General features: G+C 33.9%; 3 protein-coding genes and 2 pseudogenes across 3 annotated transcripts; 3 read left to right on the forward strand and 2 right to left on the reverse strand.

Annotated features, from left to right (window-relative positions):
• Positions 1-10615: 10615 nt before the first annotated feature.
• LOC125810297 (homeobox-leucine zipper protein ATHB-40-like) lies at positions 10616-11714 on the forward strand. The gene is made up of 3 exons (XM_049489805.1): positions 10616-10697; positions 10936-11261; positions 11484-11714. Exons 1-3 carry the CDS (start codon positions 10616-10618, stop codon positions 11712-11714), a joined length of 639 nt encoding a protein of 212 aa, XP_049345762.1.
• A 2989-nt stretch (positions 11715-14703) lies between these two features.
• LOC125810296 (homeobox-leucine zipper protein ATHB-21-like) lies at positions 14704-15792 on the forward strand. Its single transcript, XM_049489803.1, has 3 exons — positions 14704-14788; positions 14977-15302; positions 15562-15792. The coding sequence occupies exons 1-3, from the start codon at positions 14704-14706 to the stop codon at positions 15790-15792; spliced, it is 642 nt and encodes a 213-aa protein (XP_049345760.1).
• Positions 15793-31535: 15743 nt separating this feature from the next.
• On the reverse strand, positions 31536-40848 carry LOC125810352 (uncharacterized; annotated as a pseudogene).
• A 6307-nt stretch (positions 40849-47155) lies between these two features.
• Positions 47156-48248, forward strand: LOC125810305 (homeobox-leucine zipper protein ATHB-21-like). The gene is made up of 3 exons (XM_049489812.1): positions 47156-47243; positions 47428-47753; positions 48018-48248. The coding sequence occupies exons 1-3, from the start codon at positions 47159-47161 to the stop codon at positions 48246-48248; spliced, it is 642 nt and encodes a 213-aa protein (XP_049345769.1). The 5' UTR covers positions 47156-47158.
• A 3516-nt stretch (positions 48249-51764) lies between these two features.
• On the reverse strand, positions 51765-52947 carry LOC125810306 (homeobox-leucine zipper protein ATHB-40-like; annotated as a pseudogene).
• Positions 52948-72089: the final 19142 nt, after the last annotated feature.

Here is a 72089-nt window from a genome sequence, read left to right on the forward strand (position 1 = left end):
TGCTTTAAAATAGTTATACTTGAGTCAGGGTCATTGAAATTTAAATAATCTCTTTATGTCCCAAAATAGGGATAACGTTTCTGTACACTTTATATACCTTCTTAAATTCCTTTTATGTGATTATATCAAATATATTATTGATGTTGTTGTTATTAAAAAAAAGGGAAAAGGGTCTGATATACCCCTCAACCTTGTCATTTAGAGCTGATATACCCCTCGTTATGAAAGTGGCTCATATGTACCCCTACTTATATACAAATGGCTCACATATACCCTTTTCCTCTAACGAAAATGAAAAAAATTAATTTCAGGTTAATTTTTTATTATTTTAAAAAATAAAATATAATCCCATATGAGTATATTTAATCCTCCTCAAACATATATATTTTTTTAACTTTTTTTTTTGTTTCAATGACTAATTTAGATTTATTATTTTGATGGTCAAATTTATTTATGTTTCACTAATATTCTTATAAAACTTATTATAGATGACCAGATTGTTTTCTTCAAATACAAAAATTAAATTACAATATAGACCAAAAAAATAAAATTTTAAATTATAATATAGCCACAAAAAATAGTTTTAAATTTTTTTCTTTACACTAAGGAATGAAAGAAAAAAATAAAATAAGAATAAGAAACTCAAATAATTATAATAAAAGAAGTCAAAAAATAATTTATGTATAAAAAAGATTAAAATATACCTTGAACTTTGCTAGAAGAATCATATATACCCCTAAATAATTTTTAAGAAAATTAAAAGTCAAAAATATAAATTTAAAACTAACTTTTTCACTTCCGTTAAATGAAGGGTATATGTGAGCTCATTTTATAATTGTAGGGGTATATGTGAGCCGTTTGTATAACGGTAAGGGTATATATGAGCCACTTTCATAACGAGGGGCATATCAGCTCCAAATGGCAAAGTTGAGGGGTATATCAGGCCCTTTTCCCTAAAAAAAATCAACTCTTATTTTTATTTTACTTTTTATAATCTAATTTTACACACCTATTGACTCATTCTTTACTTTTGTTCTTTTTTCTATATACAAATAAATTTAAAAGGTGATTGATATAGTGAAACTTTTGTATGTTTATGTTTTTTCGATATTAATTATCAAAAATTAACTTAGTCTAGCCTATAATATATCAAATCAATATTAGTTGAAGTATTCTATTATATTACACTCTCATATTTGATATAATATCATATATTAACAAAATAATAAAAGACTTGACTCGTAATTTTTAATAAGAAACACTACTCAACTCTTTATGCCACATGATATATAATTATATATCATGGAGCATTGATCATTTATTCCTTTCCAAAATACTCAATCATTCATAATTATATAATGCACAAGATTTTCAAGCTACCATTGTTCCTCCTGCTAAATGTAATCTACCTCATCCTTTGCACGATCCGTTCGATGGATACAACGTATCTAAAACATAGTCAGCTAATACCATAGTACAAATGTACAGGTACATATTTTTTGAATTTTTTACAAGTTAACAACTTTGTGATTTATCACCCTTAATTGGTGCACGTATTTTCAAATAGTCGTTAAACTTTATATATATATATATATATATATATATATATAAAGTTTGGGTTTGAGCACTGAATATGAAGAAAAAAATTCTATTGGGAGCGCCACAACCAAATGAATCCTGCAGTGCGCGATTCAAATTTAATCGGGGCTCCAACATAGACTCCAAACACCGAATCGAAAACCACAAAAAAAATAATTATATTATCGAGGATCACTAAATTAAAGCTTAAACTTTCTTTAGTAAAATACACTTAATGTAGAGGTGGCTGGTTAAGTTTATGAGTGTGTCACGTGATAAAGATACCTTTGACATCAGTGTAGTACTGATTAAAACGTTAAACAAAACACAATTAGTGGGATAATTCTGATTAGCCACGAAGTGCAGGTGTTTTCATTTGATCTTTCTTCGCTTCAAAATAAGTGTGCTTTAATTAAAAAAATAAGATAAGTATCGCTTTATATATTTAAAATTAAAAAACTAATGGTTTTCAATTATACTCTTATATTTTAAAAAATCGTACTTTTAATAGTGTTCAATTCTCAAAAGATATCTACTCCCTCATTTTCATATTAATTAATTATTTTTTATTTTAAACGATGTTTGTGAAATCATAAATAAGACGATAATTTACTTCTTCGCCCCTTAAAGAATTTTTTGGAATTTTACAAACAAATATAAATACTTTCAAAAAGAGTTAATTGCAAAGGTAATTTAGAAGAAAAAAATATTTTTTTGATTTAGTAAGGTGGACAACTAATATGAGACGGAGAAATAATAAATAGGAGTAACTTAGTAGAGTACATTATATCTTACATTTATTATTTTTTCTTAATAAACGTGAAGAATTCTAATCATGAGATATCTAATGAAATGGCTGCTAAAATTGAGATTTTATTTCAAGACAATATTCCACTAAGTAAGATTCAATAATGGATTTAAGTCTGTGTGATTGTAGAAACGGTATCATAGAAAACGGTATCATAACAATATTCCCTGCCATGCGCATCTGTTTCATAGTTCAACCTTTTTTGAAAAAGTAATAATATGATTAAATAAAAAATCAGATTGTGTAGTTATTCATTAAAATAATAGTTAATACGATCTAAAATGGATGTGATGACCCTTGTCTATCCCCATTAAGATAAGTCATTCTCAACCCAACAACACGAAAGAAAAGGGGAAAGTAAGAAAGAATAACATAAGAGCGGCAAACTTATTCATTCTAATATAACCCCCAAAACCTGGTTATCACGTGTACAAGTCACTAACGTATTAATACCGAATTGAAAGATAAAGTACAATTCTCAAAGTTTTTGTTTCTCAAGTAGAACAAAGCATATACATAAAGGAAGAAGAGGGTCGGTCAGAATGACAAGCAGCTACCTCTTATTCCTTCGCCAAGCCTCAGATGTAACTAGAAGAGGAGCTCACACAGCTCCGGGCTCGGAACCTACACAAGTGTAGAAAAAATGAGTGAGTACCAACCAACACGGTACTTAGGAAGTAACCAAATAAACAAGGCAAAACTAGCTAGAATACGCGAACTCCTTTGATCCCAACTGAACCTCCTCAAAGTACAACCTACATAGAAATCAGCTCAATCTAACAGTATCACAATACATAGTTCACAATACTTAACAATTATAGTCCAACGGGCACAGTTCAACAACCAACAAGTATCAAGTATGACAATCACAAGTGTCAAGTAGATCAATCACAATTATCAAGTAGACCAATCACAAGTATCAAGCAGATGAATCACAAGCATTAAGTAGATCAATCTCAAGTATCAAGTTCATCAAATCATGTCACGAACCAGACCGTCGTGATTAGCACTCACACTAATCCTCCGGTGGGAGAACCATTAATACTAATCAGCTAACCCAAGAACTAAGCATTTACAGATACGGAAGCTGGTTTAAATGTAGAATTAAACTGGAGTTCTCATAAACTCCGAAAGTTTAACAAATCATTACTAAACATTTGCGGAAACAATGCCTAGAACCTAAAAGTTAATGTACCAAAAACTCTAAAGTTCAACAAGTCTTAAGGAAAGGGAGTACAACCTCGAACACTAAAACAACTTATCATCTAGAGTACTAATCTAAGTCCGAATAAGATGGACTGAGCAAAAAGGAGAACTCATGGCAGCCTGGAAGAACTGGCTCACCCTTGAATTCGATTTGATCACTGATCTCCTAAACGAGATATGTCAGTAGCCGCTTGAAGATGCCCTATACTTAACAAAAAAAAAGCAAGTGCAGTATCAATACACAACCACAGTGTACTGGTAGGATCACGCGACTATTTCTGTAAGTGAAACATATAAAGCAGTCACAACATAGTAAACATGCATATACCAAACATATACAATATCAGTTATCATTTAAGGAGCAATGTACCATTTCACGTTCTCATTAATACACATATATAGCAAGTCAATGGTCCTCTCAAGGAATCCATACCCAAACTGTTAGTTTGTCGGATCGTGACACCCGATCCAAGTTAGTGTGTCGGAATGTGACACCCGTTCCAATATGTATGTTGGTACGTGACATCCGATCCCAGTTAGTGTGTTGAAACGTAACACCCGATCCATTCAACAAGCCACAATCACAATCACAATGTACATTCTCAAAATTATACAATCAAGTGTTGGTTCATGGCATACAATCATCCATTCATACTCAATTGCATTAGGTGTGATCAATATTGCAACATTCGCATACATACACACATTATAATGAAGCAATAACTAACATACATCACACAAACAAGAAATCAAACCATCACCTACCTCGAAAACAACCTTGAATCTTCCTAAGAAACTTGATTCTTCCCTTTTCGGATTCTTTCTGCTTGTTCAAGGTCTACAAACAATCAATTCAATACGATGGTCAATAATTAAGGTCTAATTTACCCGGATTATACAAACCCAATAATCCTACACCAAACCCATGATCCTAAGGTGCAGCTAGGGCTTTTTCCCACCATCAAATTCAGTCCAAAAACTCTCCTCCAATAGTAATTAACCAAGAATCTAAGATCTACAGATCGAAAAAAGGATTAGGGGAGTAAAATTCTTACCTTTTGCACCAAAAGTAGAGGAAAACTGCTAAGACATCCCTTGGGGTCGTCTCCTAACTCTTAAAAGCGAAGTTTGCAGAATAATGACATTTTTGGGGTTTATTTTCGACTTAAATCGCGGCCCCGCCTTGACGGGAATAATTCCGTCCTAGCGGCTTGCACAAAAAGAAAGAGCGAATTTAGAGTTTCAAACCCCCATTTCACAACACACCTTCAATTCATAACACTCAGAAACTACCTGTTCACGCTACGATCAATTTCGAGAGTTCTACTCCCCCGAATTTGATTCTGTAAAGTCATACGGGTTCCTTAACGTCTTAGCTATCCACTCATGTAATCAAATTCATTATCAACTCTATCATTCATCACCAGATGTAATCAAATTAGTTTCGATTTCGTTCAAATCTAGACTAGGCTAGTAATTCTCAAGTTACTACGAAAACGTTTTCTGACCCAATTTTTTTTCCGTTGGCTATTCTATAACGACGGGAGCAGGTCGTTACAAATCAAAATAATCAAATACTTACCAGAATCATTTTCTAACACTAGCCAAAATCATTTCTCATTGGCTTAATATAGTATCACTTGCTGGAATCATTTTCCTTCTACACAATTTTACTAGTTGGAACCATTTCCCTTTAGCTTTATATTATATCATTAGCTGGAACCATATCCCTTCGACTTTATATCACATCACTAGTCAGAATCATTTCCCTTCAGCTTTATATCACATGACTGGCCAGAACCATCTCCCTTCAGCATAATAACACATGTCTCATTAGAGTGCACAATAATAAACACAAATAAGAAATTTCACACCATAAAAAAGAGACAACAACTCAAGCAATTCAAGTCCACAATAATGCAATCAAAGCACTTCATTAATCAACAAAATAGGGTCCACAACAAGGAAATTCATGAAGCATGATTATGAACACATTGTCTTTATCAATCAAGTGGAATAATTGAACCCATCACCTCATTCGTATTACTCTCCAACACATAAAATGAAGGTAAACATACGTTAGACAAGTTTTACAAGGTTTAGAAGATCACTTGCCTCAATTCAATCAAAAAGTCAATCCAAGACTTGAGCCTTCCCTTTCCGGATAATGTCCAAAGCCACACAATCTAATTAAATCAAATAATCACAATAAGATTGCAAAAATAACAACACCCTATTCATACATTTTGAAAAATGAGTCAAATCAACTCAAGAACCCAATTTCAAAAATAAGGTTTGAATTTGAAAATCTTTACTTGAAAATGTTATCCAAGGCATTTGGAACTCATTGGTGAAAACCATTTTGAAAAAGAAATTAAAACCAGTTCATAATCACCATTTTAACTTAGAACTCAAGTTCTTAAAAAACTTTTCTATTTGCCAATCGAAATCCTATGTTTTGATGTTAAAATCCATATATGATAAAAAGAAAATGAAGTTTTAGGATCACAAAGGCTTACCCAAATGATTTGGCACAAAAAATCTCTTCCAAATCGCCTCCAAGGATTTTACAAAGCTTAAAATGGAGAAAATAGGGTATAAAAGACATGCCAAAAAGGGTCTCTGATGTTGTAAAAGCAAACCCCAACAAAATTCTCAGCTTTTGCGAAGGTCCCAATCGCAAACAAACCCTTCGCTATCGCGAAGGTCTGAGGTCTCACCTCCCTCACCTTTGCGATTAGGGTCTCGCAATCGCGAGGTTCACGAAAGTGAATGCCCTATCGTGATCGTGAAGTATTGCAGACTTAGCCTTCAACACAATTTAGCCAACACAAAATTCATCGAATGGATCCTCGGGATTCGTTCGAAATCTCGTACATACAAATCATATATGTAATTTGACTAAACTCAGTGTTTTAGACTCAATAGAACCATTGAAGCATGAATCTGAGTTCACCTCGACCCGAAATCAGTGAAAGTCACAAGTGTCACGCCCCGAGCCTACACCCTGGGCGGGACTGACACTTGAAGACCATTGCTGGCCCCAAGAGAACCCTTGGCCTGGCTTACTTAACTCAGTGGAAGACAATATTCATAACTATAATGATCAATGATCTTAACTGAACTGAATAATAAAATAACTGAGAATGTTTTAAAGATTAAACATTCAACTTGGCCAAAAGTGGCAACCCAAGTCTTTAACATAAGAATGATAATGCAAGGAAAACTGAACTACTAACTGTGTATGAGGTCTCTAAAACAAAGAGGGATGTCTGAAAGACTAGAAAGCAAATAAAGGAGTCCTCCGGAATACAAGGAGGCTCACCAACAGACTCTGAATGCTCATGCTGGATCAACGAGGCGCTAGATGCTGATCCTGGTTACCTGCGTCTGCATCATAAGATGATGCAGGCCAACTGGCATCAATACATTGAATGTACGAGTATGCGAGTTGGAATGCTAACAAACACAGGCTTGATAGAGGTTCTGAAAGAAACACTTACCAGGCTCTTCTCAACTCATGAATATTCAACTCAATATAAAGCAATAAAACACATGCAATATATATATATATAGAGAGAGCTTATAAAACAACTGAAAACAATCTTAGTTCGTTAAAGATAAAGCAATAACAAACTTAACTTTACTCATTTAGAAAGTAATATAACTTCTGTGGGAAATTCTCTAACCGACAACCATCATTATGAGCCTAAGTGATGGTACAACATTTTACCTCACGTTTCCAAGGACCGTCCTATACCTTGCCATCGGTATAGAACCTGAACTACTAAGTGGATCCACTAATCTATGCTAAAAATCACTAAGAAATTATCTAAAAAGTATGATCCTTTTTTTGCCCATGATGGCTACATGATTTATTGGGGCTTGAGTAAATATGAACTCGCGTCCCCATATCGATGCTCAATACTACTCCCAAAATATACTTAGCTCATATGTTTTTAACACAACTTCTTCTCTGGTTTGAGGTAATTGCTCAAACTTAGCTTAAAAAGCTCTCTTGGAATCAATGTTCCCTTTTTGTTGTTCAAAGCTCTTTTGGAATTCTCAGTTTCCTCTCATCTCAAATGTGAAAACATTTACTCTTGGAAATACTTAGTTCCTATATATTATTTTAAAGAAAATGAACTTTGCTCTTACTCTTCACTCAACTACAAAACTTAAGTCTTAAAACAAAGTTAAAACGTTTGTAAAAGACTTATGAAAACTTGAAATGAACTTCTCTTACTAACTCTTGACTTCTTTTGACTTTACTCTTTACTTTCCTTGAATTTGAATTATGGATTTAAAGATTATGATTTGTGATAGGAAAGGTCTCTTGATGTTTAGGAATGATTTGGAATAGCTAAACTTGAGAAAAGTTACGAAATCACTGTCTCGGAACAAGTCCGCGATGCAGAGATATTCCTAAATAATTATTCGCGAAATTAAATTTTGAGACAGTGGAGTCCGCGTCCTCTCTGCGACGCGGAGTAGATTTTCGTTCACTAGGGAAACAAGTCCGCGACGCGGACTTGTTTCATGAACCTTACTCGACTTTTTTCTTCTTCGTTTTTCAGCCTCAATCCATCTAAATTCGATTATCTTCCTTAAATTCATTTTAAATCCCGATGCCCAGCATGTATACTCAAGAAACTAACTCAAAGAAACTCTAAACTCAATGTAAGGATCTCATAAACTTCTCAATTCATCCTAATTCGCTAACAACTTTCGAATTCAAGAATATTTGTCAAGAACATCAATTTTCCAACTCTTCTAGGACGAATTTCACTAAATTAAACATTCTTGACGCGTGGGTGAATGAACCCAACGCTATGTGAGACTCACATACCTGGTGGGATCAAATCCTTGAAGAAATCCAAGATCAAATCCTTTCGAAATGATGAATCGTGCTTTTCCTCTTCTCTTTTTCTCTTGTGTTCTTTCTCCAAAAACCCTAACTCTATTTTTCAGAAGCATAAACTGAACCCAGTCAGTTTAGCCCCTAAAAATATTACCAAAAATGAATTAATTAAGTTGGGTAAGGAAAAGACCAAACTACCCCTTAAAAATCCGGATTGGACTTTCCTTATTCCAACAACCCAACTTCCAAAGGGATTAACTCACTCATCCAAACTCGGAATCGCCCAAAATTAGCGGCGTTGGAAAGATCATTCCAAGAGCTTTCCAACCATATCTGGAACTACACTTAACTCATCCTGAGCTAGGAGTTGTGGTCGTTTGAAGTTGACCAAAAACTCACTTTAACTTGCTTAAAATTTTCCAGATTTCCTTGTACTTTCCAAAAATAACTATTTCCAGATTTTAAACTTCCTTCTAGTTCTTTCTAGTTGTGAGATGTTACAACAAGAAACAATAAAATGCCTAAAAAGTCTAACTCAATCTCGGGACCTCTGAAAATTCAACCAAGACCTCACTTAGGTCTAAAATCATCCCCCAAAATCCAACGGAACTCTCTAATTTTGATTCGAACATCTGAACCACAAATGTTGATCAAAGTCAATCCAAATGCTAAAATCTCAACAATTACAACTTAGAACCTCAAATCCTCAAAGAGACTACAAATCTAAAACCGGCAACTCTCTTAGACCAATTCCCACATTCCGAGACTATGAAATTGAAAGAATTTCATTCTGACACTCAAAACTTCAAAAAGATATCGAAAATCACTTTTAAATAACTTTAGCCTTTCAAATTAATAAACTTACATAAGTCACAACTTTTTACTCAAATCTTTAAAACCAATTCCAAAATTCATTCAGAGAAAAATAACTCGGGCTTAATATTGGGAGAGATAAAATGGTAGTTTTTATGAAAATTTTCAAAATAACAAATCGGGTTTTATACATACATATATATATATAGCTACTTCATAAAGATAATTATTGCTTTGATAAATGAAACAAATATATAACTTGCTCTTATATAAGAATTCGGAACATGAGTAAATTAATTATCTTAACCCTAATGAGCAGTGTAATAGCAAAAAAATTTGAGTTAGGAGAGGTTTAAAATATGAAGAAACAATCCTACGAAGAAATTGAATGGGATCCAACACATCTACTATATATATATATATATAAATTTAATTATAATCATATATAAATAATATAATTTTCATTAAAGAGAGTTCGGATCAAACTCAGGACCCCCCGCCCCTACTAATGAGTCTCTACCTTCTTGCATAACATAACTCCAACTTGCATGAATAATAAATTACCAATAATTGGACATTTGAATGTTAAAAGAAGGGCAGAAGTTAATACTCTCTCCATTTATTTTCATTTGTCATAGTTTGATTTGACATATTCATTAAAAAATAATAATATTAATATAGGTATTTTACTAAACTATCTCTATTAATTAAATAATGTTTTGAAAAATAAGTATTTAATACTGAAGGTAAAACATGAAAAAAAGCTATTGTCTTTTCTAGATATGTCAGAAGTGACAAATAAAAATAAAAATCTATTTTAGGAATATAAGTGACAAGTAAAAGTGAACGGATGAAGTACTTCTTCTGTCTCATATTAGTTGATCATTTTTCTTTTTACACGCGTAATAAAAGATCATAAATAAAAATATAATTTTACTAATTTACCCCTTGAAAAATTTCTTGAAAATTATACAAACAAATGTGGACACTTTCAAAATAATTAATTGCAAAAATAATATGTTGGGGATCACATGTTTCCCAACATAATGACTTTTATTGATTAAAAAAATAAAAAAATTATTTTTGAACTATGATAAACTTGAAATGACTTCATGTAAAAAAGTCTAGTGAATTTATCATAATAAACTCAAAGTTGAACGACTATTGATAAAATTTATGTGCTCATGGTAGCATATAGAAGATTCCAAACAATTGACTGATGGAATCTGAACAAGAACATGTGATCATGATGAGAATAAAGGTACAACTAGCTCTATATAAATAAAGTCCCACCAAGTACCATTTTCTTCAAAGTCTTTAATTTCATTACATCAAGAGAGGGATTAAATATGACAGGCAGCAAGGTTGATGATCAAATGGAACTCATCTCTCATTTCTATCCTAAAATTTACTCCCAATTAGCACAACAAGGTTAGAATTACAACTTCAACTTTAATTTCTTGGAGTAGGATTAGTTGTAGTTTTTTTTTACGGAAAAGGATCAAATTTACCTTTGTACTCTTCAAACAAAGTTATATTCACCATTCTATATACTTTCTAATCGTCCAACTTTGATCAACACATATTTACTCTTGAACTGTTTTAATTAGATCTCCTATAGACACACCTTTATTAATTAAACATGATTTTTATACTTTTGTCTCTTTAGAAGAGACGATGAAACCGCGAAGGAGAAGGAAGAAGAACAAAGTTGAAGGAAGAAACAACACTAGTGAAGTAGTGATGAGGAAGAGGAAGTTGCTTAGTGAAGAACAAGTTAATCTTCTTGAACAGAGTTTTGGGGACCAACACAAGCTAGAGACAGAGAGGAAGGCCAAGCTTGCTTCTGAGCTTGGCCTTGATCCTCACCAAGTCGCGGTGTGGTTCCAGAACAAGAGGGCTAGATGGAAGAACAAGAAACTCGAGGAGGAATACTCCAAGTTAAAGACTCAACATGAGGATACCATCACTGAGAAATATCGTCTTGAAACTGAGGTACATATGTGGTCCTTTTGTGTAACTTGATGTGACACTACTATTATAATTATCAATAGAGTTAAAAAAAAAGTTCTTTTATTTTAATTTGTTAATTATTAGTATGACTTATATATATATTTATATAAATTTTAGTTTAAAATTTTTGAAGACTCTATGTGTTCAGATTCATTGAAGATTTATTAGTTTAACCCTCTTACTAAGTGTACACTTTCCTTGTAGGTGTTGAAGATGAAAGAGCAACTGTGTGAAGCAGAAAAGAAGATAGAAAGGCTATTATTGGAACATAAAAGTGATATTTCAAGCAATAATAGCCCAACTTCATCAATATTTTCAATGGAGCAGCCACATTTTAATCTTGGGGAGTTTGGAATAGAAGGGCAATTAATGGATGACAATATGTTCTTTGTTGCTGATTATCAAAGCAATTATGTGACTCTTTGGGATAATTAGCTAGAATGGGTTTAAATTTATTATAATCCTAAATGTATGATATTATGATCATCCTTGTTTAAGTTTTAATTGTACATAATGAATCATCACCTAATGTATATACATCCTTTCTGGTAAACTAGAATTTTTTTTATACATTCCCTATTCTTTTGCCAAATGGATCTGTATCAAATTATTTATCGTATTTTTCTTTTACATCTCTCTTAATATAACATTAATTAGGAGGGATTTTTTACTACTTTACCCTCATCAATGTCTTCAGACATGAATCTCTTTTCATTAAATATTTTTCTCTATTAAGATTTTGTAGTTTTCCAGAACAATTACTATAAAATATAAAATGAGAAAAAATAACTAATTTTATCTTGAGCCTCTAATGAAAAATATTTTGAGACAATTACTTGTAAAAATCATAATATATAATTTGAGACTGAGGAAATAGTTGATTAAGAGATCGTTTGGTTCATGAAATAAGATGTTGGATTAGTACTGACTCACCTAAATGTTTGTGTTGCTACAACTACTCCTACACTCTTTGTATTCCGGAAGGCATAATACATAAACATGATTTTTAACTTAGTTTCAGCGGATAACTATGCCCTCCAATTTGAGTGTGCACAAGTAAGCACTAAAACTTGTATAAAATTTAACAAGTTTAAGTAAGCACATGTATCCTAATGGCATAATACACGTAGGACACAAAATTGTCATGTAGGGTGCCATATAGGACGACTGTGTCTATTTGTTCAATTTTATACAAGTTTAAGTCTCTACTTATGCAAAATCAAAGTTAAAGGTCATAGTTGTCAGCTGACGCCAAGTCATAGTTATGTATTATGCTTATTTCGTAATCATGTTTGGTTACTCTAAATTACTCAAAAAAATATTTTTTTTCAAATTTTATTCATTTCTAAACATAACTCCAATTTTGAAATATCATTTTTAAATTATTTTTTTCAAATAATGCTTTTTTTAAAATAAAAAAATTATGTGCAAATGTCCCCTTAGTAGTTTGGAAAATTTGTTTGGTATCCCTTGGTCTTGGAAATATTATGATCATGTGTGTTTTAGTGGCATAATAGCTGTCCAATAAGTTTGGCGTTTTGGACAAATGATTGAATTAGCAAATGTACGGACCAAATTAGATAATTAATTATATTAATAATAATAATAAAGCTATCTAAAATTTAACTAAGATCTATATATAATTAAATTATTAAATGAGGACCACTAAAGCATAAAAGAAGGAAAATTAGTAATTTCGAGGTGGCCGGTTAAGTTTATGACTGTACCACGTGACGTGATAAAGATACCTTTGATTCAAGTATGTGTAAGTACGGATTAAAACGTTAAACAAAACATAATAAATAATAAAAATAATTATGTGTTCAAATCATTCGATCATCTAATTTTATATATATATATATATATATATATATATATATATATATAAATAGTCTATAGTTTATATACATATACACAATATATATACCGATAATATATGTGTATTTCAGTCATATGATAAACTAATGGATCAAACGATATATATTTGTGACTTTCCGAACACATTGATGGGATGATTTTGATTAGCCATAAAGTAGGTGTTTTGATCCAAATCTTTATTAGGTGTTAATTAGCTTTTAAAATCCCAAATTTGAAGATGGGAAACATGACCTTAAGTTGTCGGGATAAACATGAAACCAATTAGTACTAAACATGGAGCCAAATTTATAATTAACAAGTAATTAAAATCATGTTAAAGGGAATCCTAGCTAGCCACACCATGCGCATCTACTTTAAAGTTCAATCTTTTCCATTAAACTATTCTTAAGAAAAAGGATTTCACTTGCATACAATCATACACTATATAATAATAATTGTAGCAACATGGGTTGTGGTGAGTGTTTCACCCTTAACCAGAGGTCTCGGATTCGAGCCCTAGGTATGGAGAAAATCATGTTGGGAGCGCCACCCCCGAATGGGCCCTGTAGAGCGCGATAATAATAATAATACACTGTTATTGTTAAATTTGTTTCCACTACCAATGTTATTTAACTTAATATAGGCTTACTTCTTCCATTTTCCAAATTATCAAGCAAGTTATTATGCACACTTGCATATATTTAATTTTTAGGCCAATTGCTTTGAAACTATTAGGGCATAAAGTGTTTTCCGAAGTTCAACTTCATGAAAAAAAATCCATGGTCAAACGTCTTTTTAATAATACTTTTGAAATGTAAATCTAGCTTCTATATCATTTTTTTTCTTTTTTAATTATTTTCTATCTAATCAAATACTGTTATATAAAATATAACGACAAAGTGAAGAGGTCCCATATATATCCATTCAAACAAGAGGGTCCAGATGGTGTTGAAGGAAATGCCAAAACAATACTAACAAACAAACTATTTAAGCTAAAGCCTAAAGCTATAGATAATTAGCTTTCTAGCTAGCTATATATCCAATTAACCTAGACAAGTTTCACCAACCAATTAGACAACAAAGCTACATGTCCTTAAATTTTCAACCTCGTTTTCCATTTCTCAAATTAAACAAAGTTTTTTCACCTAATTGGCTCAACTCTCAAGCTAGTAAATATATAGAATATTCCAAACAATTGACCGACCGAAATCGCACAAAGATAGAGATAAAGTCTTTGCGTACAATATTCTAATAGCACCCTTAAATTCTACGTATGTGAAATTATATTAGATATGTTATTATTGTTCTGAACATGTCAATATCAACCTCAAATTATACGTATGTGAAATTACATTAGATATGTTATTGTCGTTCTGAACAAGACATGCGAACATCAAGAGAGAAAGAAGTCCCATATACGACTAGCTAGCTCTATAAAATAAAGTCCCACCAAATACCATAATTTCTTTAAAGTATTCCTTTCTACACTTTCTAGCTATATATCCACTTTAATTTCATTTTCTACATCAAGAAGCAAAAGCAATAACAAGAGAGAAGGGAAGGGATTATGTCAAGTAGAAAGGTTGATGATCAAATGGAACTCATCTCTTACTTCTATCCTCATATTTACGCCCAATTAGCACAAGAACAAGGTTAGAAAAACAACTTTAACTTTAATTTCTTTGAGTATGTATTGTATAAACAAATTACGGAAAAGGATCATATTTGCCTCTGTATTCTTCAAAAAAAGTTATACTCCTTACCGTCCAACTTTGAACATGTGTTACTTGCAATATTAATGTTGTAATTAAACATGATTTTTATACTTTTGTCTCTTTAGAAGAGACAGTGAAACCGCGAAGGAGAAGGAAGAAGAACAAAGTTGAAGGGAGAAACAACACTAGTGAAGTTGTGATGAGGAAGAGGAAGTTGCTTAGTGAAGAACAAGTTAATCTTCTTGAACGAAGTTTTGGGGACGAGCACAAACTAGAGATGGAGAGGAAGACCCAGCTTGCTTCTGAGCTTGGCCTTGATCCTCATCAAGTCGCGGTGTGGTTCCAAAACAGGAGGGCTAGATGGAAGAGCAAGAAAATCGAGGAGGAATACTCCAAGCTAAAGACCCAACATGAGACTACCATCATTGAGAAATATTGTCTTGAAACTGAGGTACATATGTGGTCATTCTGTTCCACTTGATGTGACATTACTATTATAATTATCGATAAAGTAAAAAAAAAGGTTTATTTTTTTCATTTTAATTTGTTATATTAGTATGACTTATAATAGTATGTCATATGTACTTTATATATATATATATATATTTAGTTTAAAAAAATTTGAAGATTCTATGTGTTCAGATTCATTGAAGATTTATTATTAGTTTGACCTTCATACTTAGAAGTGTACATTTTCCTTTTCCTTGTAGGTGTTGAAGATGAAAGAGCAATTGTGTGAAGCAGAAATGGAGATACAAAAGCTTTTATTGGAACGTAAAAGTGATATTTCAAGCAATAATAGCCCAATCTCATCAATATTCTCAATGGAGCAGCAACATTTTGATCTTGGGGAGTTTGGAATGGAGGGGAAATTAATGGATGATAATATGTTCTTTGTTGCTGATAATCAAAGTACTTATATAACTCTTTGGGATAATTAGAATGGGTTTAAATTTATAATCCTATATGTATGATATTATGATCATCCATATGTATAAAGTTTTAAATGTAGAAATATGTACATTCTTTAATTTCTTTTGTAACTTGCTTTGTGGTTAGCTACTCTCTTTCATTTTATTTGCGTATGTTGACTTGACACTTCTTTTAAAAAAATATTCTAGTAGTTTATTTTATTAAATTAATCTTATTAGTTATGCCTTGATAATATAAATTTGACCACTAGTACTTATTTAACAATAAGGGTAGTATTGAAAGAAAATAACAAAATTCTATTGATTTGCTAAAATGAACAAGTACTTACTACATTTCATATTATTTAGTTCATGTGAACTTGACATACCTCTTAATAAAGCTTTAACTAGATGAGTATTTTACTAAAATAACCTAATTAATGTTGTTTTGAAACTCTAAATTTGACTATTACTAATATTTTATATGTAGTTATTTAATACTAAGAATGGTATGAGAAAAAAGTAATAAGATTTTTGTTAATCTATTAAAATGGACAAGTATAATGAAATATTTATTTATGATATTGGGGCTAATTAGTAGGGAAAATGGTCTGAAAAATATTCCAACTTTGGCCGAAATTGTTATTACGATACCAAACTTTATGGAGGACCTTTTACCCCCCCTGCACTATTTAATAGTGTATTTTAAAGGTATATATGTGCCCACGTGGACACATTACTATTTAAAATGATGAAATATTTATGATGTCCACGTAGGCACATATATACCTTTAAAATACACTATTAAATAGTACAGGGGGGTAAAAGGTTCTTTCCAAAGTTTGGTATCGTAACACTAAATTTCGACCAAAGTTGAAGTATTTTTCAGACCATTTTCCCTAATTAGTAAAATGAAACGAATGGAGTAACAACAACATACCAAGTGAAATTCCACAAGTGGAGTATGGAGAGGATAGAATGTACACAAGACACATCCAACCTCTCGAAAGCAAGGCAACACTCTCGAAAGTGAACAAGAATAGGGATAGCTAGTACTTGACAAACACCAACAAGCTTGAACTCTCGAAAGCAAGGAAACACTCCACTACCTACTAACCACCTACCCTAATATGCAACTTCCATACCCTCCTATTTAAGGTCAGGTCCTCGTTAATATGAAGGTTACGTTCATTATGTCTTGTTTGATCATCTCTAGTCTCAATGCTTTTTCAGCCTACCTCTACTTCTCCTCGTGCCTACTACATTCAACTTAGGGTGTGTTCGCATTCCCGCTTCACATATCCAATCCATCGAAATCTCATCTCTCTAATCTTGTTCGCCATGGAGGCAACTCCTACTTTATTCTGAATAACATCATTTCTAATCTTATCTCTCCTAATATGCCCACACATCCATCTTATCATCATTATTTCCACAACATATATCTTTTGAACATGAGAGTTCTTAACTAACCAACATTCACCTAAATGTTGGTGTTGTAGGACTACTACACTACACTCCTCCTAGATTAATATGGCTCAAATTAAGGCCAATTATGACAACAAGATTCATCTCTAGATAACACTAAATTTATTAAGTAACTAGCTTATTTTATATATTAAAAAAGATTTGTAGTATCCTAATATTGTGTAATAGCATCCCTTGGTCTTGGAATTACTAGGATCAGTGGAATGTCATGTGTGTTTTAGTGGAGCAATAGTTGTCCACAAAAAAGGGCACTTGGAAGAAATGATTGAACAAGTGTAGTTAATTCATATAATTAAATAATTAAGAAGCACTAAAAGATAAAACTTTCTTTCAATAATGTAAAGGAGCTAGGGTACATTTAAGTTTATGACTGTGCCATGTGATAAAGATACCTTTGACATTAGTGTAGTACTGATTAAAATGTTAAACAAAACACGATTAGTGGGATAATTCTGATTAGCCACGAAGTATAGGTGTTTTGATGATTTGATCCAATCTTTATTAGGTGTTAATTAGGATTTAAAATCTCAAGTTTGAAGATAGGAAACAGGGCCTTAAGTTGTCGGGATAAACATGACACCAATTAATTAGCATAAATTAAACCAAATTAACAATAAACAAATTATCAAAGCATGTGAAAGGGAATCCTAGCCACGCCATGCGCATCTTATTCAAAGTTCAATTTTTTTCATTCCAGATGTTATTTATATATCGAGACGAATTCAGAATTTAAGTTTATAAATTTTTCATGATTTAAAATGAAATTGAAGAACTTTATTATAAGTGTCCATGAGGAACAAACGTTCAAGCTTAAGCAAGTTCCATTTCCACCTTGGGACCAAGAAACAACTTTTTAATAGATTCCCAATAAATATTTCGTATGTGTTTAATAGATTTTTTTAATATAACTACAGAATCGACACGAAAGTTAATGGATTCTCTTGAGAACTCACACATGTAACATATCCTAAATCCGTCCTTGCTTATTTGACAAGACACATTATTTAAACATCACATTTGGAATCCGCTCACTACAAGAAAGTTGAGATACAACGACATTATATAAATGTTGTATTTAGCTGTTTAAATGTCATAAATTAATTTATCAACATTTAATTTACATTGGGATCAAATGTCATTTATTTCAGTGTCGGGAAATTTTCGACATTTACCTAAATGTCGTTAAGCATTTATGACATTTATTTTGTGACATTTAGGTAAATGTCAATATGAAATTATGACATTTATTTTTGACATTTTGATAAATGTCAACAATAATTTTACGACATTCATTTTGCAACATTAAGGTAAATGTTGATAGTAAATATATGACATTTATTTTGTGACATTTAGAGAATTGTCAATTAGGAATTTACGACGTTTATTTTCTGCATTTTGGTAAATGTGGATAAGAAATTTGCGACATTTACTAAACATCACTTTAAATTTCTAACAATTAGATTAATGTTGATAAAAGTTTCTTTACGACATTTACTTTGGGATAATATAAAATGTCACTATAAATTTTTGACATTTTAACCAATGTCAGCAAATAAAATGTTAAATGTCGTAAAAATTAGTGACATTTATATAATATTTTGCAAATTTTCTTTAAATTTTTCTTTATTTAGATTAATAGCAGCACCAAATTTGTTAAAATATCAATAATAACGCTCTCTATAATTTTTATTCTGACACAAACTTAAATTATACATAAATCAAATGAATTTTAATATTATAATCAAATAGCAAAGTAGCAATATAATAAGTGTTCTGTAAAAGTTAAATGATCTCAAAGTAAATAATGTGTTCTATCTCAAGTAAAATTGAAATCTAACTAGATGATAATAATTTCAAAACCACCTGCTTTTCACATTTTATCAACTCCTAATTGGATTAGATCTCTTAATTTCTCGAATAAAATATGAAATAGCTTTGTAAAACCATCAATCCACAGGTCAAGCATCTCGTTGCTTGTAATTGATCACCTCAATCGTTCCCCTTCAAAAACTCTGCAGAAAAAATTCACATAAAAAAAAGAATTATGAATAAATGAAATTATTTCCTTTTTAACCAAAACAAATTGTGAATTAAAAATAACAATTTTCTCTACAACAAACGATCGAAGAATCAATGAAATAACAATAATTATAGATTTTTCTCCAAAAAATGTTGTCTTGTAATTTTTTCCGACTTACCCACTTCTTTTTTCTTTTGCCAATTGCACTACTTCCTGTCTTCCAGACCATGTTTTCAAAATAAGAAATATTAGATTGTTTAATTTAATAGTTTACAAAAAACAAAACTTAACAAATCTGTTAGAGAGGTAAACGGCTAAATAAATGTTATCCCTTATAGTACTATCTTATAAAATAAAATAGATTTAGTTACTCTCAAGTATTGCAAGCATTGTAAGAATCTAGGACGCTTAATGATAAATTGTACAATTTTGGAGAAAATAAAAGTTAATAAGGAGAAGGAGGCAAAAGCAAAAGGATTTGAATCTTGTTGTGGGCATGAATTTCATAAACAAGTTTTACTATCCACTTACACAAGCTGAAGCCTTGGATGAAACAAATGATCAAGTCGAGTGTATAACACAACCGGCAGAAAAATCTCAAAATAGTTACTCTGTTGATGAGGAATCTTATCACGATATAGAAAATACAAGCAAAACAAAATCTAATAAAGATCCTCCACATTCCTAATGTTTTTGTGACATAGGAATTGTGACAGAAAACTCAGAAACATGGCCTCCACTTCTACTTAAGGTAGAGGTAAGGAAGATCCTCCACCTTCCTAATGTTTTTATAAATAATACAATCTTCTGGAACATAAGGGGGATTAGAACAAAAAACGCCTATCACAGACTAAAAGGGTTGATTATCAAACACCAAACAAACTTTGTTGCAATATTTGAACCTTGTATGTGAAAAGAAAAAATAGAGGGGTACAAAAGATTTTTGGGTTTCCAATAGTGTCTTTCTAATTATAATGGGCAAATATGGTGCTTTTGGAATTTTGACAGCCAAATCAGTATAGTTGCTAATGAAGACAAAATTATTACCCCAAATGTGAAAAATGGCGTGGGTGTGATAAGATTTCTTTATATCTGCAATCTATGCTAAATGCGCATTTGCTGAAGAAGTGAACTGTGGAGCAGCTTGACAAATCAAAGTCATATGATTGATGCTCCTTGGTGTGTGGGAGGGGACTTCAATGTGATTTCTAACACTGAAGAGAAACTTGGTGGTAAGCCTCACAGAATGTATAAGAGTGGATTTTATTTGTTGTAGGAATCTTGTGGTCTTATTGATATTGGTTTTTTAGGCTCTAAATACACATGGTGTAACATCAGAAGACTGGGTAAAAGAATTTTGAAGAGAATCGGTAGAATCTTCCTTAATGATTCTTGGATTAAGAGCTTACAAAACAACATAATTAGTTAGACACTTGGTAAGGACATGTTCCGATCATAGGCCCCTCCTCCTGAAAAGTCACAACAATCAACAATCCTTCATCAAATATTTTAAGTTTCTGAATTTTTGGGTTACTCATCTTGCTTTTTATGATATTGTTTAGGACACCTGAAATACTAAGATTTCTGGAAACTCCATGTGGATACTTCATTTCCAAAAGTTTGCCATTATTGTTGAATAGAAATATATATATATATATATATATATATATATATATATATATATATATATATATTCCTACTCAGAATAGGAAGAAGAATAGGAATATGAATCCTAGTTAGAAAAGGATTTCAATGTATTGTCTATAAATAGGGTCTCAATGTAATAGATACACAATTCAATAATATTTTTCTCATATATTTCTCACATGGTATCAGAGAATTGGTGAGAAACTTCAAGTCACTGTGTCAAATTTCGGCGACGACGGTTGGGACTGATTTGTGTCATCTTTCGTTCTGAAGGTGTTGTGCGAAAGACAACACCATCACGAGGCTCGAGAAGCTTAGACGACCGAACCCCAAGCAGATCCACCGAAAAACAACCCCCAACACGCCCCCACGCTCCATTCGGAGGTGGAAGTTTTTCGGTGAGATCTGTTCACGTGCTGGTGCGTGAGTGCTGCTCCGGTCATCTTTTTTTGAGTTGTTTTCTTTTGTTGGGTTCGCCCAGTATTTCCGACCAGAACCCATTCAGTTTTCTCTAGATTCGATCACCAAAATTAGGGTTTTGGTGATTTTCAGACAGTTTCCGGCAAGTTCCCGGTGAAATCAGAATTTTCAGGCCACTGTGGGTAGATTCCGACAGTTTCTAGCGAGTTTCTTACTCTTTTCAAGTCAAATTTCCAAAAATGTCTTTCAGGTGTGATGTTTTTGGCACAAAAAATACGGGGATTAGAAGATCAAGCCTTACAATCACTTCAGAACCATTAATGGGAAGTTTAAACTATTTAGCTTGGGATTCTTCAGTTGGGTTGTGGTGCAAGGGTCAAGGTGTTCAAGATCACTTAACAAACAATGCTTGCGTTGTAGATGAAAAGACAAAGTCTAGTGATGAAGGAACAAAAGCCAAAGCACAATGGGAGAAAGTGGATGCCCAATTATGTAGTCTCCTTTGACACTCTATTGATTCTAAGTTGATGCCCTTGTTTCGCCCATTCCAGACATGTTATTTAGTTTGGGAAAAGGCACGTGCTTTATACACTAATGACATATCTTGATTCTATGATGTGATATCTCGGATGACTAACTTAAAGAAACTAGAATCCGATATGTCTACTTACTTGGAACAAGTACAGGCAGTCATGGAGGAATTTGAAACGTTGATGCCTATCACTACAAATGTGGAAAAGTAACAAGAGCAAAGGCATACATTGTTTCTAGTTCTTACACTTGCTAGACTTCCTACTGACCATAACTCTATGCGTGACCAGATTCTAGCCAGTCCTACAGTTCCCTCAATGATGAATTATTCTCTCGTCTGCTTCGTCTTGCTTCACCTTCTAGTCACAAAGAAATTTCATCACCCATTTTGACTCATCTATTCTCGCATCTCAAACCACAGAAAAACGTACATACCAGTCTATAGAGAATCGGCGAGGGGGAGGGCATTTTGGGAAACCTCGATCCAAGTGTAGTCATTGTCATAAACCTGGACACATTCGTGATATATGTTATATTTTACATGGTCCACCACCCAGTTATGATCCTATTGTTCTTAAGGAATATAATGAGTTCATTCGAAATCGCATAAGTAAACAGACATCTCCACTAGTAGCATATGGTGCTCAACCTAATCAACCATCCAATAATGCTCATGTTACTTAGATAAAATATGATGAGTTCCTTCGATATTGTGCAGATAAGCAAACGTCTCCACAAGTAGTTTCGGTTGCACAACTTGATGTTTCTGTTGCGGGTAATTCTTTTGCTTGTGTGTCACAGTCTAGTACTTTTGGATCATGGGTCATGGACTCAGGGGATTCTGATCATATCTTTGGTAATAAAATCACTTTTGTCTGATATTGTTTATTCACAATCTCTACCTGCTATTACTTTAGCCAATGGGATCCAAACAAAACCAAAAGGGGTTGGACAAGCCAAAACATTATCTTCTGTCACCCTAGACTCTGTTCTTTATGTCTTTGGTTCTCCTTTTAATCTAGCATTTGTTAGTCGTTTGACGAAGGCTCTACATTGTAGCATAACTTTTTTTGATGACTTTTTTCTCATGCAGGACCGCAGTACGGGACAGACGATTGGAAGAGGACATGAATCACAAGGCCTTTACTACCTTGCCTCTTCAAATTCCTTGAAAGCATGCTCCGTTACAGATTCCCCAGATCTAATTCACAAACGTTTGGGACATCCGAGTCTATCCAAACTGCAAAAGATGGTGCCTAGTTTGTCTAGTTTATCCAAATTAGATTGTGAGTCGTGTCAACTTGGTAAACACACTCGTGCCACGTAGTACTGAGGGTCGTTCAGAGTCATTTTTTCATTAGTTCATTCTGATAATTGGGGTCTTAGTAGGGTCAATTCCACCTTAGGATTTCGTTATTTTGTTAGTTTCATTGATGATTATTCAAGATGTACTTGGGTTTTCTTAATGAAAGATCGTTCTGAGTTATTTTCTATATTCAAAAGCTTCTTTGCTGAAATACAAAATCAATTTGGTGTTTCTATTCGTACTTTTCGTAGTGATAATGCCTTAGAATACTTATCCTCCCGCTTTCAGGAGTTATGACTCGCCAAGGCATTATTCACCAGACTACTTGTCCATACACCCCTAAACAGAATGGTGTAGCAGAAAGGAAAAGTAGGCATCTTATTGAGACTGCTCGTACTCTTCTCCTTGAATCCCATGTTTCGCTGCGTTTTTGGGGAGATGCAGTTCTTACGTCTTGTTATTTAATAAATAGAATGCCCTCATTTTCTATTCAGAATCAGGTTCCACATTCCATACTGTTTCCTGAGTCACATCTCTATCCTATCCCCCTCGTGTCTTTGGGAGCACATGCTTTGTTCATAACTTAGCCCCAGGGAAAGATAAATTAGCCCTTCGTGCCCTCAAATGTGTCTTTCTTGGCTACTCTCGAGTTCAAAAAGGATATCATTGTTATTCACATGATCTTCATCGTTACCTTATGTCCGCTGATGTTACATTCTTTGAGTCTCAGCCTTACTATACATCTTCTGATCATCCTGATGTATCTATCGTCTTACCGATACTTCAAGTTTTACCTGTACCAACTTTTGAGGAATCTACGGTTACTTCTACATCTCTAGTTATAGTGCCACCACTCCTAACTTATCATCGTTGTCCGCGTCTAGCGCTAGTCCCAGATGATTCATGTCATACGCCAGACCCTGCTCGTACTGCGGACTTGCCTCCTCCTAGCCAATGCTTGCAGTTCAATAAGGTATACAATCCACTCGAAATACTAACACTCATTATACCTTCTTGAGTTATCATCGTCTATCATCACCCCACTATGCCTTTGTATCGTCTTTGTCCTCTATTTTCATTCCTAAGACTACATGTGAAGCACTAGATCAGTCCGGATGGAGGCAGGCTATGGTTGATGAGATGTCTGCTTTGCATAAGAGTGGTACTTGGGAGCTTGTCTCTCTTTCTGTAGGTAAATCTACCGTTGGTTGTTGTTGGGTTTATGCAGTCAAAATTGGTCCAAACGGTCAGGTTGATCAACTTAAGGCTCGCCTTGTTACCAAAGGGTATACTCAGATATTTGGGCTAGATTATAGTGACACTTTCGCCCCTGTGGTTAAAATAGCATATGTCTGTCTTTTTCTATCTATGGTTGCCATTCGTCATTGGCCTTTTCATCAGCTTGAGGAGGAAGTCTATATGGAGTAACCACCTTGTTTTGTTGCTCAGGGGGAGTCTAGTAGCCTTGTATGTCGATTGCATAGGTCACTATATGGTCTGAAGTAGTCTCCTAGAGCTTGGTTTGGGAAGTTTAGCACAGTTATTCAACAATTTGGCATGACTCGTAGTGGAGTTGATCATTCTGTGTTTTATCGGCATTCTGCACCAAATCGGTGCATCTATTTGGTTGTGTACGTTGATGATATTGTTATCACTGGTAATGATCAAGATGGTATCACCAAATTGAAGCAGCATCTCTTTAAGCACTTCCAGACTAAAGACCTTGGCAGATTGAAGTATTTTCTAGGTATTGAGGTTGCTCAGTCTAGATCAGGTATTGTTATTTCTCAACGCAAGTATGCCTTAGACATTCTTGAGGAGCGGGAATGATGGGATGTAGACCTATTGACACTCCTATGGATCCGAATGTTAAACTCCTTCCAGGACAGGGGAGCCACTTAGTAATCCTAAAAAGTATAGATGACTCATTGGAAAATTGAATTATCTCACAGTAACTAGACCTGACATCTCTTTTCCTATGAGTGTTGTAAGTCAGTTTATGACTTCCCCTTGTAATAGTCATTGGGAAGCAGTTGTTCGTATCCTTCGATATATAAAGTCAGCTCCTGGTAAAAGACTACTCTATGAGGATCAATGCCATGAGCATATCACTGGATATACATACGATAATTGGGTAGGATCACCCTTTGATAGACGTTCAACATCCGGATATTGTGTTTTAGTAGGAGGTAATTTGGTGTCGTGGAAGAGTAAGAAACAAAGTGTGGTTGCTCGATCTAGGGCAGAATCAAAATATTGAGCAATGGCGGCAGCAACTTGTGAGCTAGTTTGGATCAAACAGTTGCTGGGAGAACTAAAATTTAACGAAATTGATCAGATGGAACTTGTGTATGACAATCAAACACCTCTTCATATCGCATCAAATCTAGTGTTTCATGAAAAGACTAAGCACATTGAGATTGACCGTCACTTTGTCAGAGAAAAGATACTCTCAGGAGATATTGTTACGAAATTTGTGAAGTCAAATGATCAGCTTGCAGATATCTTCACCAAGTCCCTCACAAGTCCTCGTATTAATTACATCTGTAACAACCTAGGTACATATGATTTGTATGCCCCAGCTTGAGGGGGAGTGTTAGAATTGAAATATGCATATATAATCTACTTAGAATGGGAAGAAGAATAGGAATAGGAATCCTAGTTAGAAAAGGATTTCAATGTATTGTCTATAAATAAAGTCTCAATGTAACAATTTAGATACACAATTAAATAATATTTTTCCCATATATTTCTCACAATTATGTTAAAGGAGATATTGATGATCATATGGCTGATTAGGAACAAAATAGTTTCCAAAAGCTTACCAGTAGACTCAATCCTCTTTTAAACAAGCTCATTTCCAATAGCCAACGTGATTTTGTTCTGGGTTACTTCTAGATGAAATTATACAAATAAATTCTAGAAACAGAGGTGTTACTTCTGATGATGATGAGCTTGATTTGGTGATCCAGGTTAAGTCAACAGGTGATTGCCAAAAGGATCAGTTGGCTATGGTTTCGGCTAAGTCGGGTGAAAATGTAGGTGAAGCGCGCTAGGTTGACTGATGCTAGTGTAATTAATCAAGATTTAGTTATGGTGCCGTCTATAAAAAATTATGTGGAACAAGTACATTAATGTAACAATGTGGCTAAAGCGAAATTGGTACAAAATTCAAATTGGACTTTGGTGACAAAAATAAACTCTTTAGATGTTAGAATGGGTTCACCAATTCGTAAGACAATGCAACAAACTATAGGCTGTCAAATTAAAAACTCAACTTGTCACAACCCGAGAGCACCCTCTAGTCGTAACCGGCGTATTCGACCTCGAAGAGGTCAAATACAAGCCTCATGGATCATTCATTAAAATACGATACAAAAAAAAATATAGAGGAGAAATTTAAAGCTTCCTTTACAATCGGAAGAACACCTTATAAATAAAAAGCAAGCGGAAGACTTTCTAGACTTTATCCAAGATGTCTCAAAACCATCTTATACTTGAATACAACAATGAGACTAAGCCCACTCAAAACTATAACAAAACTACAAGACATAAAGGAACATGTTGGTTATTGTCCTCGAATATATGAGGACTCACCAAGTCTTCATCTTCAAACATCTTAGAAACCTATCCATCAACCATGTAATATCAACATATCCAAATCCCTACACTTTAGTCAAAAGGGAAAGAAAGGGGTTAGTACAATTAAGTACTAAGTATGGAAACCATGCAAAAACATGCTAAAAAGGGCATTTGGTTGAAAGTCATGCCCTATGCCATTTTAGTAAAACTTCATGAATATTGACATATTAGACATATTGTAGAACATAACCAACATATAAGACATTAACCACATTATAGACATACTCAACATTTTCAACACGTAGCTCATTTTATCATCCAAGAACCCTTATCTAAAGTTACCCTAAGACACACTTGAGTGAGACATGAAGTGGCCGCCCATACAACCTCTTCATACACACCTAAGTGTTCCTCAAGGCTACTATAGACAAGAACCATCATGCTTCAAGGTAGCATACTAAGTAACTCACTTCATTAACATAAGTTATTCATTCAACAAATCATTTAGACAATAAGTCAACATTCTCTTTTAAAGTCATTTAGGACACATTCATGCATTTAGGGGACTTCACACTATAGTCATATAGACTTAGGGAACTCATTTTGGCACCTTCAAAGCCTACTCGTGCCATGTGTAGATAACATTCCATACTACTATCTACACGTTGTAGAACCTATCAAGTAACTAGAGTTCACACTAAGGATATCAAGTTTTACATTTAAAGATCCAAGTGTCAAGAATGCTCATAGCACAAATTTCCAAGAGATTGAATAACAAGGCTCGCCCAATAGATACATCATGTCGTCACACCAAGCACAATCAAGTATCAAGAAGGCCCGACGCCCGATATCAAGAAGGATCAAAGCCCAATAATCAAGAGAACCAAGAACCATATTAAAAATGGCTTTCTAATTCGTACTTAAAATGGATAACTTTCATTCATAAGACGGACTAAAAATCTAGAGTCAAGATGGCAAGTGATCTGAATCAAGAGGCATGCCAAGAGTGACAAAGTCACACCCACAAGAAGAACAAGGTCCCAACAAGAGTGCCAAGTGATCAAATAGTCCGTACAAGTGGGCGAGTTACATAAGCATCTTTAACGTCTTAAAGGATACCAACATGACAATGCAAAGTGACAAGAGGTAGCCAAGGTAGCAAGATCAACTTTCAAATATTTCCGCAGTTAAAAGAGTGCAAGTACAAGTTTATACCCAAACTCAGTGCTTTAGCAAAGAACTAGTCCAACACAACTTTGCGAGTTCAGACCGTAGACCAACCAACGTTTCAAGGTCCTCAACTTGTTCACGAGTATATACAACCTTAAAAATACAATTAAATAACTTCTTTAACTTCTATTGCTTAGTAATGTTGACGTAAAATAGGATCATCATCACAAGTAAGCCTAGCATGTACAAATACAACTATGCTCCCAAAACAGTGGATTTGTCCAGCCTTGTACCTCAAGTCGCAAGTTAGATTTGAAAAGCAAACCGGCAAAACTAAACTTTATAACCTTCATGAAAGATGTAGGTACATCTCTAAAGGTTGCAAATAAACAAGAATCACTGCAAAATTTATTTTGTACAAAAAGATATATTCAAAACACTACAACTGATCATACAGGATTTCAATTTCCGAAATTTGGGCAGAACTTTCCCTATGTTGCGTCCTATATTTCGTGTCCATAACAGTTAAATTAGAGTTTTACATAAATATAAGAGTTGTAGGTATACGAGTTAGCTTTCCAAATCATATTTATTCATTGTAAACGAAGTTCTAGAGAACAATATATGCATAAATTGCCAAACACTACCCAGCTCAGAAATAGAGTTCATCATTTACATATGAAAGGAATGCATAGCCTATCGATTTATATTCAACATAGCTTTTCATTTATCAAGAAGAGCACCTAAGTCTACCAAGTCAAGAGATGACATTCAACAATATAAGGCACTTCATATTCCATCATCTTCATTCATAAGTGTTAAGAGAGAACATACTTTTAATCACAATACAATAATACTTTATTCATGGTCACCTTGGGATCCCATGAACACATTTATATTCACAACATGATTACCTTTACTTCATTAGATTCTCATTCAAATCCTTTACATCACATTCACATATATGATATCATGTCAACTCTTCAATTCCTCATATAATGCCTTCAAGGCCATAATCACAATACATTCAATAAGTAAACACCTCCACCATAAGTGGATCACACATCAATCTATCACAATTCTATATCAATTCTACATTAACAATGAAGTTAGGTCAACTTATCCTTTTCCAAAGCCACAATCACCATTCCTCAATTCTCAATAGATAAACATAGATAATAATAGAAATCAATTACTCAACTCAACCTAAGCATTTTTCCATCATCATTCAATTACAAACATTCCACCCACTTCATAAACCAAATTTAGGAAACTTGGAAAGACATGGGTTCATGGACTTTTCTTTCTTAAAACCATCAATAAACATCAATAATAACATAAATCATCATTAAAAATCATTTAATGCAAGAACCCATGCTAGAACCGAAATTAGGACTTTATTGAGTTTTTGAAGAACTTTCAAAACACTTTGATTTGGCTCCTTGAATGGAAAAGGAATCAAGGATAAATGATCCCCATACCTTAACCTTCATGAATCCCATGAAAATTGAAGAAGAAACACCATGAAATCCTCAACCCTAGCTCCCCACTTCATCTTCTTCTTTGAGTTAGAGAGAAATATAGAGAGGGAAGACTTTGGGATTTTGATTTTGGGAAAAGAGAGTAAATGACTTGTTAAAAGACTTAAAACCTTATATAAGTCATTTAATTAACTCCTAACCGACCCCCTAAGCCCTTAATCTAATAACTAATTAAATCCCAAAGCCCTAACTAAAAATTAAAATGTCAAAAACTGGCAGCATCTACGGACCCCAAATCTCTTAGAACTAAACTCAAAAAGCCGATTCACATTATTTAATCAAGTTACCAACTTCAATACACAAGTGAGGCTCTAGTTATTTCTATTTCAATTTTAGGGTCGTTACACAACTGCTCGAGCAACTGTTCAAAAAGAGGTTTTGTATCTCAACAATTTTGATGCTCTTTCGGATAATATTGTGTATGAGATCAACCTAACTACTTCTAAAATGGTTATCACTAATCAGGAAGTAATTAATAAAGTAAGGAAGAGGAAGAGAGGTTCACTTCTCATCCTATGCATAGCATATTTAACCCTGTAGCTCCTATTTTTGTTTCTAGAGGTGTTAAATCAGTAATGCCTGGGCAAGGTTTGTTATCAACAAATTAAGAAACAGAGTACCGGTCATTTAACTAATCAGTCAATTATCATTAGAAACATATCTAAGCAATCCATTGGCAATATTAAACTTTTTATTGTTAGTGAGAGTTGAGTAAATAAAAAATTAAAAGGAGGTTCATGGCCAAGGGGAAAGATGTCTGAGTAACGGTGATTATGGAATGTACTAGTTGTGTCCAACTGCTCCTTGAAGGAAAATTTCTAAGGCGTCCATGGGACATTTTTTAACCAATTTTTTTTTTTTATCACAGAAGCACAGTCCACTCAGGGAAACACTCATCAAGGACAGAAGAAAAAATCTACAGTCGTATCCAAGAGGAAGTTAATATCGGGTGAGAAATCAATAAAACAGTAAAGCAAAGGAATAAGGATGAACTTATTTCAAAAGTTGAAGCACAAAAACAATAGAATGTTGTTTTGCAGGCTTCAGTGACTACTGGAAACCATCCCCCTCAAGCAGCGGACACAAATCATGGCAGATATAGTAGAAGATTGCAACAGTTGGGATATACGATCAGACACACTAAAAAAGGATCAGTTTGGGGCATGGATAAAAGCAGAGAATCGTTTGGGTTCCGCAGATTATCAATGACATGAAGGAGTACATAGTACTGAGGGGCATAATCTGATGAAAAATAAAAATTCCAAGTTAATTGAGGGGAAAAGAGATGTAGGAACTAGAAAAATCTTAATACACATACAAGGAGTTGACTCGACTAATACACAGATGGGTATAAAGAAAGATAATGCCCATATATTATGTCAAAATGAATGCATAGAAACTGCAGGTCTTAAGGAAACTGACGAGGATTCCTTGCACATAAGAGAATCAAACCAATTGCAGCCTATGGAGATAGAACCTTATGAATCAGAAGGGGGACCTTCTTTTGCTAATAAGACCCAAATTTTGGATATTGATATAGGGGAGGAGGATAAGGGCTCAAAACTACCACTTGATAATAATACATATGATGCCACAACAAAGGAAAATGAAGATGCTGCCTAGATGAATACAAAGGACCTGACAGTAAATATTAACCAGGGTATCATAATCGCTAATCAAATCGAAGGTCATAAATGAATCAATACCATACAAGCTGGAACAAAAGATCAGGTATCTATTTATACTTTTGAGGCTTATTCTGAGTGCTTATCTCAGTCGTTAGCATTTGAACATTGTAATGAAAATAATAAGTTTAAGCAACTAAGGAATGACAATCAGAATGAAGGGAAAAAAGGATAAACTGGAAACGGAGGCCAGCCCTAAATGGCTTCCCTCTTCACAATGAGGGCTATGTTGTGGAATTGTCGAGGCCTGGGGGATCCTTGACAGTTCCCTTTTTGAAGGAGACAATGCGTCTTCACTCTCCAAGTATGATTTTCTTAAGTGAAACAAAAAACAGAGAAATCACGGTTAAGAGGGTACAAAGACAAGTCCAGTGAAAATTACCTTATCCGAAGGGAATCCTAGAATCAGGAGATCTTTCCTACGAAAAGATGGAAGTATGATGGAATGTGCATATACAAGAGTGTGCTATGTTACAAGTGGTAAGGAGATAGAAAAACTTAAAGAGAAGCTTAAAGGGTTAAATGCTCAAGCTTTCAAGCATAATGTAACTGAATCTGATGAGGATCGAAAGGCTCTCAAGTAAGCTCACGTACTACTACTATCAGATACATTGAATGTTGAATTTCAAGAATAGGAGAAAAAGAAGTACAAAAAATTTCTACAATCATCTTAATTGGCTAAAAATTATTTACACCAGAAGAGCAAAACAACATGGACTAGGCTTGGCGATGACAATACTAAGTACTTCTTTACAGATATAAATAACAAAATTTTAGAACATGCTACCACTCAGTTGAAGGATGAATAGGAATTCGGCAAACAGATCAGGCCATTATTGCTAACATATTTGTTAATTACTACAAGATTCTTCTAGGTACAGAAACCACCTATAGAGTTAAAACTTTAACTAGCCTCTTACTGAATGGTCCAGTTTTGTCCACTAGTCAGCAAATGGAATTGTATTACTTACGAATTATTCTTTCCTATTTACTCCACTTTCACTTCAAATGGATAACTCATTATTCTATGTTGATGTTGCAATCAATTGCTTGAATTTCACATAAGCTAGGTACCAATACTTTATCAAGCTATTGTAGTTTAATTACGCAAAGATATTGTAACATCTCACAACTAGAAAGAAGTAGAAGGAAGTTGAAAATCTGGAAATAGTTATTTTTGGAAAGTATAAGGAAATCTGGAAAATTTTAAGCAAGTTAAAGTGAGTTTTGGTCAACTTCAAACGACAATAACTCCTAGCTCATGATGAGTTAGGTGTAGTTCCAGAATGGTTGGAATGATCTTTCCAACGCCGCCAAGTTTGTGCAATTTCGAGTTCGTATGAGTGAGTTATTTCCGTTGAAAGTTGGGCTGTTGGACTAAGGAAATGTCCAATCCGGAATTTTAAGGGGTATTTTAGTCTTTCCATTGCCCTATTATTTTAATCCATTTTTAGGAGTTTAATATGGGTCAAATCAGATTTTAGTCAGCTTTAGGATTTGGGATTTCACGCTAGGGCTAAGAAGAAAGGAGAAGAAGAAGCAAGAACGTTTAAGATCGTCGAAGTTTGGCTTGTGGAATTCGTCGGGGGTGATCCCTACAAGGTATGTGAGATCACATAGTGTTGGGTTAGTTCACCCACGCACCAAGCATGTTTAATTCAGCGTATTTTCGTCCTAAAAAGATTTGAGAAATTGATGTTCTTGATAGTTGTTCTTGAATTGATTTTGTTCTTGAATATGAGTTGGGATTAAGGAGTTTTTTGATGATTAAGTGTTGTTTCCTTGAGTTTTTTGGGTTAGATTTTGTGTATATGATTTGGATACATGATTCTAAGGTGAATTTGGGAAAGATAATCAGATTGAAACGATTTAGGATCAAAAAACGAGTTGAAAAACTCGTCAGACGCACCTGGGGAGGGCCAGGCGCGTCGCACCCCTATAGCGCCAGAGGGCTAGGCCGGCGCGCCTGCAGTGCGCCCAAAACAAGCCCCAGTAAGTTGGGGCCTGACGCGGCACGCCAGGGACGCGCCCGGATATCAGCGTTTTTCACCAGTTTTTCGTCGTTTAGCCTATTTAAGTTATTCTAAAGTGCCCTAACACTTTCCATTGATTCTAACTACTCTAAATGACTTCTAAACACCTACAAATCATCCATAAACATGAATCATAACCTTGAATCCATAAATTCAAATTCAAGGAAAGTCAAGAGCCAAGTCTAAGATGTTTTCAGAGTCTTTTCAAGAAGTCTTTTGCAAATGTTTTTAACCTTGTTTTAAGACTTAAAGTTCAAGTTGAGTAAAGAGCAAAAAGTATAGATTGAAGTTCATTTCTTTAAAAAGTATATGGGGACTAAGTATTCCCAAAGAGAGTAAATGTTTTTCACATTTAAATAAGAACGGAAACTGAGATTTCCAAAGAGCCTTCGGGCTAGTTTTCAGAAAAGAGTAATAGCTTTCTAAATGAAGCAAGAAGGGAAACTAAGATTTCCAAGATAGCCTTTGAGCTAAGTTTTTTAGCACAAATCTCAAATCACAGAAGAAGTTTTTTTTCTTTAAAAACATAAGAGCTAGTATATTTTGGGAGTAGTATTGAGCACCGAATTGGGGGCGAGCATGAGTTCAGATAACTCACGTCTCCATAAAACCATGTAGCCACCATGGGTAGAAAAGGGTCATACTTTTTAGATGAACCCTTTTCATAATAGACTAGTGGATCCACTTAGTAGTTCAGGTTCTATACTTTGGCAGGTATAGGATGTGCTGGCAGTGTGAGGTAGATTGTTGTATTATCACTATAGTTCTGATGTGATGGTTTTCGATTAGAGAAACTCCCACAGAAGTTATTGTATTTTTATATACATCAGTTTATTGTATTTTTACATACATTTCAGAGTTATGTTTTGTCCTTGTATATACACAGAGTTGACATCATGTTTTTAAACAACTTTTCTTTATATTGCACTTGTTTTAAACTGTTTTATATTGAAATGAGTTCAGTTATGTATTCATAAGTTAAGAAAAATCAAGGTAAGTGTTTCTTTCAGATTCCTCTTCAGGCCTATGTTGTTTTAGCATTCCAACTCACATACTAGTACATTCAATGTACTGATGTCAGTTGGCCTGCATCTTATTATGATGTAGACACAAGTAACTAGGATTGGCATCCGGCGCATCGTTGATCCAGTGAACAGTTCAGAGTCTGTTGGTGAGCCTTTTTGCATTCCAGAGGACTCATTTTCATTGCTTTCAGTTTTAGTATTAATTCATTAGGATGTCGTGGGCCTGTCCCGACATCCATCTCAGTTGTTTAGAGGCTTCATAGATAGACAGACAGTCAGTTAGTAATTCAGTTGTCTTTACTTTTCATTTCCTATGTTAAAGACTTGAGTTTGCCTTAATGGCCAGTTGAATGTTCCTTTATAACATTCTAGTTACTTCATAAATGTGTATGTGATGAATTAAGTCTTCCGCTGAGTTAGTAAGTCAGGCCAAGGGCTCGCTTAAGGCCAACAATGGTTTTCGAGTGCCAGTCCTGCCCAGGGTGTAGGCTCGGGGCGTGACAGATATAATCAAAACAAAGCTACAACTCACCTCTTTTGGGTCAACAACTGAAACGGGCGATAATGATTGTTGGCGATCTTCAATAGATTTATTAGAAACCTATCACAAAAGAGACAAAACAATATATTTAAAAAAACCAAATAACAATACTTTCTAAAATGAATATTTTGTGATCACATTTATTTACCTGTTCATTACTAAATGATTTTCTATTTGAGCCAAGAGTAATACCCAAAAAATCTACATATGCTAGTATCTCTGCTTTTACTTTATCATCTATTTTTTCTTCCATATTCATATTTGCTTCAGATAATTTTTTCTTCATCATTTCCATACCCTCCTCTGCTTTCGATAACTTCTTATCCATCACTTCAATTTCTTCTTTCGCATCAAACAACTTTTCCTCCATCTCAATTTTCAGAGTAGAGGTTACTTTTTGAACTTCTATCTTAACTCTCTTTCTTCAAAATCTCTTTGCTCATTTTGGGATCGCTCATATAATGTGTCATGACCTGAGTCTACATCATGGACGTGGCCGGCACTCAAGAACCATTGCTGGTCCCTAAGCGAACCCTCATCCTGGCTGACTACAAGCGGAAGACTAACTTAAGCATGCAAAAGCTTAAAACTGAATAAAATTCAATAAACTCAACTTTTCAAAACTTCAACTCAAATGAACAACTTAGAATAAAATAATATATTCAACTCGCCATAAAATAGGTAACTTAAGTCTTTTAAACATTTAATAAAATAAATGAATAATACAAATTTCTCAACTATACTGACTATCTATGAAGCCTCTAACTGATAAAGATGGAAGTCGGGACAAGACCCACGACATCCTGACTAAACTGAAAAGTAAATGAAATACTCCGGAAAATAAGGAGGCTCACCATAGCTAACTCGAACTCTCAGATGTATCAACGAATCTCCTGTTGATGATCCTGAGTACTTGTGTCTGCATCATGAAAAGATGCAGACCAAATGGCTCAGTACATGGAATGTACGAGCATGTAAGAGGAATTCTAAAGCATAAACATAAGTTTGAAAATAATCTGAAAGGAAACTGAAGAACTTACCTAGCTCAACTAAACTCAACATAACTGAACTCATTTCAATATAAAGCAGTTTTAAAACAAGTGCAATATAAAGAAAAGTTGTTTAAAACATGATGCCAACTCTGTATGTATGCAAAGATACAAAAAATTCTGAGATGTATGTAAAAATACAAATAAACTGATGTATATAAAAATACAAATAATTTCTGTGGGAGTTTCTCTAACCGACAACCATCACATAAGAGCTATTGTGATGATACAACAATCTCCCTCACGCTGCCAGCGCATCCTATTCCTTGCCACAGTTATAAGATCTGAACTACTAAGTGGATCCACTAGTCTATGCGAAAATGATTCATCTAAAAAGTATGACCCTTTTCTACCCATGATGGCTACATGGTTTATGGGGGTTGTGAGTTATCTGAACTCTCCCCCATATCGGTGCTCAATACTACTCCCAAAATATACTAGCTCTGTGATTTGAGATTAGTGCTAAAAAACTTAGCTCAAAGGTTATCTTGGAAATCAAGGTTTCCTCTCTTGCTTTATTGTGAAAGCATTTACTGTTTAACTAAAAACTAGCCCAAAGGCTCTTTACTGAGAAACTAGCTCAAAGGCTCTTTACTAAAAAACTAGATCAAAGGCTCTTTTGAAAATCTCAGTTTTCCGTTCTTATTTAAATGTGAAAACATTTTAAACTCTTTTGGGAATACATAGTCCCTATATACTTTTGAAGAAATGAACTTAAACTTTACTCTTACTCTTTACTCAACTTCAAAGCTTAAGTCTTAAAACAAAGTTTAAACATTTGTAAAAGACTTCTTAAAATATGGTTCATGTCGAATGATGGACATGAATGACTCAATGTAAGGTTTTCAATAACCATAGATAGAACTTAATACTTAGAACTCAATAACTTCAATGATACTACTAATTTCAAGAATGCTCAACTCAGAGGGTTTATGCGGAATTATGAGCATGAACTACTCAACTCAAGGACTCAAAGCTACTTTTTATCTCAAGATTGTTCGACTTATAATGTTCATGTGGAATTATGGGCATGAACAATTCAACTCAAGGACTTCATGGGTAATATGTAATAATGTCATGATTATAAATATAATCTCATATGGGATTAGGAACTCAATACTTAGAACTTGAAGATACTACTCCTCTCAAAGGTACTCAACTGATGAAGTTCATGCAGAAGTTATGAGCATGAACGACTCGACTCAAGGGTATAAAATATCAATAAGGAACTCATGTATATGACTCTTCCCATTCTCATACTTACTTACTCAAAACTTAACTCAAATCGATGATGGATCTCAAATGATTCACAATTGAACTCAAAGGCTTCTTTGAATTCTACTCTTAACTCTCTCTTGAATTTGAATTATGAATTCAAGAGTTATGATTCATGATATGAAGGATCTCAATAACAATATAGCTATTCGATAATTAGGAATAGAAATTTTAAAAGAAACATGAATTCAAGAACTCAAAATCAACTTATCTCAAAAATACTCAAATCTAGGGAAAGTATCCTAGATTACTCTTTTTCTGATTTGAAAGTAGATGTAGGGCGTGAGGACGAACTAGTCCAACACTATGATAGCCTTACATACCTAGAAGAACAAGATTCTTGAAGAATCTTTAAGAATCTTGAAGAAGAGCTTGATTAGAAGCCTTGAAACCCTAGCTTGAAGGTAAACAATCAAGAAAACCTTTATTGAGATTCTTGAATTAGTTTCTTTAAATCTCTATGGCCAAGAATTATGATTTTCATTAGTGAAGATGAAAATCTGATTGTTTTGAGCCTTTTATTAGTCAAGAAATTCGTTTATGGTTTTCTTGGAGGTAAAAAGACAAAAACGACTCTTTTTAATATTTTTCCGTCGGCTAATTCGTAACAGCTCAGTATAGGTTACTAAAATAGTCATAACTTTTTACTCAGAAATTGGATTGACGCGAAATTGGTGGCGTTGGAAAGTAGATTCAAATACTTTTAATTGGATAAGTTATGGTTCATGTAAATATTTATATTCTAAGAGATATGGTCGTTTGAAGTTGACCCAAGTAGAATCTTACATCAAAACTTAATGAAACTTCAAGAACACTTATCAAGAATTCATCAAAAACTTAAATCCTTAAATTTCAAGAACGAAATTACGCTGGATAAATCATGATTGGCGTGTGGGTGAAAGAACCCAACACTATGGAAGCTTACATAGCTCTTAGGGATCAAACCCATGGCGACAATCCGCAATAACTCTCAAGAACTCGACGAACGCCTTCATTCTTTCCTCTTTTCTCCTCTTCTCTCTTCTTTCTCTTCTTGAACTCTCAAGTAAAATCCTAGGCGTAAACTAGGATTATAAAACTGAACCTAATCAGATTATACCCCTAAAATATTACTAAAAACGAATTAAATCTGATTGGGTAAGGAAAAGACCAAAATACCCCTCTACGGTATCTGGTATCACACCTAACTCATCTTTAGCTAGAATTTATGATCGTTTGAAGTCAACCCAAAACTCATACTTAGCTTAACTTGCAAATTTTCAGATTTTTGCTATTTCCAATATAGTTCTTTTTGGAACTCAAGGTGCTACATCTAGTGACCTGACCTTAATACTTATGAAATTTTAAATTCCTTCGTAAAATCCTACTCACAACGACAAATGGTTCGAGTCTTAGCTAAAAAAAAATTCTGGGGTGTTACATAATGGGACATAAACAAAACTTGGAGCTGCTCCTTTTCCTAGAGTTTGGACATTTCCACGAGTGTCTAGCCCCATTACTTGTGAGTACACATCATTTGGAGCACTTCTAGGTACATTTAACTCAGGATATACCTCAGCAAGATCATTCATTTCTTTCTTTATAAAAGAAAAGTAAAGCAAGATATAGTTAACAAAATATTGATGGAATAAAGTACCTTACATTTATAAAGAATGAGAATTTACCATAACTTCACTAGCTTTTTCATTTATTGGTTGATTGTTCTTTTTCGTATGTGTTTTTTTGAACACATCTATACGAGTGGTTTTACACCCTTCTCCTTTGTCATATGTTTGAATTATAAGAGATTGAAACAGAAATACTTTTAAAAACTTGAATTAATATATAATTGTAGAAAGTAAATAATGATTATGTTATACATTATCTATAATTTGAGAATAACTCTTTCTTCCTGATGTGTGTGGCATAGTCAACTTCTTCCGACTTTCTTTGTTCCTCTCACTCTTTTTCTGAAAAAGTTAGATATAACTCTACCCATTAGAGAATAGTCTAAACTCCATGTCATATCAGAAGATGATTGATGATAAGAAAATACCTTTGCATCAATTGAGCTCCAATAATGTACTAATGCACGCCATTGATCTTCTTCAACCCTATCTGGACGATTAGCTAAGCGTTCAACATCATTGGTGTATAGTCATAACCACTGCTTTTTGCTTCATGCTTCCATTCTCTCCATTTAGATTCAACTGACATCATCAAAATACGTTTCATATCCTCAGTTGCATCAGTATTTTCCCACAAACATCAATATATAACATATTTGTATTAGAATATTACAAAAATAATAAATATCTTAGTTTTTTTTTTCTTTTTCTAGGAACCTTTATATCTGTCCATATCTTGTTCTTGTAGAGATCAGGAATAAGCCTCCAATCTTTATGATTTAATGGAGCTAAAATGCCATTTCGAGCTAAGACGCCAAGTTTTGAACTCAATCTACATCCTTCTGGCCCAATAGGTTGGCCAAGATCATTCAACTCAACATGTAAAATGCCACCATCTTTTCCCCATCCTAGGTGCATCATAGTGGGACCCCTAGATCGCTTAGACTGCTCTGTGCTCTCACTAAAATTTGTAAATAATTGAAGATAAAAAAGAAAAAAATTCAGTATTTATAAGAATGAGTTATCCAATACTTTGTACTACAAAAGGAAGAAAAGATATTATGGATATTTGATACCCGAAAGATTTTCTATATTACATGAATCACTTCTTGAGATGTTATTAGGATGCACTTCTTTTTCATTTCGTGGCCAATTTTGAGGTGGTTGGGGCATTGATGCACTTCCCATTTGTTGTTCTTGTTGCTCCAGAAAATTAGATAAAATCTCACCTTGAATAGAATTTCTTTGTCTTTTTCTTGCCATTTCAATAAAATTTGCTCAAGAGCTATGATACCTGCAAATTGAAAAAACAATCTACTATCCAAAAGTACAAAAATAATATCTAACTATCAGGTTAAATAATAAGACACATAAGCATATGAATAACAAAACACATAACCATACGAGATTTTAACAACTAAATGGCATAGTAAAAAATGCAAAATTTTATATTGTTCAATAACAATCTAAATTAAAATAATCATAATAACATAATAGTAAAAAAAATTAAGATGTATCATCATCTTCATCAAATGCTTCGTTACATTCCAAAGTTTGTGAGTCGATCTCTATTCCTGGTACTTCATGTCTAACCCATTCAATATCGTCTTCATTTTCAAATGTAGTGTCATCCAATTGCTGCTCAGGCCACAATTCCATATGGCCTTCCTTATGCTCAATTGATGGTGTATCTTCACCTAAATCATAAAAACTTTTTGGCTTAAATTTAACAACAATTTGCCACTCATTTTCCATTGAATGATCGACATAAAAAACTTGTTGAGCTTGAGAAGCAAAGATGAAAGGTTCATTTGATAAATGTTGTTTTCTGTAGAGTAGATGATTAAAATTCACAAGAGTAAATTCATAATCATCTTTCTCAATAAGCCTTTTATTGTTGTTCACCCATTTACTGGTAAATAATACAAACTTGAACTTCTTGGTGTAATACAACTCAATTATATCTATGAGGATCCCATAAAAAGAAACATCTGCCAATATGGGATTTTTATCTCTTGCACTCGCATAACTTTGAGTGGTAGCTTTTACCATTATACCACTATTTTGAGTTTTTCTCTTGGCATCACGAGATTTTGTTATGTATCTAACTCCATTACATATATATCCCGTCATCCTTTTTGCTTGCTTTGATGGGCCAACAGCTAAATGTTGAATATCTTGAGGTATTTGTTCACCAGCCAAAAACAAAAAATGTCATTTTACTGATCTAGTGATTAATAAAGTGGCTAAGAAAGTTACTTCTTGGCAAAAAAAATACTAACTCTTACCGCTGGCGGTAAATTTGTTATGCTCAATTCTGTTCTAACTACTGAAGGCACATTTAAACAAATTGATAGTCTCATGGCTATCTCTTTTTGGGGTGAAGCTGATGGGAGGAAGAAACACCATTGGATAGCATGGGATGATTGTTACCCCTACGTACTCAGAGGGGGGAATATGAATGAGGGAGATCCAAAGTTTTTGTGACTAATTTTCAGTGAAGAACTGGTGGAACTTTAGAACTAACAACTTACTTCTCAGAGAATTCCTCGAAGCCAAATACTACAAAAGATTACATCACGTGGTTAGAAAAGGAACTAATAATCAATCCCATACATGGAGAAGACTAATGAAAATCAAAGAACTTTGTGAACCGGATATCTTATGGAGTATTGGAGAGGGCAATGTGTTTTTCTAGTGGAATAACTGGAGTTTCAAGCAACATTCACAAATACTTCAAATGCATAATGAACAGAATATTCAAAAAAAAAGAAGAGCAATTAGCCAAACGAAAGTGATTGGACTATCCAAGAATGTTGTTGAATCCACTAATATGCATAATTTTAAGAGCACAAGTGATGAAACAAAGTAGAACAGATTCAAACTAAAGCATAAGAGCACAAGTTAAAATCCAAAAGGCTATGGTGTAAAAAAAAACACATACATTTACAGATTCAGAAGTCAAGATCTACCAAATCGAAAGAAAATACAAAACACACTAATTATTAGATCCTATAGAAGTTTTTAAAAAATGAAGCACCAAGCTTGAAGAAAAAGAACATTGAAAACACATTAAAATTGAAGCTTAAGAGCACAAGTTAAAATCCAAATGGCAATAGAATCCATTAAAGCACATATATGTACATACTCATATGCCAAAATCTATGGAAATTGAAAGAATATACAAACCACAAAAATGATTAGATACTACAGAAAGAAAAAAAGCACAAAATTTGAAGAAAAATGACACTGAAAACACATTAAGAACTGAAGCTTAAGATCAACACAAGTTAAAATCCAAATGACAATAAAATCCACTAAAGCACAAACCTGTTTTTTACTGATTCAGAAGTTAATATCTACAAAAACTGAAGGAAATATACAAACCCCACAAATCATTAGATATTATAGAAAGGAAAAAATGCACAAAATTTGAAAAGAAAAAAAAATGAAAACACCTTAAAACTGAAGCTTAAGATCTTCCTGCTAGCACCTTACCTTCTTTTTCTCTTAATCTTCAAACTGTAAAACTTCAAAAAATAGATAGAATGTATGAACGCGATGTGTGTGATAATTACTTAATCTGTTAACACCATATAAGAAGTACTTCAAGAACACTAAATCTAGTTCTAAGGTACAAATTTCTGCAACAATCTTCAAGTTATTGTAATTAATTCAATATCTTTAACTATCAATTAGTAAGACCTAAATTAGAGGAATAAATTTGCCTCAAGCGCTGCCAAAAAGAAACCAAAAGAACTAAAACCCTAAAAACTTTGAAGCATAGAAGGAACTAAAAGGAGGGAAGCCAAAAATCTCACCGCCAAATTATTTTTCCTAGTATATGTTGTACTCCAGATTTTTTTCGCTACAAATCTGCGATAAACCATAATTTCCATAGTTGTTTAGTCGACCCAACCAACTTGAACGGAGATTAAACTTGATTTGAAGAAAGGACTCAACCAATTTGCACAAAGATCTCATGGGCTAGGTTTTAACAAAGGGTTGGATTCTTTTTGAAATGGAACGATGAGTTTTAGAAAAAATAAATTTACGTTTTTTTTTATTAAAAGGGAGGTTGTTTTTAATGTTTGCTATATCTGATGTGGTCTTCACATTCTAATAACTTTATTTAATTTTTTATTTTATTTATCACTATAACCTTTCACAAGACTTGTCATTTTTATATAAAGAGGAAAAAGTCTAATATACCCTTCATTCTAAAAGTGTTTCATATATATATATATATATATATATATATATATATATATATATATATATATATATATATATATCTCCTCACATATACCCTTTTCTTCTAACATATTTATCAAAAAAAGTAATTCATGTATAAGTATGTTTTATCCTTCTCACACATTTTTTTAAAACTTTTTTTAATTCAACAGCTAGTTTGAATTTATTATTTTGATGTTCAAATTTATTCTTTTAGCTTATTTTCTTATAAAATTTATTACATATGTCCTAAATTTTCTTCACATGTATAAAAATTAAATTACAATAAAGCCGCAAAAAATATATTTTTAATTTTTTCTTTTTTTTTATTCACACTTCTTTCTTTTATTTCACTTATTTTACACCAAATAATGAAAGAAAAATAAAATAAGAATAAGAAAGTCAAATAATAACAATCAAAGAAGTCAAAAAATAATTTGTGTGAAAAAAAATCAAATAGATGAGTTTTTAAAATATTAAAAAAAAAGCAATTTTAAAATTAATTTGATCACTTTTGTAACGGTAGGGGTATATGTGAGCCACTTTTGTAATAATAAAGGGTACATGTGAGCCAGCTACTTTTAAAACGAGGGGCATATCAGTTCAAAATGACAAAGTTCAGAGGTATATTGGGCCCTCTTTTCCTTATACATAATATAATAATATATAGAGAAACTTTCACATATAGCAAACATAAAAATCATAGTTGTATGTTATAGTTATAGTTTGCATAATTGCGCTCCATAGCAAACATAAATATGTACGTATATTTCGCTATACATATACAAAAGAAAGCAGTTGTATAATCTGTTTCTGTTTCAGTATATATATACAAAAGATCAATTGTATAATATGTCTTTGTATAAAGCGAGAAAGAGAGAAAGACAAAAGAAAACTGGGCAGGGAAAGATCGTATTTATATAATCATAAGTGTATAGGATGAAAATATATGCATTTGTATTTGTATATACAATTTTCTCTCGCTTTATACAAGCACAAACGCAATATATGTATACATTTGTGTTTGGATAAAGTGAGAGAGGGGAGTGAGAGTAGCGAGCGAGATCTGGGAGAGGGGAGAGAGGGGAACGAAAATATTTGTATATATACAATTTTCTCTCGCTTTATACAAACACAAACACATTTTATACATTTGTGTTTGTATAAAAGCGAGACAGGTGAGGGAGACTGCCAGCGAGAACGAGAGTGGTGAGAGAGATTCACCAGGAGAGAGGCGAAATAGCAACAGTTTGCTATGGGGTACAATTAAATCAAATTATGTTTATAACATTTAATTTGAACTAATAGTTTGCTATTATATACAATTTTCCCTAATATATACAGTAGCCTTACAATACCTACTGTCAAGGCCAAAAAATTTAATTTGGCCGGAATCACTTACCTAGTTAAGAATCCCTCTAATTATAAGAGTGAAAGATGTAAATCCTTAGTCTCCAAACGTATAGAGAAACCTCTCGAATAAAGTTAAGCATGTCATTTAAAAAATAACAAAAATCCACCCCTATATATAGGGATAATCTATCCCAAATAGAATGCGATACAAATTTCAGTTTTATGGAAATAATAACTATGAAACTTTTAAACTAGAAAACTTTTGAAATAAGAAACTTTTAAACTGTGATTCTTTTAAATAAGGAAATTTTTAAACTAGGAAACTTTGGCTTTGTACATTCAACGTTTTAGCATGGCTCCCTTTTGGACTTCATGTGACACGACCCAATTTTATTTCTTTAATATATTTGACTTTGCCTTATTTTGGACACTTATTGTGTAATAAACATTTAATTTTCTTGATTTTTTATTGAAATCCGTCAATATTAATGGAGGTAAACCATCGATCGTGGGAAAAGTATATACTTTCCTCCTAACTATAAAAAATATTATTTAGCTAGGGTGTAGGATTTAAATGATTTTTCCTTCAAACTTTGCAAATTATTCAAATTGGTCCTTGAACTTTATGAATGGTCAAAATTTCTCCTTTATATATATGTTGTTCTACATACATTATCCCATTAGGGCAATTGAGTCATTTTGATAATAAGGAAAGTAAAAATGACACTTTTTAAATATAAGGTAAATTTGTGATTAATCATGTAGTTCAGAGGTGAATTCATATCTTTGTCGTATAAAGAACGACAAATAACTTTCAAAAGATTCATATTTCAAACAATAAATGTACATGACGGTAATTAACGATTAATAGTATGACATGTGAAACGTTTGTCATAATGTAGACCTTTTTGGCAAATATCATTATTTTAACGACATTGTTTTCCAAATACCATTAAAAATAATGACACTTACCGACAAATGTCTTATTATATTGGACATTTGTATAAAATGTCGTTCTTTTAACAACATTATCACAAAATGTCACTAAAAGAAACGACATTTGTTGCAAAATGTCATTAGTTTAACAACATTTTCACAAAATGTTGCTAAAAGTAAAGACATTTGTTGCAAAATGTCATAATATATTCAACATTTGATGTCAAATGTCATAAAAGAGTGACGATTCTGACCAAATGTCATTATTTTAATGACATTTTGCATCGAATGTCATTGTTTTTGCGATATTTGTTCATAAATATCAATAAATTCTTTATTTTTCGACATTTATTTCAAATGTCACCAAATAAATATATGTGACTTTCCGAACACATTGATGGGGATGATTTTGATTAGCCATAAGTAGGTGTTTTGATCTAATCTTTATTAGGTGTTAATTAGCTTTTAAAATCCCAAGTTTGAAGATGGGAAACATGAGCTTAACTTGTCGGGATAAACATGAAACCAATTAGTATACTACTAAGCATGGAGCCAAATTTATAATTAACAAGTAATTAAAATCATGTTAAAGGGAATCCTAGCTAGCCACACCATGCGCATCTACTTTAAAGCTCAATCTTTTCTATTAAACTATTCTTAAGAAAATGGATTTCACTTGCATACAATCATACACTATATAATAATAACTATACCAACATCAACATGGGTTGCGGTGCACTGATGGGAGTGTTTCACCCTTAACAGGGGTCTCAAGTTTAAGCCGGCCTGGGTATGGAGAAAATCATGTTGGAAGCGCCACCCCCGAATGGGTCCTGCAAAGCGCGATTTGAATTTAATCGGAGTTCCAATGTGGGATCCAGACACCAGGTGGGAAACCAACAAAAAAACTATGCCTAAGACTCAAATAAGTTAGAGGCCGCGGCTAATAATAATAATAATAATACATTGTTATTATTAAATTTGTTTCCACTACCAATGTTATTTGACTTAATATAGGCTTACTTCTTCCATTTTCCAAATTATCAAGCAAGTTACTATGCACACTTGCATATATTTAATTTTTAGGGCAATTGCTTTGAAATTATTAGGGCATAAAGTATTTTCAGAAGTTCAACTTCAGGAAAAAAAATCGATGGTCAAACGTCTTTTTAATAATACTTTTGAAATGTAAATCTAGCTTCTATATCAATTTTTTTTCTTTTTTAATAATTTTGTATTTAATCAATACTGTCGTATAAAATGTAACGATGGAGTGAAGAGGTCCCATATATATCCATTCAAACAAGAGGGTCCAGATGGTGTTGAAGGAAATGACAAAACGCTACTAACAAACAAACTAGTTAAGCTAAAGCCTAAAGCTATAGATAATTAGCTTTCTAGCTAGCTATATATCCAATTAACCTAGACAAGTTTCACCAACTAAAACAACAAAAGCTACATGTCCGTAAATTTTCAACCCCTTTTCCATTTCTCAAATTAAACAAAGTTTTTCACCTAATTGGCTCAACTCTCAAGCTAGTATATATATATATATATAGAATATTCCAAACAATTGACCGATGGAATTCACACAAAGATAGATAAAGTCTTTGCGTACAATATTCTAATAACACCTTCAAATTCTACGTATGTGAAATTACATTAGATATGTTATTGTTGTTGTGAACATGTCAATATCACCTTCAAATTCTACGTATGTGAAATTACATTAGATATGTTCTTGTCGTTCTGAAAAAGACATGCGGACATCAAGAGAGAAAGAAGGTGCATCCCATATACGACTAGCTAGCTCTATAAAATAAAGTCCCACCAAATACCATAATTTCTTTAAAATATTCCTTTCTACACTTTCTAGCTATATATCCACTTTAATTTCATTTTCTACATCAAGAAGCAAAAGCAATAACAAGAGAGATCTAGAAGGGAAGGGATTATGTCAAGTAGCAAGGTTGATGATCAAATGGAACTCATCTCTCACTTCTATCCTCATGTTTACGCCCAATTAGCACAAGAACAAGGTTAGAACAACAACTTTAACTTTAATTTCTTTGAGTATGTATTGTATAAACAAATTACAGAAAAGGATCATATTTGCCTATGTATTCTTCAAAAAAAGTTATACTCCTTACCGTCCAACTTTGAACATGTGTTACTTGCAATATTAATGTTGTAAACATGATGTTTATTCCTTAGTCTCTTTAGGAGAGAAGATGGAACCGCGAAGGAGAAGGAAGAAGAACAAAGTTGAAGGGAGAAACAACACTAGTGAAGTTGTGATGAGGAAGAGGAAGTTGCTTAGTGAAGAACAAGTTAATCTTCTTGAACAAAGTTTTGGGGACGAGCACAAACTAGAGATGGAGAGGAAGGCCAAGCTTGCTTCTGAGCTTGGCCTTGATCCTCATCAAGTCGCGGTGTGGTTCCAAAACAGGAGGGCTAGATGGAAGAACAAGAAAATCGAGGAGGAATACTCCAAGCTAAAGACTCAACATGAGACTACCATCATTGAGAAATATCGTCTTGAAACTGAGGTACATATATGTGGTCATTCTGTTCCACTTGATGTGACATTACTATTATAATTATCGATAAAAGTCCAAAAAAAAGTTTATTTTTTTCATTTTAATTTGCTATATTAGTATGACTTATAATAGTACGTCATATGTAGTTTATATATATTTATATATAAATTTAGTTTTTAAAAAATTGAAGATTCTATGTGGTCAGATTCATCGAAGATTTTTTGTTAGTTTGACCTTCATACTTATAAGTGTACATTTTCCTTTTCCTTGTAGGTGATGAAGATGAAAGAGCAATTGTGTGAAGCAGAAATGGAGATACAAAAGCTTTTATTGGAACGTAAAAGTGATATTTCAAGCAATAATAGCCCAATTTCATCAATATTATCAATGGAGCAGCAACATTTTGATCTTGGGGAGTTTGGAATGGAGGGGCAATTAATGGATGATAATATGTTCTTTGTTGCTGATAATCAAAGTACTTATATAACTCTTTGGGATAATTAGAATGGATTTAAATTTATAATCCTATATGTATGATATTATGATCATCCATATGTGTAAAGTTTTAAATGTAGAAATATGTACATTCTTTCTTTTGTAACTTGCTTTGTGGTTAGCTACTCTCTTTCATTTTATTTGTGTATGTTGACTTGACACTTCTTTTAAAAAAATATTCTAGTAGTTTATTTTATTAAATTAATCTTATTAGTTATGCCTTGATAATATAAATTTGACCACTAGTACTTATTTAACAATAAGGGTAGTATTGAAAGAAAATTACAAAATTCTATTGATTTACTAAAATGAATAAGTACTTACTACATTTCATATTATTTAGTTCATGTTAACTTGACATACCTCTTAATAAAGCTTTAACTAGATGAGTATTTTACTAAAATAACCTAATTAATATTGTTTTGAAACTCTAAATTTGACTATTACTAATATTTTATGTAGTTATTTAATACTAAGAATGGTATGAGAAAAAAGTAATAAGATTTTCGTTAATCTATTAAAATGGACAAGTAAAATGAAATATTTATTTATGATATTGGGGCTAATTAGTAGGGAAAAGGGTATGAAAAATACTCCAACTTTGGCCGAAATTGCTATTACGATACCAAACTTTATGGAGGACCTTTTACCCCCTGCACTATTTAATAGTGTATTTTAAAGGTATATATGTGCCCACGTGGACACATTACTATTTAAAATGATGAAATATTTATGATGTCCACGTAGGCACATATATACCTTTAAAATACAATATTAAATAGTACAGGGGGGTAAAAGGTCCTTTTCAAAGTTTGGTATCGTAACAGCAATTTCGACCAAAGTTGAAGTATTTTTCAGATCATTTTCCCTAATTAGTAAAATGAAACGAATGGAGTAACAACAACATACCAAGTGAAATTCCACAAGTGGAGTATGGAGAGGGTAGAATGTACACAAGACACATTCAACCTCTCGAAAGCAAGGCAACACTCTCAAAAGTGAACAAGAATAGGGATAGCTAGTACTTGACAAACACCAACAAGCTTGAACTCTCGAAAGCAAGGAAACACTCCACTACCTACTAACCACCTACCCTAATATGCAACCTCCACACCCTCCTATTTAAGGTCAAGTCCTCATTAATATGAAGGTTCATTATGTGTTGTTTGATCATCTCTAGTCTCAATGTTTTTTCAGCCTACCTCTACTTCTCCTCGTGCCTACTACATTCAACCTAGGGTGTGTTCGCATTCCTGCTTCACATGTCTAATCCATCGAAATCTCATCTCTCTAATCTTGTTCGCCATGGAGGCAACTCCTACTTTATTCTGAATAACCTCATTTCTAATCTGATCTCTCCTAATATGCCCACACATCCATCTCATCATCATTATTTCCACAACATGTATCTTTTGAACATGAGAGTTCTTAACTAACCAATATTCACCTAAATGTTGGTGTTGTAGGACTACTACACTACACTCCTCCTAGATTAATATGGCTCAAATTAAGGCCACAATTATGACAACAAGACTCATCTCTAGATAACACTAAATTTATTAAGTAACTAGCTTATTTTATATATTAAAAAAGATTTGTAGTATCCTAATATCGTGTAATAGCATCCATGGTCTTGGAAATACTAGGATCAGTGGAATGTCATGTGTGTTTTAGTGGAGCAATAGTTGTCCACAAAAAAGGGTACTTGGAAGAAATGATTGAACAAGTGTAGTTAATCCATATAATTAAATAATTAAGAAGCACTAAATGATAAAACTTTCTTTCAGTAATGTAGAGGAGCTAGGGTACACTTTAAGTTTATGACTGTGCCATGTGATAAAGATACCTTTAACATTAGTGTAGTACTGATTAAAATGTTAAACAAAACACGATTAGTGGGATAATTCTGATTAGCCATGAAGTATAGGTGTTTTGATGATTTGATCCAATCTTTATTAGGTGTTAATTAGGATTTAAAATCTCAAGTTTGAAGATGGGAAACAAGGCCCTAAGTTGTCGGGATAAACATGACACCAATTAATTAGCATAAATTAAACCAAATTAACAATAAACAAAATTATCAAAGCATGTGAAAGGGAATCCTAGCCACGCCATGCGCATCTTCTTCAAAGTTCAATTTATTTTTTCATTCTATATGTTATTTACGGAGGCGAATTCAGGATTTAAGTTTATAAATTTTTGACAATTTAAAATGAAATTAAAGAACTTTATCATAAGTGTCCAAGAGAAACAAACGTTCAAGCTTAAGCAAGTTCTATTTCCACCTTTGGACCAAGAAACAACTTTTTAATGAATTTCCAACAAATATTTCATATCTATTTAATAGATTTTTTAATATGACTATAGAATCAACACGAAAGTTAAATGGATTCTCTTGAGAACTCACACATGTAATATATCCTAAATCTTGGTTATTTGACAAGACACATTATTTAAACCTCACATTTGGAATCCGCTTAAGTATATACAAAATACTATTTTGACCTATGTATTATCCCTTTTGAAAATAAGTGGTGTCTTTTATCTTTTTTAATATATATTTCAAAATAAGTGGCATTTTTTATTTTACAATTTCTCTTACTTTTAGTTTTTCAAAACCTTTGAATTGAACCGTCCATAATTGTCGACTTAATTTGAACCATATTTAATCTATGAGGAGTGTAATGTAATAGTCTTACAAAATCCAACAAACCACGAACTTTAATAATTCAATATTTTATCGAATCAAATGATTCCCTAATCCAGAAGGAAAAAAATAAATAATTCAATATACTAAAATTTTCTTTTTACTCGTTTCATTTTACTAATTAGTTTTAGTATAAAAAAATAAATGTTTTATTTTATTTTTCCATCTTAGCAGATTAAGAAAATTTTATTACTTTTTCTTATATTACTGTTAGTATTAAATGATTATACAAGGTACTAATAGTCAAATTTAGAGTTTCAAAACATCATTAATGATGTTAGTTTATTAAAATACATCTCTGATTATAGTTTTATTAAGAGAGTGTCAGGTTAACATAGGTCAAATAATATAAATCGAATAAAGTGTTTGTTCATTTTAGCAAATCAATTTTTTTTTGTAATTTTCTTTTATACTACTCTTATTGCTAAATAACTATATAAAATATTAGCAATCAAATTGAGATTATTGAAGCAGAATTAATAAGGTTAATTTGGTTCTTAAAAGAGTGTCAAGTTAATATAGGTCAAATGAAATAAAATAAAGGGAGTAGTTAATTACCACAAAGCACTTCTTATATGGGAGAAGAGCTAGCCCCTGTTGTGGAAAAACAACTGGAGATCGAAAAATCCATTTTTACTGAACTTATGCAGAGAGGCTATTCCCTTGAATTTCTTGTTGAGAAGAGGAACCAGATCCGGGGTTGCATCTTCTCCCCATTTAAAGTTGCAAAAGAAAGAATGTACATATTTCTACATTTAAAAATTATACATGGATGATCATAATATAATACATTATAGAATTATAAACTTAAACCCATTCTAATCATCCCAAAGAGTCATATAAGTGCTCTGATAATCAGCAACAAACAACATATTATTATCCATTAATTGCCCTTCCATTCCAAACTCCCCAAGACTAAAATGTGATTGTTCCATTGAGAATATTGATGAAGTTGGGCTATTATTACTTGAAATATCAATTTTACGTTCCAATAATAGCCTTTCTATCTTCTTTTTTGCTTCACACAATTGATCTTTCATCTTCAACACCTGAAAGGAAAATGTACACTTTGAGTACGAGGGTCAAACTGATAAATCTTCGATGAATCTAAACACCTAGAATCTTCAATTTTTTAAAATTCCTTTTATATCTAGAGAAAAGGCATACATGATACAACTTACTGTAAGTCATACTAATAATTTTTAACAAATTAAAATATTTATGAACTTTTTTTTTACTCGATTACCAATAATTATAATAGTAGTGTCACATCAAGTGACACAGAAGGACCACATATGTACCTCAGTTTCAAGACGATATTTCTCATTGATGGTATCCTCATGTTGAGTCTTTAACTTGGAGTATATATTCCTCCTCGAGTTTCTTGTTCTTCCATCTAGCCCTCTTGTTCTGGAACCACACCGCGACTTGGTGAGGATAAAGGCCAAGCTCAGAAGCAAGTTTGGCCTTCCTCTCCGTCTCTAGCTTGTGTTCGTCCCCAAAACTCCGTTCAAGAAGATTAACTTGTTCTTCACTAAGCAACTTCCTCTTCCTCATCACTACTTCACCTTCAGTTTTCTTCTTCTTCCTTCTCCTTCGCGATTCCACTACCTCTTCTAAAGAGACCAAAGTATAAACATCATGTTTACAACATTAATACTGCAAGAAACAAAAAACTACAACTCTTTTAAAGGTGTGTGGGACAAGGAGAATTAAAACAATTCAAGAGTAAATATGTGTTGATCAAAGTTGGACGATAAGAATAAATAAAATAAGAAGGTATAATGAATGGTGAATGTAACTTTTTTTGAAGAGTATAGAGACAAATTTGATCCTTTTCCTTAAAAAAAAAGAAAACTACAACTAATCCTACTCCAAGAAATTAAAGTTGAAGTTGTAATTCTAACCTTGTTGTCAAGCTAATTGGGAGTAAATTTGAGGATAGAAGTGAGAGATGAGTTCCATTTGATCATCAACCTTGTTGCCTGTCATATTTAATCCCTTTTCCTTCTCTCTTTATTCACCCCTACACTCGACCCCCCCAACCCACCCACCCCCTACTAGCCACCCCTACCCCAAAAAAAAAATTTAAGTTTGTTTTTAAAAAATATTTTCAATTTCAAAATTTTATTTTTTTCACCCTACCCTCGACCCCCCCCCCCCCCCCGCACCCCCAAACCCCAAAAAAAAAATTTAAGTTTGTTTTTAAAATATATTTTCAATTTCAAAATTTCCTTTTTTTACCCCTACCCTCGACCCCTCACGCACCCACTCCTCTACCAGCCCCCATCCCCCCCCCTCCCCCCGAAAAAAAATTCTAAGTTTGTTTTTAAAAAATATTTTCAATTTCAAAATTTCAATTTTTCACCCCTACCCTCGACACCCCCCTCACCCACCCCCTACCACCCCCCACCCTCCCACCCCCCAAAAAAAATTAAGTTTGTTTTTAAAAAATATTTTCAATTTCAAAAATTATTTTCTACTCTGGTAAAAATAAAAGATATTTTTCAAAAATATTTTTCATTCATAGATCAAACAGTAAAAATCTTTTCCGAAAAATATTTTCTACTCACCAATCAAACATGATAAAATAAGTCAAAAATCAACTTGTTTTCCAGGAAAACATTTTCTAGGAAAATATTTTCCTTCATACCAAACACACCCATAATCTTTTCACTAGCCAACACAAAAATAACATCTGATCTTAACTTTGCCAACCTTAGCAGTTAGTGGGTAGAAATTAAAAGACTTGTATACAATCTACTAACAATTAATGCGTGTATAAGGAGATTAGTGTTCGTTTAGGCTATTTATTACCTGATGCAATTTGGATGTCTTTGTGTTGTCGCCAAACAATCAATGTCAAGCGGCATCTGGTTGCATTATGACCAAGAATTATTAAACCCTCTTTAACTTCTTTTAATAATCATGGCCAGGTGACATATGATATTAAATAAATTATGAACCTGGTTCATAAATCATCAATTAATAAAAATTAATTATTTAATAAATATATGTCAATTAAATAATTGTAGTTATCGAGTAATTTAAAATCTTCAAATCAACTTCACCGACTAATTAAAACTGGCTCGGAACAAATATTAGGAGGGGTAAAACTATAATTTTATGAAAATTTCCAAAAATGACCTTCCTGCTCATTACATTTTCTTACTTTTATGCGTCACAAATATATTTTAATTTATTTGTATTACAAATCAAGTGATTTATACATACACAAAGTCATGTAATTTATAATGAATTAAATTTAATGTTACTTTGGTTGAATTAATATTATTGTTATAAAATTCATTGAATTCAATAAGAAACTACGATAATCTATTTTTAAAAAAAATTCCGATTAAAATTTTATGTTTTTTCATCGACAATGTTAACCGAAAATTACAGTTTGAAAATATATTTCTAGCAATTTTTTGAAAAGACAACATTAAAACCGTGACTCGATTTGTATTTTTTTTCTTATACACTATTTTTTTTTAAATGGTCAATTAAGATATCAATTATCCAAAAAAAATATTTCATTCCGTGCAAAGTGCAGATGAGTAAACTTTTTAGTTCCAAAGTTCAAAAATCATAGAATCCATTATATTTACTATATTCAAGTTTAAACATCTTAAAATTCAAGTATTTTAAAGTTCAAATTCTAAACTTCAAGTATGCTTCAATTCAAGCTCAAAAATCCTTAATTCACAATATAATTTTAAAAATCTCAATTCAAATCAAAACACTAAATCAATGTTATAAGTTCATAAACTAATTCACAATCAAATTTACAAACTAGCAATGTTAATAACATAAATTTGACAAAATATATAAATACAATAAGCTAACATAGAAATTAAAAAAATTAATCAAATTAATAAAAATTTCATAAAATCCATAAATCTAACCTTAATTATTAGTTTGAAAATTGGGATTTAGAGGTGGGAGATGCTGGCAGACCGGAGGGGTGGACAACACAGAGGTGGGGCCGGCGGACGGGAGGGGTGGTCAGCAATGGTGGTTGAGTGGTGGTGGAGAGAGTTAGAAAGAAGAAGAGAGAAGAGAGAAGAGAGAAGAGAGAAAAGTATAAAGAACCAGCACTGCCCTTGAAAAAATGCACAAAAAGCCACGGATAGTGTTGCTCTATCCATCTTTTTTTTAAATATTTGATTAATAAATTGACTAAAACCGATGGATAAAGCAACACCGTACGATGCTTCTTTTTTAAAAATTACTAATAATAAATGACGGACGAAGTCGTTATAAAGTAATTAATAAATTGTTATTTTTAATCAAAAGCGACAGATTGTCACAATTGATAACTAAAAATTCACCTAAAATGATTGACAAAAAGTCAGGTCATTTTTGTTAAAAAACTAAAATAAAACGATGGGCAACGTCGCAAATGCGTTGCATTCTTAGAGCGATGGTGTTTATCATATTTTTTAGAACTCTTTTTAGTAGTATAATACTAATTGAAAGTTCAAGAGGGGTGGAGTGAATTATAATTTTTTGTTATTTTAGTCGACTGACACTTAGAAGTAGTTGATTGTTGAACAGAATAATGGTGAATATTTAATGAAATTGCAGGAAGTAGAATGCAGATAAATAAATTGACACAAGATATTTATATACTGATTTAAATCCAGTGTAAATCCTAATAAATTCCCTTGGGCTTGCACAAGGATTTTCCTGTGTAAGATTTTGAAGTTTTTTTTGTAGTCATGATGTGTGTTTTTTACGTTCACACTCAATAGTTTTCTTTTTTTGTAACTCTCCATATAATGCCTCACTAAATAATATATTTTTCTCTTCTCGTTTGAGTACTTTTTAATACATAAATTTTTCTGAAAAAACCTATTTTAATAAAAATACTTTTAAATATAATTAATTTTTAGTCGGTTGACCAAACGTACTCTTAAGTGATCTTTAGAAGACACTTGATAAGTGCTCTGATAAGTATTTCGATGACACCTACGAGTATAGGTACTATACACTATCTTTTTTTCTACTCCCTTGTGTAATTTCTTATCATCCTCCTTTGTTCGATTTTTATTTCAGACATGTAGCTCTTCCTCCTGAAGTAGCCAAATTGCTACCAAATAACTGTTTGTTGTCTGAAGTGAGTCTTTACATTTTGATGATATAGTGAAATTAAGATGCATACACACAAGGGAAGTAAAATTAGTCAATCAGTTGGAATTAAAAGGATTACTAGTGTTGCATACCTAACGTTAGGTCTCGGTATTGTCAACAATCTTTCTTATTTCAATTAGATGGTTGTATCATAAGTTTAGTGATGAGTAGTGAAATAAAATTTCAAATCCACGCATAGAAAACTGTGGAATAGCTTGGCATTAATGTATAGTTTTTATTGGGTTGCTGTTTTAAGGGGGGTTTAGTTTTTAATTAATGTTTTTATTTAAAAAAATCTCTATAATTTGTTTAAGATTTTATTAGTGTACAAACAACATACCTAGTGTATTCCCATAAGTGAGGTTTTAGGAGGGTAGGGCTGGTGTAAACCTTGGGAAGGTAGAAATACTATTTTCGATAGATCCTCAGCAAAAGTAAAACATACCATAAAGGTATGAAAAGGGAATATAGTAGGGAATAAATTTGATTAGAATTTTATTTGTATGCTAGCATTTCATATTATTCATGAGCTTATACTAATGGTGGCAAATGGGCGGGTTGAGTCAAATTTGGGTGGGTTGAAAATGGGTCAACATAAAATGGGTAATAAATCAACCCTCCCATATTTGATATGTATAAAAATGGATTGGGTAAATTACTAGTTTACCCATATTTACCCATATTTTCACGAGTAAATAGTACTCTACTTAAGAATTTAACATGGAGAAAATATTTTAGTCTTTTTTTAGATGAAAAATGTTGGAAATGCTTCATTTAGTTTTATTGTATCATAAAAGTAAAAAAAATAAAATCCTTTAACTTTTCAATATAAAATAAAACTGTCTTAACAGGGGGAAAATATTTTTAATTTCAAAGTAAATGAATATCTGTATTTTAGGACTAAAACATGCTTAATACACTTTAAGCAATGTCAATACTAATACATGATTTGCTTATTTTACACTATGTATTTATTATCCAATATAAAATTAAACAAATAAAAAATATATAATTATAAGTAACAAAAGAAATGTACATTTAAAATATATATTTTTGGAGGGCCAAACACTTCACCTTTTCAATTATAGTGAAAAATAATTAGTTCTATAGAAGAACGTAAAAAGCAAGAGAAATTACAATATTTTTAGTGATATCATGAATTTATAGTAAATAAAAGTTAGAAGCTTAACCCATTTGACTAATCCATACTTTACCCATATTTTACCCATATTTTATCCATGTAAAAAATTACTCATCCAACCCATTAAAATATGAGCGGGTTACCAAAATATGGGCTCATTTTGCCGGCACTAGCTTATATGATTGAACTGTTAGAATGAGTGGCGCACAATTGGAGTTCAACAGAGCCGAGGATGGGTTCACTATGTTGTTCATCGACTAGAGCCACACATCATGATCTTTAGGAGGCCATTCAACTATCAGCAACAATAAGAGAACTAGGTGATAACTCTCAAATGTCCTCCTTAAAACCAATTAAAAGAGAAAACGGTCGTAGTCAATAAAAACTCAATGAAGAGTCACGGTTGAATCCCACCGAGAATGGTATATCATAGAGAATTCCTATCAAGAAGTTTGGATTGTAAAATTGCTCATTTGTAATAGTAAAAACAAGTGGGTGGATGATTCCACCAATGTAATAAAAATATTTGGTTATAAATTATCACAATTAAACTGAAATTTTGAAGATTCAAGAGTTAACAAGCAATCTAGGGGTGCATGGATTTTGAAATCGATGTCACATAGAAGTAATTGTGCTGCTCTATAGTGATGAACATTCATGAATAAGCTAAGTCATCTTCAATAAAGCTAATCATCTTTTGGTCCCAAGCATCTATACATAGAATCTCCTTTCGGTCTAATCTAAATGCCACGCTAAACAACCCAATATTTTACTTTATTCTCTCTTTCGATGCAGAAATAGGACAAAGAGATCCGACCCATAACCTTTATTTTCTAGCAAGTTACAGACATCAAACCTAAATTGCTAGTATTGGATTAATTACCCACTCCAATTAATCTCTTTCGAACATCAATCAGAGTAATAAGTAAGAATTAAGTTTGCAACCTTAACCCATAGATTAAGCTCGTGCTAAATTGCCCAAATTCATGTATGAACAAAAGAAAAATAGAGCATAACGCAATATCCACTACATTAAATCAACACCAAATCCCATAACTAAATCCCTAGATCTTGGGGTTTTAGCCATCCATCACAAAAAGTAAATAAAGAATACCTTCCTTGAAGGCAACCATGGGTAATATGAAATTAAGCAATTACAAGTAAATCCACTTCGGTTTCAACTTCAATTTATCAAATTCAAGACCAAAGTTTTAAAACCCCAAAAGCTAGAAAGTATTCTTAGAAGGGTCAAGTTTTCTCTCTCAAAACTCTATCTTAGAACTAATTTTTCAGACTTCGGAATCATTATTTTTCTCTCCTTTGGGCTATTTATAGTTTCCCAAAATTTGGCCATAACCCAATGAGCGTCTTTTAGATGACCTCTCACAATAGACCTCTCACAAGTCACGGTACATCTTGGTGGCTCCCGGGTGAAAAGAATATCGAGAACTATGCGCTTCGGATAAAATTTGCTCCCTCAAGTCATCCACATTTGGAACACATATATGACCTTGGTATCTAAGTACCCCATCCCCTCCTTGGGAGAAAGCCTCAACGAACTTTTTAAGTACCGCTTCTTTCAATTCTACCAAAGTCGGATCAAGAAATTGATTTGCTTTTACATCCGCCACAAAAGACAATTCTGACCCTTTATGAACTATGACACCACCCTTGGCGGAGTCTACCAACCGAACACCCAATCGGGACAACCTATGGACTTCTCAAGCTAAATCTTTCCGATCCTCATCAACTTTTGCAACACTACCCATCGATAGTTGGCTAAGAGTGTCCGCTACTACATTCGCCTTACCGGGGTGGTATAGGATACTCATATCATAGTCCTTCAACAATTCGAGCCACCTTCTTTGTTAAAGATTCAAGTTTTTTGGGTAAACACATATTATAAGCTTTTATGATCGGTGAAAACATTGACATGGACCCCATACAAATGATGCCTCCAAATCATTAAGGCCAATACAATCGTCGTTATTTCGAGGTCGTGTGTAGGATAGTTCTTCTCATGAACCTTTAGTTGCCTTGAAGCATACACAATCACTTTACCATTTTGCATAAGCACACATCCCAACCCAACTCTAGAGGCGTCGCAATATACCATAAAGCCATCCATACCTTCCGGTAAATTCAACACTGGAGCAGTGGTAAATCTATCTTTCAACTCTTGGAATTTTTCTCACAAGCATCCGACCATATGAACTTAGCCTTCTTTTGAATCAAAGTTGTCAATAGTGAGGAAATCGTAGAAAACCCCTCAAAAAGTCTTCTATAATAACTGGCCAAACCCAAGAAACTTCTAATATCGGTTAGTGATAGAGTTCTAGGCCAACTATTGACCGCATCCATCCTAATCAATCTACCTCAATACCCTTGCTTGAAATAATATGGCCTAAGAAAGCCACGGACCTTAATAAAAATTCACATTTACTTAACTTTTCATATAGTTGTTGGTCCTTAAGAATTTGCAATACGATCCTCAAATGATCAATATGCTCATTCTCACTCCTTAAGTAAATCAAGATATCATCTATGAATACAATTACGAACATATCAAGGTATTGTCTAAACACCCTATTCACCAAATCCATAAATGTCACCAGGGCATTAGTCAAACCAAAGGGCATCACCAAAAATTCATAATGACTATATCGGGTCATAAAAGCCATTTTTGGAATATCTTCTTTCTTCACCCTCAATTGGTGATAACCCGAACGAAGATCAATCTTTGAGAAATAACTTGCCCCTTGAAGTTGGTCAAACAAATCATCTATTATCGGAAGGGGATACTTATTATTAATGGTCACCTTATTCAATTGTCGATAATCGATACACATACAAAGGGACCCATCTTTTTTTCTAATAAATAAAATCGGAGTACCCCATGGAGAGATGCTCGGTCGGATAAAACCTTTATCCAACAAATCCTTTAATTGCTCCTTCAACTCCTTAAGTTTCGCCGGAGCCATTCTATAAGGAGGAATAGAGATAGGTTGTGTATCCAAATGAAGGTCAATTTCCCTTTCGGGAGGAATACCGGGTAGATATTCCGGGAATACTTTTGGAAACTCCTTTACTACGGGGACCGACTCAAGAGAAGGGGTTTTGGAATCCACATCCCTTACCCTAACTATATGGTAAATACAACCCTTGGAAATCATTTTCCTAGCTTTAAGGTAAGAAAAAAATTGTCCTCTAGGCATATAATTTCCCCCCTTCCACTCTAGGATAGGCTCATTTGGAAATTGAAATTTGACCACACGGGTTCTACAATTAATCGAAGCGTAGCATGAATGCAACCAAATCCATACCAAGAATGACATCAAAATCTAGCATGTCAAGCTCTACCAAATCAACAAGAGTAACTCTATGGGATAAGGAAACGGGACATCTCTTATAGACCCTCTTAGCCAACATAGATTCACAAGGTTCTAACAACACATCAGGGAGCACATCAAACCTCATAGCTATATAAGGAGTCACAAAGGACAAATTAGCCCCTGGATCAAGTAAAGCATACACATATATATGGAAAATTTTAACATACCAGTCACCACATCCGGGGAACTCTCTTGATCACCTCTAGTTTGGAGAGCATAAAATCGATTTTGCTTAAGAGCACTTGCACCCGAACTACCTGGACCGCATGCAGGGTAGGGTTGAGCCCTACGATGACTATCTCCATCATTATTTGCAACCGAAGGACAATTCCTTATTTAGTGATCAGTCTTTCCACATCCAAAGCAAGCATTGGAACCCGCTAAGCACTTCCCTTCATGATTTCTCCCACATTTTGCACAAGTAGGCATTGAAGGCCTATTACAATCTCCTTGAGGTATTAGGTTAGACACCCTCTCATTGTTAGGCCTTGGAGGAGCACTAGAAGAACTTTGCTCGGAGAACTTTTGTCGAAACCTTGAACGACCCCGTCCACCAGGCCTAGAATGTAAGTAGTTACCATTATCCACTCTTGCTCTCTTTGCCTTTCTAGATCTTTCCTTGAGCTTTTCTTCCTCAATTTTTGGGCATGCACCATAACACGAGAGATGTCCATGTCTTGGACAAGAATAGTAGTGCGGGATTCTTTGACTACCATGTCGAATACTCCCCGATACAAAGTTACTCATCTTGGCCCTACGATCAACCACAATAGAAGGAGCATACTTGGATAGTTGAGTGAACCTTAAGGCATACGCCCTCACACTCATATTTCCTTCTCTAAGATTAATGAACTCAAGTACTTTGGCCTCTCTCATCTCAAGAGGGAAGAATCAGTCAAGAAAAGCACTTTTGCACCTTTCCCATTCTATGGGTCCCGCTTCCACTGGCCTTGCCTCTTTCCACTAATTGAACCCAATCTGAGCAATCCCTTTGAGTTGATAAGTGGCTAACTCCGCCTTCTCTACCAGAGTCACTCCCATAATAGCAAGTACCTTGTAGACCTCGTCGATAAGTCTTCCTCACTTTGGAGCCATAAAATTCGGGAGGGTTCATCCTTGTAATATCCCTCACTATTGCCACCGCCATGCCCACATTTGGGTTCATAGGAGCTACCACCTCTCTATTGTCTTGTGTTGTCACGGCTTGAGCCAACACTTGGAAAGCCAACCTAAACTCTGCATTTGTTACATTCTCATTCAATGGGTCAATCGAAGCTTTGGAGGAGCTTGGGGAGGATTTAAGGAGGAACCTCTTGATCAACTTTGCCTATCTCCATCTTTCTAGCATTAGCCCTTCCAGTAGTCATATCTTGAAAACCATCGGGTAAGGATTTAGAGAAAGATCGAATAGAGTTTAACTCCATGGCAAGACTTAGAGAAATGAAGAAGTGAGATTTCCTAAACATCTAATAGCCTCTCATTCATAAATGTGGAACGCTTCACACTTATGAACAAGACTCTACTAGACGTGATTTGAGACATCCTGGAACCATTCTAAACCTTGTGCTCTGATTACCAAGTTGTCACGACCCAAGGTACCCTCTAGATGTAACAAGGCGTATAAGACCCCAAGAGGGCTCATACAAGCCACTTAACATATCATAACATAATCCAATAGAAAATGGTACGAAAATTTAAAACATTTCAACACAATCAAAGTCTTTTATAAAACGAACGGAAGTCTATAATATTTGTCTCAGACCATCTAAACATGAACAATAGAATATCTTTGGGACACAGCCCATATAATAGTTCTAAAATAAAATGCTACATAAAGGAACAATGGTGGCTAAATCATCGAATACTATGAGGACTCATCAAATCTTCACTCCTTGATCAACTACGAACCTAGCCTTGAGTGTGAGAATCAAAGTCGTTGGACCCAACATTTTGATAAGAAATGTAGGCAAGAGTATGAGTTAGTACAAAAATGTACTAAATATGATGGCTACCATAAACAACATAAACAAAGTCATTAATCAACATAGGGCATAAGGCATAAGCATAATCAAGACATAATAAACATCATACTGACAGAGAAATACTTCCTTAAGTAACCTCACTTAACCTTAGTCAAGACTTGGGTCAACTCCTCTAGTCAAGATTACATCATGGAAGGCATATCTAGCAACACTCCAAGTTAAACGTCTTCATAACATAATCATATCGTTCATACTTACTTTTAAAGATATCGGGATTCACCTCTATGCCTATCTTATAATGGCTACTGGGTATTCACCTCTTGCCTTACTAACTTTAAGATTATTGGTACTTGCCTCAACAATCACATTGTATGACACGGGTACTCGCCTCTACATCATTTCACAAGGATCATGGGTACTTGCCTCCATGTCCTTTCATCATAATAGGAACGTGGGGAATCACCTCTTGTTCAATTCTAAGTAGTATGGGAAATCACCTCATATCATTAACATATGGAGGTCAAGGGTAATCGCATCTAGCCTCATCATTTATTTAGCATTTTAATCTAGATTCATTTTAGGTGAGCAATCCTTTCAACCTAGAATCATTCATGTGAGTAGGCCTTTCACATTCATACAGTCATGCTTAGCAATTCATTGTAGGAAGTATATATTCCATACTACAACATCAACAAACAACAATCCATAGTCTAGGCTTTACTCTCAAAGAATCTCATCTCATGATCATAATCTATGCTCTACTCTCAATAAATTAACACCATAGTCATCATATATTCTTCAATCTAAGAAATTCTAGTCATAATTCATCCATCCTATCAAGAGGTATCTAAACCCATGAAGTTTCCCTTCTAGGCATAAAAGCCAATTTCATCAATCCTAGGTTAGAAACATGGAATAGGCATGGGTTCATGTAATTGCATCCTAAAAACATGATTTACTACCAATTCAATCATAAACAATCATTATCCACTCAATTGGATCAACATTTGTCAATACCCACAACATTGGAAGAAACCCTAACTCAAATTAGGGATTTCATCTTCACAATTGGGGAAAACTAGGAAACTCCATTGATGAAAGAAGTCCATTGATGAAAATCCATCTTACCTTAATTACAAAGTCCACAAATGCTTGAGGATTGAGAATTGACCTTGGCCCTAGCTTGAACTCTTTCTTCTTCTTCAAGTTCTAAGGAGAGAAATATTTGAGAGGAAGCTCTTGGGTTTTCTTTTGATTCTTGAGAGAAGGACTTAGGTTGGGAAAATTTGGGAATAAAATATTTATATACTTTTCTAGGTTAAGAGAAAAACGACGTAGTATTGGATTAAGAAATTTTGAAAAGACATTAAAAACCCCAACATAAAAATCTACAACTTTCCACACTGAAGCTCACCAAGTTGACCCTTGGCTCACCGAAAATTATAGTAGCTCCCTCAAGGAGGCAAGTCCACTAGGCGATGTGGTTGAGCATTGGGCGATGCACCAATTAGATCAGCGAGCCCCGACTTTGCTCTCCCAAATCTCCAATACGTAGGGCTTCCTAGGATGTCCACTAGGTGATGGGATTGCCACTTGGCGGATCGCCTAGTAGCTTTGGCGACCACACTGCCTCGCCAAGTTGGCTTGGGCAGAAAATGTTTTTCGTCAACAATTTCTTAGGCCTCTTAGGCTCTTGCCCTATTCCTTGGCATGTCATCCCCACACACTTAGCCCTAGTTAAGCTTACTAGGTTCCGAGGTGTTACATAAACTCTAACTTATAAGCCACATTACCAACCCTTTTCAGGATTCTGTAAGGGCCTACATATCTAGGACTGAGCTTCCCTTTCTTGTCAAATCTCATCACCCCCGTCATAGGTGACACTTTTAGGAAAACCCAATCATCGATCTCAAACTCTAAGTCCCTTCTCCTTACATCTACATAGGACTTTTGATGACTCTGAGCTATTTTTAGTCTATCTCTGATGAGCTAAACTTTGTCCATCACTTCATGAACCTAATTTGGCCCTTTCAAGGCTTCTTCACCTACTTCAAACCAACCAACTGGGGACCTGTATCTACATATATAGTGCCTCATAAGGGCCCATCTAAATATTGGAATGAAAGTTATTATTATAGGCGAACTCTATCAGAGGTAGATGATCATCCCAACTATCCTTAAAATCGTTCGCGTAAGCTCTAAACATGTCCTCTAAGGTCTAAATGGTACGTTCTACCTCACCATCTATTTGTGGATAAAATGTTATACTGAGATTTACGTGAGTACCAAGATCTTTCTGAAATGATATCCAGAAATAAGAGGTAAACTAAGGACCTTTATTTGAGATGATAGACAAGGGAACCCTATACAACCTGACTATATCATTGATGTAGATTTTGTTGTAGTCCTCTGCTGAATCTGTAGTCTTGACAACCAAGAAGTGAGCGGACTAAGTGACTTTGTCTACTATCACCCAAATGGAGTCATGTTTTCTGAGAGTACAAGGTAAACCCGTAATGAAGTCTATGTTTATCACTTCCCACTTTATTTAGGAATGTTAATCTCTTGAGTCATACCTCCTAGTTTCTGATGTTCTACCTTAACCTATTGACAATTAGGACACTTAGCCACAAAATCTGCTATGTCCCTCTTCATGTCATTCCACCAAAAGACTTCCTACAGATCATAGTACATGTTAGTAGAACCTGGATGAATGGAATTCCTAGAGTTATGGGCTTCTATAAAGATACGCTGCCTAAACTCACCTACATTAGGAACACATAAGCGACCCTGACACCATCTCCCCCTTGGGAGAAAACCTCAACTTTCTGCTGATGAACTACACCTTTTAACTGAAGTAATATAGGATCACTATCCTATTTTTCCTTGACCTCCACTACTAATGAAGATTCTAACCGATTTTGAACTATCGCACCACCATCTGACATGTCCATAAGACCAACTTCAAAGCTAGCAAATCGGTGAACATCTTTTGCTAATTCCTTGTTTTCTTCCTCAATATGTGCTACACTACCCATAGATAGTCTGCTGAGAGCATCAGCCACTATGTTGGCCTTACCCGGATGGTAAAGCACATTCATGTCATAGTCCTTGAGGAATTCACGTCATCTTCTCTAACGTAGATTCAACTCTTTCTAGGTGAACACATACAAGTAATGTCTCAAAATCTTTAGGGAAAATACTACTATAGCATGCTCGAGGTCATGAGTTGGGTAGTTCTTCTCATGGACCTTAAGCTATCTAGAAGCATAAGCTATGACCTTAGCTTGCTTCATCAACACACAACCTAGGCCAACTCTGGATGCATCACAATAAATCACGTAACTGTCTGAACCATCTGGTAGGGTCAAGACCGGAGCTGTAGTTAACCTAGTCTTCAGTTCTGAGAACTTTTCTCACACTCATATGACCACTAAAACTTGACCTTTATTTAGTCAACTTATTCAATGGGGAAGCTATGGATGAAAATTCTTCAATAAATCTCTTGTAATAAACAGCCAAACCTAAGAAACTTCTGATATCTATTAAAGAGATGGGTCTGGGCCATTGTGTCACTGCCTCTATTTTCTGTGAATCCACTTGGATTCCTTCGTTAAATACCAAATGACAAAGGAAAGACCGACTTTAACAAATCACACTTGCTGAACTTAGTGAATAACTAACGATCCTTGAGATTTTGCAAAACAACTCTTAGATGAGTCGCATGTTCCTCCTCATTCCGAGAATAAATGAGGATATCATCAATAAAGACAATAACAAACAAATCCAAATACTATTTGAACACCCTATTGATTAAGTCCATGAAATTTGCAGTAGCATTTGTTAGTCCAAATGACATAACTACAAATTCATAATGACCATACCGAGTTGAGAAGGTTGTCTTTGGAATGTCACTAGCTCTTACTCTAAGCTGATGAAAGCCAGATCCGAGGTCTATCTTCGAAAAATAACTAGTACCCTGAAGTTGGTCGAACAAGTCATTAACATTGAGGATAGGTTACTTATTCTTGATTGTGACTTCATTCAACTAAAGATAGTCAATGCACATTTTGAGAGAAACATCTTTCTTTTTCAAGAACAACATTGGAGCACCCCATTGAGAGATACTAGGTCAGATGAAGCCCTTATCTAGAAGTTCTTTCAACTGTTCTTTCAATTCCTTAAGCTCAGCTGGAGCCATTATGTAAGGACGAATCAAAATGGGTTGGGTATCTAGAAGGGGATCTATTCCGAAGTTGATTTCCCTTTCGGGAGGAACTCTAGGAAGATCTTATGGAAACTCATTTACTACTGGGACTGACTCAAGAGTTGGGGTTTCGAAGTTTGGACCCTTGACCCGAACAAGATGATAGATATACCCTTTAGAGATCATCTTTCCGATATTAAGGTAAGATATAAATTTACCTATAGGCATTGAGCTACTACCATTCCATTCTAAGACTGGCTCATTTGGAAACTGAAACTGAATGATCCTAGTTCTATAATCGACTGAGCCATAAAATTAATGTAAAAATCCATGCCTAAAATGATATCAAAATCTACCATTTGTAACTCTACAAGATCTGTTGAGGTGACTTTCTGAGAGACTGTGACAGGGCAATTTCTGTATACCTATTTAGCTATAATTGGGTCAATAACTGGAGTAGAGACTGAGAAGGGTTCTGAGAGAATTTCTAGACTGACACCGAAATTTACTACTATATAGGGAGTTACAAAAACAGTATCTCCTAGATCTAACAACGCATAAACATCTAGATGAATTACTCATAACGTACTAGTGACCACATTAGGAGAATCTCCCTGGTCCTGGCGAGCCTGGGGAGCGTACAACCTGTTCTGGCATTGACCGCCACCAATACCAGTTGAAGCACCCTATTGAGTTAGGCGACTTGCTGGTGCTTCTAGAGTTGTAGAGTAGGCCCTATTATTGTTCCCTCATTACCCCTGCTAGGCAGAAGGGCAATCCTTCAACCTATGGCCAGACTAACCACACCCAAAACACCCTTCCCTTTCTATAACACTCGCCCGGATGGTTCTTACCACATTTTGGATAAGTCGAGAAAGTCATGTTACATGAAGTACTCATTTGATACATAGAGCCTGATGCCCTACCTTTATGATCCTCTCGAAACATAGGGGATGGAGCACTAGCTGATGAAGGTGCTGGGGCTGTAGACCTCTACTTAAACTGTGAGCGATTTCCACCACCCCAAATATTCTGAGAGTATTCATAGTTCCCTATTCTAGCCTTCTTGTTGTCCTTAGCCAGTTCCCTAACTTTATCTCCCTCAACTTACTGAGCATGAGTCATAAGCCTAGAGATATTCATATCCTATAATAGCATACATTCATATACTTTGTCTTCACCAAGTCGGATACCCCAAATAGAAACTTACGCATTTGTGCCCTTGGATCTGCAACTATATGTGGAGAATACCTGGAGAGCTGGGTGAAATAAAATCAGTATTCCTGGACTTACATAGTACAAATTCATAAAATCCTAAGTTTTAGCCTCCCTCAACTCTCTCGGTAAGAACCTGTCAAGAAAAGCTCCAATAAAACACTCCCAAGTCATAGGAGTTACATCCGCACCCCTGTTTTCTTTCCACTGAGTGAACCAAATGTGAGCTACATCTTTAAGCTGGTAGGATGCAACCTCTACCCTATCATTACTAGTCACTTGCATCACTGCAAAGATTTTCTTAACCTCATTAATTAAGTTTTGTAGGTCCTCACCAACCTGCGACCCTAGAAACTCAGGCGGATTCATCCAAAAAAAATCTTGAACCCTAGTTCTAGCTGATCAAACAATAGTGTTAGTAGGAACTGGACCTGCTGATTGTTCTGATTGGCTACACTGTGAGCCAAAAGTTGGATCACATTCCGAAACTATGCATTCGTAAACTCATGGTCCAGGACTAGAGGAATTGTGTTAGTGTTGGGTGCATTAGCATTCCATGCAAAAGATTTATGAGGAGGCATGATCTAAAACGTATAATGACGGATTAAAACGGAGAAATTGGATCATACCTCACGCACGATAAGAGTAGCAAAGAAAGTAATTTTTTTCTTAAAACACTTCATAGACTCCCTCCCATAGATGTGGTGCATTACACCCATGAAATAGATTCTACTTAGTGCAACTTTCAGATATCCTAGAACTCTTAAACCTAATGTTATGATACCAAGTTTATTAATCCCCAAGGCTACCTTCTTGGTGTAACATGGCGCCTAGGATCGCGAGTGACCCCAAGCTAACCCTGTGTCTGGCATACATCAAGCATATATCAAGCATACTGAGAATAATTGAATACAATATATACTATGTGGAAGCTAAATCAATGGATAACTAAAAGTGGGGAATGCCCAACTAGTTTGAATGTATAAAACATACTAAGATTTTAGCGAAAACTGAAGCAATAACTTAATAACTCAAGTTGATTCTACTACTATGTCTGAAAACCCTCTAATTGAGTTAAAATGTTGAGACATGCCCCCCGGCTAACTCTAACAAAACTGAAAAACTAGAAACAAAGACTATAATGAAAACATGTCTATTGTCCTCAGAATATGAGGACTCACCACTAAAGCTGCTGAAATGCCGACCAAGAATTGATCTAAGCGCGATCTGGATGCTAAGTACCTGAACCAACATCATGGAAGGATGTAACGCAGAGTTTGCGTCAATACTTTGAATGTACTGAGCATGCAGGATATATATATATACTAAGATGAACAAGCATATATAATTTGAAAGAAAGCATAACTTAGAATTATTGTAAATTGAGCAAGAATGTAATTACTAAAAACATAATTGAAAAGCTAAATTGAATGCAATGACCAAGTACTAATCATTAACATGACATCGTGAACTGAATACTGAAGTATATACTGAAAACCTGGTCAAATGCACTGAGAGTCTGTGCGAGCTACTATTAACAGACATAAAATCATGTGAGCTAAATGTGGAGTCTGATGTATACACCCCATCAAGAGGACCCAATATATCTTAACAGCGGTATAAAGGCATGACTGGCATGATTACTAAATCTGATGCCCAATAGAGAGGACTTATAATCCTACGGGGAAACGTAGTTCTGGGACTATAAGGGTACGTTGAACCCTAGTCCAACTCGGTGTTAAGTCTACTCCCAACTAAATATTTATCTGACTGAAATGTAACTGAAATACTGACATATGGATTAGGTCAAATACTAACATGCAAATCTGAGAATGCAACATTTATATACTAATAATGTGACATTCGAAAACTGAAGCATGATTATATGTTTAACTAACCTAGCAAGTGTAATTCATGAACTAAGAGAAACTACACAAACTAGGGTTCTGAGTTTCATGCAAGGAACTAAACAATGTTTCCAACAAATCATGATATTTTGATAGTAGAACACACGTACTAAGTATGGCTACTATGCATAAAAACCATTGAAACATGCATAAAAGGGACATTTAGCCAAAACATGATTTTTACCAAGTAAATCAAATATGCACACAAAGTAAGCATCATAGTCCAAATCAACATAATATCATCCCAACATAGAGACAACCCAAGCAATACTAGTACATGGCAAAGAATAGAACCCCATAACCCCAATACTAGTACAAAGTCAAGTATCACATTAAGCAACCTATTTCATGCATACATTCATAAGATCATATAACTTACCATATTCATAATGATCATACATAGCATAGCTTCAACATACATAAGTCATAATCATCATAACCATAAGAGAACACTATTACAACCATCTCTTAGGATCCCACAAGTGCAATGTGCAAGAGAAGTCTCATACCCTCTCTTACACTATGTAGAAACCCTTAAGAAAGCCCTAGTAAGAGTTCCCACCTTTCATACATTTATTTACTTTTATATTAGGGAAATATTGCAATAACCGACATAGACCATGAGAGTTACATGGAATCCGATGTTCTACTCCCACACCGACAAGAGAGGGTTAACACTTGCCTAAGTTGTAACCATTCGTACATAGCTATTTAGGTGGATCCACAACGCTAGAGTCATATGTGGGCACATAATTAAGGATCAATGAGATTGCTTCTAGAAACCCTAACTTATTAAACGTGGGGTTTCCATCTTATGACACAACACATACCGTAGGTAATTCGAACTTGCTAAACATGAGGAAACCCATGTGGGGAGCCGGACTTACTAAACATGAGATCCCCATCTCATTTACATGCCCTTTCGGTGATAAGCATCTAATTCCATTTTGTAATCATCTTTAGTCATCACATAAGTTAACATTAGTCTTTACTAGACTCTTATGTAGACATCTTACCATGATAGCTCATATGTGTTCATAAGTGAGTAACAATCATTTCACTTAGAAACACTTAGCAAGTGAGTAAACCTTTCACTTTACATTACACTATAATCATGAGAACTACCTTTCAATCATATAGCAATCATACCATAACATGCATACATACATACATACATACTTCATAACTAATTCAAGTGTAGAGGGTTAAGGATGAGGGAAGTAGGTCATCAACACCACAACAACACATTAGGTATAGCATCATTACAATTAAGTAATTCACCTTTCATACTTGAGTTCAAAGAAGAACCAACCTTCATACCTTCTTGCCCTTCATGGGACATTCATACTTAAATTACCAAACGATTCATAATCAATACATAATACAAGGTAATTCATGAAGTAATAACATAATCAACATCAATATAAATTGACATATTCCCTTCATAACCTTAAAGGCTTCATTCAAAGACTCAACCTTAATTTCATAGAAATTATATATAACCTAGGGTAGAATCATTATACAAACATGAATTACATAACATCACATTCAATTCATAGCCTTCAATTAATATCCAACACAAACTAGGGTTAGAATTAGGAAGAAAAGGAGAAACATGGGTCTCAGGGGGAATTCTTCAAGAAACCACCAATACAACATAAATTCATCCATAATTGTTCATATAACATTAACCAAAGTCAGTTTATAACATCGATTTCACTTTAGAAAGAAGACCCACGTTTTTGGATTGAAACCTAGAAATTGAAGAGTTTGAAATTCATCTTGAAGGGGCCTCTTGGGGAAAGGAATCCCAAGAGTGATAAACAACCCTACCTTATTGACGAATTAACAACGAAAATCTGGGTTGAAACCTTGGAGAGTTGTTCTTCTTCTTGAAGCTCCAATCTTATTCAATGGAGTTCTTGAGAAGAGAGAAAGAGTAGAGAGAAGGAGGAACTTTAGGTTTTGATCTCTGGGTTTTGTGTTTGAGTGATAAAAATGTGGTCAATTGACTTAAAAATCATTCTATACACGTCCCCTAAAGTACCCTAAATACCCCTCACTTAGTTGGACTCTTTAATGAAGTAAGAATCGATTTCTGAATTTCTGCATTTTCGTCGCGGAACAAGTCCGCGACGCAGAGCTGTTCCCTGAAGATAATTG

The sequence above is a fragment of the Solanum verrucosum genome, unplaced genomic scaffold, assembly GCF_900185275.1.
Source record: "Solanum verrucosum unplaced genomic scaffold, falcon-dt-bn FXZP01000038.1, whole genome shotgun sequence".
Classification (NCBI taxonomy): Eukaryota; Viridiplantae; Streptophyta; class Magnoliopsida; order Solanales; family Solanaceae; genus Solanum; species Solanum verrucosum.

What these genes read in the sequence shown, in the direction of transcription:
- LOC125810305 (XM_049489812.1), top strand. Translation starts at nt 47,159, where the DNA reads ATGTCAAGTAGCAAGGTTGATGATCAAATGGAACTCATCTCTCACTTC. An exon ending in CCAATTAGCACAAGAACAAG is followed by an intron (nt 47,244 to 47,427) that starts GTTAGAACAACA and finishes TAGTCTCTTTAG; the next exon opens with GAGAGAAGATGGAACCGCGA. An exon ending in AATATCGTCTTGAAACTGAG is followed by an intron (nt 47,754 to 48,017) that starts GTACATATATGT and finishes TTTTCCTTGTAG; the next exon opens with GTGATGAAGATGAAAGAGCA.
- LOC125810296 (XM_049489803.1), top strand. Translation starts at nt 14,704, where the DNA reads ATGTCAAGTAGAAAGGTTGATGATCAAATGGAACTCATCTCTTACTTC. An exon ending in CCAATTAGCACAAGAACAAG is followed by an intron (nt 14,789 to 14,976) that starts GTTAGAAAAACA and finishes TTGTCTCTTTAG; the next exon opens with AAGAGACAGTGAAACCGCGA. An exon ending in AATATTGTCTTGAAACTGAG is followed by an intron (nt 15,303 to 15,561) that starts GTACATATGTGG and finishes TTTTCCTTGTAG; the next exon opens with GTGTTGAAGATGAAAGAGCA.
- LOC125810297 (XM_049489805.1), top strand. Translation starts at nt 10,616, where the DNA reads ATGACAGGCAGCAAGGTTGATGATCAAATGGAACTCATCTCTCATTTC. An exon ending in CTCCCAATTAGCACAACAAG is followed by an intron (nt 10,698 to 10,935) that starts GTTAGAATTACA and finishes TTGTCTCTTTAG; the next exon opens with AAGAGACGATGAAACCGCGA. An exon ending in AATATCGTCTTGAAACTGAG is followed by an intron (nt 11,262 to 11,483) that starts GTACATATGTGG and finishes CTTTCCTTGTAG; the next exon opens with GTGTTGAAGATGAAAGAGCA.